Raw genomic sequence first — 72,089 nt, 5'->3', positions numbered from 1 at the left:
CTGGGAAAATAAACAGATAAGCATAATCTTAAATGTGTTGTGAATTTATTTAAAGTAGCCTTTTATGCGAGACAATTACTGTGGTAGTTTGTTGCTTTACTGTGAGTGTTGATATAACACTGGACAGAGTTAAGAGCCGTTTTAACACTAATAGGAGTCACCTAATTTCAACCCCAGTGAGTGTCACTAGAACACTGGACAGAGTAAAGAAAAGTTTCAACACTAATAAGAGTCACTTAATTTCAACCCTAGTGAGTGCAAATATAACACTGGACAGAGTAAAGAGAAGTTTCAACACTAATAGGAGTCACTTCATTTCAACTCCATTTAGTGTCAATACAACACTTGACAGAGTTGAGATACATTTTACACCAACAGGAGTCACACCATTTTATCACTAATGATTGTCATTATAACACTCAGTGTTGATTATCTCTCAGAGTTAAATCTTATCAACACACATTTTTTTTTAGCACTATTCAGTGTTAAAGGAAAATGCTCGTTTTTGACAACCTGGACCTTATTTACGACATATTATAAGAAGTTTGACTCACCGAGATCACTTTTGTGTTGTTCGGAGGCCTGTAGAAGAAATTTAAAATCCAGCGCGAGCCAGTATATCCATGTAATGGCGTCGGATGGGGCAAAGGGAATGCAGTTTCTCAAAATCCATTTTCGGCCGCTAAACGGTTGTTTTCATCAATCAGATTGGATGAATCGACAGTTGAGATTCCTCAACGCGAGCCATTGTTGTTTTTGTTTTCAAATACGGTGTCTTTAGCCTCTGTAATATGATCTTTACACGCCTCTCCCCCACTTGCTCCAGCACGCATGCGCACAGGCCAGCGCGCAGACTGGCTATTCTCCGTCTGTAGGCTACACTCGCGCTCACATTCTCTGCGCTACGATCGGATTGTTGGTGCCTAGAATATTGTCGTCGTCATTCGTCAGCAATGGTTCGTTTTTGCGTGTACCCAAATTGTCCAAACAAAATGACTACCTGGACAAATCTCAGCTTCCACAGGCTTCCTTTGCTCTCCACGGACGTCCGTATACTCTGGCTCAAAACGATATGGACGTCCGTCATATTCTAATTCATTTTCTAGATCCTCTAAATCTGACAAATATTCAGCCATATTGCACACAATATTCTAGGCACCAACAATCCGATCGTAGCGCAGAGAATGTGAGCGCGAGTGTAGCCTACAGACGGAGAATAGCCAGTCTGCGCGCTGGCCTGTGCGCATGCGTGCTGGAGCAAGTGGGGGAGAGGCGTGTAAAGATCATATTACAGAGGCTAAAGACACCGTATTTGAAAACAAAAACAACAATGGCTCACGTTGAGGAATCTCAACTGTCGATTCATCCAATCTGATTGATGAAAACAACCGTTTAGCGGCCGAAAATGGATTTTGAGAAACTGCATTCCCTTTGCCCCGTCCGACGCCATTACATGGATATACTGGCTCGCGCTGGATTTTAAATTTCTTCTACAGGCCTCCGAACAACACAAAAGTGATCTCGGTGAGTCAAACTTCTTATAATATGTCGTAAATAAGGTCCAGGTTGTCAAAAACGAGCATTTTCCTTTAAGGGGAGACACGGTAGGTGAAAACATCGTTTTTCAACGCCCTGGTCAAATGTGAGATTTTGTGCTAGTTTGCTTCCATAACATGTCTTCTTTCATACTAGTGGAAATAAAACATCAAAAATACGCATTTAGATGTTTATTTTACTTCATTTAGTCTGTTTGCGTCTGTAGATTCTTCCTAAAATCACCAAAAGTTAGCCTTTTTTCGGAACTTCTCGCAGCGTTTCTTTCGTCTGGATCCCGTCATCCGGGGTATCTTTAGAAAGCTCTGGCTCTCTAGCACACTATTATCGCAACCAAACCTGTTAGTTTCATTTGTATTAGCAACCAATCGTGGAAATACAAGGTTGAACAGAAAACAAGAGAAACTAAATGGAAAGGTTTACATTTATGAGATATAAAGTGCCTATTCGCGCAAGTTGTCATTAGCAGGTGCTAGCATGTCCAGTGAGCAGCAGGGAGATGAGGCTAGCGTTAGCATGTCCAGTGAGCAGCAGAGAGATGCGGCGTGTTTGAATGAGCTGATAACTGGGTTGATTTGTCCTAATTGTGCAGGGACTGGTCTTAAAATTAACATAGATCCTCAGAATAGTGGGTTCTGTAGTACTTTGCTCTTAGAGTGCAGTCTTTGTGAGAAATGGCTATCGCAAAAGTGTCTACACATCGACTCGGCTTCATGATACAACTAGGAATGATGTTGCATTTGATGTCAATGTGAGGATGGTCCTCTTAGCGCACGAGTTAGGGTTGGGGTATGCAGCTCTCCAAAAGATTAGTAAAGTGTTAGGGATCCCAGGGCTTCATCTGAAAACGTATCAGAAACATGACAAGAGGGTGACAGGTAGGCTATTGAAACGCGTTCTCTCTCTCTCTCTCTCTCTCTAGCCAATATCAGAAGCCTATACATATGCACAGTAGTCTCCCTCTCTCTACCTGTGGCATTTCTACATGCATCCATAAACTGACCAAATAAACTGTTTTAATTTCAGTTGCTGAAATAGAGAGAGGTCTGGAGTCCTTGCACAGAAGCAGAGAGCAGATTAGGCAGGCATATGCAGATGTGGACCCAGAGGTAGGTAAGCTGACTGCCAATAAATACAAAATGTTACAAAATTATTACAGTTATTGAGAATTATTACAATAATACTCAACCAGCGTTCAGTGGACAACATGAAGGCGGCAATATGGGGTAGTCTGCTTCACTGATGACAACCCCATGCGCACCAGGAACATATTGTGGTTTTAGGACAGTTTTGTGGACTGCAGCTGAGTGGGTTCTACAGACCAGCTGCTTAGAACAGTTTTGTGAACTCCAGCTGAGTGGGTTCTACAAACTAGCTGCCTAGAACAGTTTTGTGGATAGCTAGTGTGGTGCCATCTGAGGAGTGACTCTGTAGACCTATGACGGCGTAGCTTGATGTCTCCTATGGTGTTGCTTTTGACAATGGTTATATCACTTGTTTTTTTGGCAATCTATATTTAGCTTCTATTGGTGTTTACCCTGCATTGTTTACCACATCTTGTCCTGTGTATTTATGAATCAGCTTACTCTTCATGTTCATTCATTCATTCATTCATTCATGTTTTCTCCATTTAAAACGCTTAAAAAAACACAAAAAGCTAGATAATCTGTTTTCTCATGCATGTCCTCGTCAAATGTGTCTATCTTTGTCCATGATCTGTTTAACAAAATAATACAAGCTTTCCAAAAGAGAATGTTCTCTTCCCTACTAACATTGTCTCGTCTCTAGTCTCGTCTTACTAACATCCCACTCGTGGGCTGTACCTTGACGTGGTGAGTGGGCTTCCAACTAAACAGGTCTTACTTCTCTATACAAAATGTCTACTCCTGGACTATTTTGAATCCACAACATGCTGTGTTATTCAGTTTTCAGTTTCTATGTGTTTTCAGATGTTGTGTAATGTTGTTACTAATGATGTGATTGGATATTGTGTTTGTAAATATTGGTTTACAATGCAAATGTATGGTTTTTTACAATACAAATTTTCAAAGCCCGTTTTCTCAAAATGAGTTATTTCTCATCTAAGGGACATCAAAACCACCACTTGAGTAGCACCTACATACACCTAACTTTCCAGTTTTGTTCCAATCCATATTCTGAGAGTTTGTCCAAGGGGGATTTTTTAAATTTCATTCATAGCCTGATTTATATAACAGTTTATCCCTAAAACATGGTGAAAATTGGTCTTTTTATGACTGTTGACAGTATTTTCTGATTTCTGAAGTGAAGAAAAGAGATATCAAAAATCCCCCTTGGACAAAGTTTGAATAGGGATATGTGAACAAAATGAAACAAGAATTTTGAATCTGGCTTGAACCAGTTAAAAAAATGGATTTCCCGAAATTATGCAAATTAGCGCATATTTAGCGCATATAATGCCTAATTTGCATATTTATCCATAAGATTTCAGAAAACTTTTAATACAAAAAAGATGCTCCTTAATGTAGCTAACAAACTGGGGGAGTTTGATGGTGATACCTATTAAGGATTTTCTTTTTCCTAATCACTTGGGGTGTCTCCCCTTAAATATACTCTAGAAATTTAACACTTTGTTCAGTGTAATTTTTACTCTGTGTAGATTGGGACCATATGTTATCTTTGACAGTGTTAAATTTCACTCTTTAAGTGTTGATTTAACACTTTCAAATGTGCTGTGTAGTACTTGCCAGAACTCACAAGTGTGTCTCCTTTCTAAAGCAAGTGACTAAGAGTGCCGAAGCAAAGTGCAAGAATAGCAATCTAAAATTCCTCGGCCTCGGAGTGACGGGGCAACCAGTCACCCCGAGGTAGCAGAGCGTAGCGGTTGGGAGGGGGTATAGGGTTTGATTAGGGGGTGGGTTTGATTAGGGTAGCGGTTGGGAGGAGGTATAGGGTTTGATTAAACGTCTGCTGTTTCCGCATGGAAGACTTTGCGGCTTGAGCCAGAGACATCAGCGTTTTCAGATGGGGCGGTAGTTAATAGCTGGAACCATTGTACACACAACATCCTCCGTGCAAAGGTGCTACAACATGGTTAATCCCCCCAGAGTCTTCCCTGACACAGCAGGGAAGACTCCGTGGCTTGAACTGAACACACCAAACTATTCCGATGGGACCTGAGCCCTTCCGCTCGGTCCTGTCGTACTCACTAATGGACGCGCTAGTATATTGCCGGTGAGACCTATGGTTTTCACGTCTGCTGTAACAGCAGGGAAGACTTCGTGGCTCGAACCGAACACATCACAGATTTCCGATGGGACCAGAGCCCTCTGGCTCGATCCCATCGTACTCACTAACAGACTTGTTAGTACATTACTGGCGAGACCTGCGATCATCACATCTGCTGTTTCTGCAGGGAAGACTCCACGGCTCGAGCCGGACCCGTCAAGGCTTTACCGGTCGCAGCCACAGCCTCTGGGACAGGAAAGACGAGAAGATTTGGAGCTTCTTCCAGTAGCTTCAGGCTATCACGGTCGAAACTCACCTCCGTGAGTACAGGATCTTAGTTCCCCAGCGGCAGCAGCAGCCAGTCAAAGAACTGTGCTCGGTGAAGCCTCTCCGGAGGCTCACAATGAATGCAGGTCTGGCAGTCAGGAAACAGCATCAGACGTGCCCTGGCCTGCTGCGGCCCCATGTAGCAGAGCAGAGTGGATATCCCACATCACTATAGAGGGCACCGCGAACGCAGAAACTTTCTAGTAGACTGGGAAGTGCTGGCCGGCGATCCTTTAAGGATTCTGCCAGGCTCCACGGTGAGTCACTGTGAAGACATCTTCATTCTTCTCTTCTCTTCTCAGTCATGTTCGCGACCTGAAAATGTAAAAGGAGCAGTTGTGCAGGCGAAGTCCGCTTTTATAGTGGTGCACCATACCTGGTTGGACACAGGTGCGTGTATGGGTTTTTTCTTCAATCAATTGTAGCTAGCTAGGTTTCACTAGCCAATAGGAGCTAGCCCTAGTTCTATGAGTGGAGCGGATTACGTGCCGGTCCCTCCACTAGTTGAGGTCCGCTCCAATGACCTCGGTATCTACACAAGGCGCCTTCTGTGTCTCACAGGATCTAGATTGAGCCGTGCGAACCACCTCTGGATGCACCTCAAGTGCAGCAGGCCCAGGGAAACCACCACATGGGCTGCTGCCATTAGGCCCAGAAGGTGCATGATCGATAGAACCGAGACTCTCAGAGGTGGATGGAAAATGCTGAGACTCCTCTCTAGTGTTTCCCTCCTTGGTTCGGACAGACGCACTCTCATTGTGCCCCTGTCCAATTGATACCTAAGTAAACAATCTGACGGGCCGGCCACAGAACACTCTTCTCCCAATTGACCGTAAACCACTGTGGCGGTGTGCTTCAAAGCCAAAAGAGCCACAACCAGCAGGTCATCCAGGTATGCGAGGATCCTGATGCCCTGCCCTCATGTCTTGATTGGCATGAGGAATTAGCGGGAGTAAAGTCCCCCAACAGGACCACATTCACTGCTCCCTTCAATGAAAGCTCTGCAATCTCACAGAGCTGCGGCTTGATCGGGGCATGGTATCACCATCTCCACAACACCCATGAAGGGCGGAGGGGGGCAGCAAAACTGAATGGAATACCCCTTTGTTAGAATGCGCTGTAACCAGCTTCCCAGAAGGCACTTCTCCTGCCAGTCTGTTAAGCGGTTGGAAAGGGACTTTGCCGGAGATCGCGGCAAAAGATCGGGGAACCTACCGTAATTCAACTTGGTCCTGACAGCCACCGGACAGCAGAGAAACTCTGGTGTCCTGGTCCTAAGCGGGCCATCCTCGAAAGGGACATGAAAAATCCAGGCAGGGATTTCCATGCCTCCCTTCAGTGTGAGGGTGAATGGCATTCCTGCTGGCCAGCGCTTCATTCATAGAATGAGGAAGTGAGTTGGCCGCATCTGCATTACACACAACCTGTCGTCATTCTTCCCATTCAGAGAAAACAGGGGTGTCTTGTAACACAGGAACCTGCATAATCTCTTATTAATAATTGCTCTGAAAATTTAATTTAATGTAATTTACTGTTCTTTAAATGTTCTTAGCCATTAGACAAATATTTTCCAGGAGCTTGCCCCAGGTTGCCTGTTTCAATATCTGTGTGGTCTGTATGGCTCTATGTGCTACTAACCCTGTTCTGCCTTCCCTCTCCCTAGTGTCTCTCTCTCTCCCTCCTATCTTCTAACCAGGTCCAGTGGATGCCCCACTGTCACCAGCAGACCTCCCGGAGTCCGATAGATACCCCCGTGTCTGCTGTGGATGTCGTAGCATGTCTGTAGAATGTTCTCTCTCCTATGATGCTTTTAGCCTCTCTCACTCTGAAATGTAATTTAATGAAAGTAATGTATTGCTTTATAAATGTTCTTAGCCGGTAGACAAACATACTCCTGGAGCTTGCTCGATCGCCTTGTTGAGAGGGGTCAGGGAAGAATTTTTACAGCTCACTTATCTGGCCCCCGGGTGATTACTGTTTTTTTGCTTCCCTCTGGAATATGTAGAGAGTGGGTCGTATGCCCACCTCCCTTGTTCTCTGTAAAGCGCATTGTGTTGCCTCTGGGTATGAAATGCGCCATACAAATAAAGCTTTGATTGATTGATTAATTGATAATCTACTGAAATCGTGGCTGTAGCCAGGCTCGGCGATGCATGAGAACCGGACAATATGTGCTCCCCAGCATCATGCAGAGTAACTAAGTGCAAGCTAGGTGACTCATGCACGTTGTGAGATAGAGTGTGAACACCAGACACAACAGGCCTACGGCTTGATAAAGGCTGAGTGTCAGTACCACAAGCACCTGAGGAGCCTCGCTTGCCCATGAAAATAGCTAGACCATGCTGCCGTCAATCCTTCTCTCTCACATTGTCTGATGGGACCGGAGCCCCGGACGGCCCGGTCTCACTGTACTTACTACAATATCGATGAGACGTCTGCTTTTTCTACAGGGGAAGACTCCGAGGCTCGAGCCGAACCCATCAAGGTTTACCGATGGGTCCCCCCTCTTTCTCTGTGGAATGGAGCTACAACCTGAGTCTGTCGCATGCTAGTGAACTGAGGCACAACAGGAGATGCAGACATTTCAGGCACAGGACAATCAAAATAACATTTATCTGCAATGTTATTGCCGCCTAACCTGGAAACATGCTCACTGCCGCTCTAACGAGAGCGTGGTGGGACAGGAAAAACAAAGTCATGCATCTCGTCACACCAGTCAGTAGGTGCATCTTTTCTTACCCCAAGCCGGAGGGAGGGTGGCCGGTGCGTTCAAGGAAGCCGAGCCGGACTTGGCACTCTGAGCTGGATGGGTAAGGGGAAGCGGTGGAGGAAATGCCGTGCTTGCAGTTTCGAACGCCAGCATGGGAGCCAGGCTATGGACTGCAATGGGGCGGGACCCCACAGCAGGTTTTTTCTGCTTGTCCTGTTATTGTCGCTTGCTCACGGTCTTGACAGGAGCGGCCAAGACACGAGGACGTGCTGGCACACTGTGTTTCCCCGGAGCGGCGAGATGATGAGCAAGGAGTTGCCGATCTTGCTTCTGGCTGCGACATTGCTCCAGGATATTAGACACAGCGCAACCCCTCCTTGCTTACCGGTGAGTTGAGGAGAACTTCCCTGTTTTCTCCACGCAGACCAGTCAGAGATAGCCACAGATGATGCTGCTGAGCGACAGAACACTCCTCCCAGTCAGGAGGCGGATATTCTCACCAGCTGATTGACGGCTCCTGCATCTTTGGCTATTTCCGCTCTCCGATCGGCTTCCAAGGAAGAGGGGGTCTGCTCCTCGGCTAGCTGGCCGATGTATATGGCTGTGAAGCGTGAGAGAGCGCACAACTCCTCGTTTCAATGAACAGTCACAGGTGCCCGGTAGGGAGATACAGTCTATAAAGAAGAGAACTGGCACTCACAAGATAGACAGTATAGTCTTTAAAGTTTTAATGGGCAAACGGAGCATGCTGATGATGGCTTAGGGCCGAAACGTGTCCGTTTGCCCATTAAAAAGTCTATGCTGTCTGTCTCATGAGTGCCGGTTCTCTTCCTTATGCAATGTAGATGGCTAGCATGGCAATTAATGAGGTGTCAGCGATGACTCGCGCCACCAGTGTGTTGCTCTTGTCTGCCAAGGACAGGGACATCTTGTCCGCCAAGGACAGGGACGTCTTGTCCGCCATGGACAGGGACGTCTTGTCTTTGTAGTCAGGAATCAGCGGCTTCCTGGCCGAGCCCCAAGCGGAGGAACCAGGCATGAGAACTGCGGCAATCTCGGGATCCAGCGGAGTGGAGCCACCTGCCACAACCTCATTCCAGCCAGTCACCATCGTAGCTCTCGTAAAGGGTCGTAGCAGAGCCTTCAGTGTAACCGGCTGACCCCATCCCACCTCCACGAATGTCTCCAGGTTGGGCATAGCAGGAAGGAAACCAGGGGCAGGCTTGGAGGGAAGCCTGTAGCAGACGGAGCTCCAGAGAGGCAGCCCCGTCACAGCAGCAGTTTCCGGGATGGGGATGTTGATATGATGCGCGGCTCTCTCCAGAAGCTTGGGAAGGTTGCAGTCGAAGGACCCATGCCCGAGCCCACCGGACTGTGAGCCACTTGCCTCTAGAACTTCTGAGGCTGAATCTTTGTTCTTCTATTCTCAGTCGTCTTCGTGAGCTGAAAAATTCAAAGGAGCAGTTGTGCAGGCAAAGCCCACTTATACAGTAGTGACCCCGGACCTGGTTGGACACAGGTGCGTGTATGTTTTTTTTTCTTTAGTCAAATGTCCTCTGCTCTGCGGCATTCTCTATGAGCCTGTTCTGCTAAGTGCTTACTGTGCTTTGTTATATGATTCACTTAAATATCATAATAGAGACTATAGGGATAGCTAACACATAATGGCCTACCATGTAGGCAACCTCTCTGTAACTATTTGTGCACTCTACTGTTAGTCATGTCTTTCTTATGAAGTATTTATCCCATGTTTACTGCCCCCCCCCATTGCTCTCTGTAAAGTGCATTGTGTTGCCTCTGTGTATGAAATGCACTATACAAATAAAGTTTGATTTGATTTGAAATGTAGCTGGCTAGCTTGCACAAGCCAATATGAGCTAGCCCTGTGGGGCAGAGCTCCACAAAAAAGAACTACTACCACCACCACACACTAACTACCACCATCACCAAACCAACTACCACCACCACCACCACACTAACTACCATCAACAAACCAACTACTACCACCACCAACCACTAACTACCATCACCAAACCAAGTACTACTACCACCAACCACTAACTACCATCACCGAAACCAAGTACTACCACCACTATCTTCTCCTCCTCTCCCTCTTTCCTCATATCCCTGTCCTCCTCTCTTCCCCTCCTCCTCTGCTCCTCCTCTCCCTCCATTCTATATAAAAGAAAGAGAGAGAGAGAGAAAAGAAGTGAATACCTGTGCCGGGAAGTATGAAACAGCCTTGGTTGCTATGGCAACAAACATTTCCAAGGCGAGTCAACCATTCATTTCCACGCTGAGGTCTGCAAGGCAACACTTAACACTGCACGCCGCCTCAGGATCAGACTTACAAGTTTTTCTTTTCTCCTTCCCTCCCTTACTGAAGTGTGAATCTGAAGTGAAACATTTTTCCCTCTTTTTCAACTGCCTCCTCAGCACACCACCCTTCTCTCTCTCCCTCTCTCTCTCCGATTTGAACCATATCGCTTCTTATTCAGACTAGTATTAACTAACATACAGTAACTATTACATGCCAGAGGTGATAGTTCATCGTGTTCAGCTCTCCCTGTGAGCCCTTCATATCCTATTCAGTCTAAAGCTGCCAGAATAAAGACGGCAGGCCAGGCGATGAATGTCCTAACCACAGGCCCGTAATCATGTCTTAAGGCTTCAGTCAGGCAGAATGGCTCTGCTCTCTGGAGGTGGTGAAAGCAGATAAAAAGGCCTCCAGTTGAGGCTCACACACACACCTACAGACACATACACACACACACACACACACATGCTCTGACAAAGACGCACCCACCTCTCATTGGATTGGATTGCATTTGTGATTTTATGTGCTTATTGTTAGTGTTGGATAAAATAAGGGGTTGTTTGCAGCGTTTATTATCGACATTGGCTGAAGCTTAGTTGGCTAGAAAGAAAAATAATAAAATATATAATAATCAAATATTGAATTATTATTATTATTATTATTCAGCCTTCATGTATATTTCATAATGTCTGTCATTCTGTATGATTTGATGAGGTCACCCGCCAACCAATCATCTATTACGTTCCTTAAAGTGCTTGTGTCTGCATACTGCGTGATCCCAATCTGGTGCACATGCAGTTGGAGTTGTGTGGATGTAGTAGTAACCTAGCTAGCATACAAAATGTCAAAATAAAGTTCGCTATTAGGCTTTTTCAAAAGACCACGATTAGAAGAGCACAATCGCGTTGATATGGCAGACACAGCTCAAGTCGTCCAGGCCACCGAGGCCGAGCATGTTTCCGAATCGAGACCAGCTGAGCCCTCTCCCCCTCCACGACCACCTGCAAGTGCCAATATGGCACCGACCTCAACCCCAACGGTAACCAAAACAGTTTGTGCCACTGCAGGCCTACTCTACGGTGTCCATATTCGGACATCCTCACACCTGACAAGATTGTCAAGGTTGTCAGTTCTCGTGTCTCACACTAAAATGCATCACTCCTCGGATGAAACCGCCTCACTCCTCAAACGAAAAGTTGTCAGTTCTCGTGTTTCACAATAAAAGGCATCATTCCTCAAATTAAAAGTTGTCAGTTCTCATGTCTCACCCTAAACGGCATCACTCCTCAAACAAAAATTTATCAGTTCTCGTGACTCACACTAAACGCCATCGTTCCTCAGACGATACGGCCTCAGACCAAACAGCATCACTCGAAAAAGCCTCACATGAAAAGGCCTCAGTTTATTTATTTTTTGTAGCTCATTAATATTCATGAACCAAGCGCTACCTGATTGGCCGATGAAATGTAGTGTGTTCATTCATTCTGTTGTCCTAGTGATTTTGACGCTAGCTGGCTGTCTGGAGTAAGATAGCTACGTTAGCTAGCATAATTTATAACCGATCATCACCCACTAAATCAATATATTATACAATATACAACAAAACAACTACTCGTCCTCTCTCTGTATATGAATGCTATCCTGTCACCACTACAGATATACTCAAAACATAACTTCATTATTTTTGCTATTATTGCCATCTAGGTGTCACATTAGACTAGCCAAGAACTCTCACCGCTTAAAACTAGTGCTTTGTACGGCGTTGAAGGCATCTTCCTGCTTAGAGCAATCATCACTCTGCCCACAAGTTGCACAGTCAAACAGCTTTTCTCCACTGTCAAACGGATAAAGATGAGCAACAGAGCGTCAATGCTCACAGGCTGCCTGAACAACTTGTCCTTACTGTCATTCGAAAGAGAACTGGCTGAATCCCAGGATTATGATGACATAATTTCACTGTTCAACAGCAAACCCCGCCGTCTTGTGCTGCGAAAACAATGCACAGTAAGCAAGTCTTGTTTTTATAGGCCTATTTCTCTCTTCATAATTAATGTAGGCTAGCAATGGCTTATGCAATTACAAATGTATGGTAATATCATGTAACAAAATGTACGTGTGGTTATTATGTCGGCTATACATATAGGCCTAAGCAATGTTTCAACCTCCTGGCATTTTTATTATTGTATAGGCTATAAGCAGTGTTTCAACCTCCCGGCATTCAGTTATTATTGTAGGCCATAAGCAGTATTTCAACCTCCTGGCATTGTAGTTATGAGCAGCGTTTGAAGTTCCCAGCATTAGTTATTATGTTGGCTACAAATAGTGTTTAAATCTCCCGGTAACAAATTTGCAGGCGCTCCTGCACTAATTTCTGTACGTACTCCATCGCCCACCTACTTTCGTGCCTGCCCACCTACCAACTAATCTCTGGCTACGCTACTATCCGAGGATTACACAAAAACTACCAGAACGATTTTCACGAAACTCGATGGTGGGATGTAGCATAAGCCAACTTAGAACCCATCCCAGAGACATGGACACTGAACTAGTGCCCCTCTACCCCTCCCAGAGGCATGGACACTGGGCTAGTGCCCGTCCTTTTTACCCCCCATACGAATGAACACTGGACTTAATTTTTGTATAAAAATTTTAAATTTTTGTATTTTCTAACTTATGTCTTCTGTTATTGTCTATAATGGCTGATAAAAAAAAATACACACGTACACAAGTATGTTCAGTTGTGTTCATACATGACCACCTCTCATAAACACCACAACCAGTTACACCACCAAAAAGCTTACTCTTCAATGGTGCAAGTGTGCTATATTTATAATGAGGAGTGAGTTTAACCATTTCAACTCGATAACACCAACACAATGCATTAATGGGCGGAGCCCTGTGCTCTCTGAGCACCCTTTTAGTTTAGAATTATTACTTCTTCTTTGGTACAGAAACAATGAAGAAAACACAATGGCTTGAACACCACACACGCACACACACACACCTATATCTCCTAAATCTCTCTCTCTCTCTCTCTCCCCCTCTCTCCTACTCTCTCCTGCTCCTTCTTTCTCCTGCTCCTCATCTTTCTCCTCCTCCAGGCTGGGTGACAGCCCTAGCAGAGTTACCCTCCTCCTCTCCCTACTCCCAGGCTTCATCAGCCGTGTCAGAGGCTGTGTCGGCCCTGATATCAGCCCTGAACCTCTAGATACCCTCCGAGCGTGTCTGCCAGCTAGTCTGGTCTCTCTTTGCTTGGTCATTCCCTGAAATCCTTCTAATACTCTGCAATACAACCTAGGATGAGGCTAGGTGAGTTGAGGTTACAGTGGGGTGGGTCAGGGTTTAGAGTGTATTATGTGAATGTGTTTGTGTTTGTGTGTGTGTGTGTGTGTGTGTGTGTGTGTGTGTCTGTCACAAAGCATCAAGCCTTTATATCCGTAACACCCACTTTGGTATCCATGCCTTGACATTTCATAGAGATGTACTTTGTCATCTGTAAATGAAATGTGTGTGTGTGTGTGTGTGTGCGCATGTTTTCTCTGTGAATTGGTTGTTATACATGTGTGTGTTTATTGCGTTTATCTTCAGTAGTCCGTTCATCTTTGTAGAATTAAGTATATCTCTCTCACCCTCTTTCTCTCCCCCCTCTCTCTTTCTCTCTGTGTACAGTAGGTCTCTCTCTTTCTGATGGTGATGTGAAGACATGTCTAACAAATTGCTTCTGCACCCTTTTCTCAGCCCCTCCCCCCATCTCTCTCCTCCCCCTCTAAACCAATCCTGCAATATCAAATAACTCTCTCCCCTTCCTTCCTCCATCACTCCCTCCCTTCCCCTCTTCCCCTCTCTCTCTCCCTCCCTGTCTCCCCCCTTCCCTCCATCTCTCCCTCCTTCCCTCCCTCTCTCCCCCAGCATCACAGAGCTGCTGACTGTGATGCCAGTAGATGATAGTGATGCTAGTGCTCTAGTGTTTTGGTGTGTGGCCCTCTGTGGCAGCAGAGGAGGTAGAAGAGAGGAAGGAGAAAAAACTAAAAAAAGAAAAGGAAAAAGAAGCAAAGGAAAAAGAGAAGCAATATGAGCACCCTCCTCTCCTCCTCCCACCCCTCCCCTTCTCCTCTGTCTTTGCAATAAACGGCTTAAGGAAGCAGGGTGAAATTAAACATTATTGATAATTGGCTTTGTGGGTTCCCTGCCACAGAGTCCATTTTGTGCCGTCTCTAATTGAACGTGAAATATTGGTTCTAATCCTGAGCTGACACACTGCTCTCTGACACTCCTGACGCTGGCCTATAGCCTACCCCCTCTCTTCTGCACCTCCCTCAAGCTCAGTCTCTCTCTATCTCTCTCTCCCTCCCTCGCTCTCGTTCTCCCTCTCTCTCCCTCTCTTGCTCTCTCTATCTCCCTCTCTCTCTCTCCCTCCCTCTCTCCCCCTCTCTATCTCTCTCTCTCTCTTGGCTGTCAGTCTGAAGCTGTGTCCTACAGCTCCAGCAGCAGGCTGGCTGGCAAGTCGGTGGAGCTTTTTGTAATTGTTTAAATCCCTCTTGTGTTGTGTTTTAAAGCCCCCACGGAAATGTAATTGCCTGTCAAACAGGGCTCTGGCTCAGACTGCTGCACACTTCCTCCTCCTCTCCTCCTCCTCTTCCATCTGTCTTCTCTTCTCTTCTCCTCTCTCTCCTCATTCTCCATCTGTCTTTTCCTACTCTCCCTCATATCTGCTGCTGTCCTGTCCTCCTCTCCCCCTCCCCTCCTTCTCCTCCTCTCCTCTCTGTGTACGGTAGTATCATAGTGAACAGGAATCCCTCTCCTCCTCCTCCTCCTCCTCCTCCTCCTCCTCCTCTCTGTGTACAGTAGTATCATAGTGAACAGAAGTCCCTCTCCTCCTCCTCCTCTCCTCTGTGTACGGTAGTATCATAGTGAACAGAAGTCCCTCTCCTCCTCCTCTCCTCTTCTCTTCTCTCTGTGTACAGTGGTGTCATAGTGAACAGGAGTCCAGCCATGTGGAACAGCGCTCATCGTTTATCTGATCTGTTTGAGAGCCTCGTTTTACTGTTTCTCATCTAGCAAACGTCCGTAGACGCTCTCTGTCTGTTTCTCTCTGTCTGTCTGTCTCTGTCCGTCCGTCTGTCCATTAGGGCTGCAACAAACGACTATTTCAATAGTCGAGTAGTCACCGATTATTGAAACGATTAGTCGACTTGTCGTTTAATTTACTTTTTAATTTTTTACAATAACTGGATTAAAGGAGTAGTAAAGGGAACATGCATGTTTAGCCCTGTTTTAAGGTTACTTATGATCATATAACAATGGCTCAGATCAAACCATTGACACAACTAGAACTTTTGAGAAAGTCTGATAATTGCTCTACCACCGTTTTGGTCATACAATGGATGTGGGTGGGCACCTTGAAAAATCATTCAAAAAGCATGTTAAACTCTCAATTTCAAAGACAAGAAACTGACCGAGGTGTTAGTTGGCGTTCTGACATATAATTTGCTATAAAGTAAGATTCTAGTTCATCTGGAAAGGCTTTTTAAAATATTTAGCATATAACTATTTAGTCGCAGCACATATGTGTGTAAACTTCCGCAAACTAGGTAGCCTAGCAACATAAACAATAACAATAGCTACTGTAAGTAGTTCCACTTCCTGAATCCCCTCTGCGGATTGAACTACACATCTACAACGGTCGCTTCAATACAAGTCAATGGACTTCATAAAATGAACCCTACAGGATTCATACTTTGCGGCGAATTTGATGTCAGAACACCAACGGACACCAATTACCCCCTCGGTGAGCTTCTCGATTCTCGTTAATCGAGAGTTTAACATGTTTTTGAATGATTTTTCAAGGTGCCCACCCACACCATTGTATGACCTAAATGGTGGTAGATATTAATGAAAATCTTACTTGGTTTAGTTTAGATTTCAAATAACACGCTGAGTGGTCAATCAAGCTGGTTTTAAACAAAGACAATAGTTTTATTCTGATTACGATTCTGCAGAGTCGGACTCAGCACAGGAAGTGACATCCAGGCAGAGTGAGTTCACATGAGGACGAGGTCGTTAGGTTATACAGTGAAAAAGGAAGTGACATAGTTTCAGGATGAAGGACAGGGAAGTGATGTCACACAGGGAAGAATTTGTAGTTCTAACAGACTGATCTATGAGAACGAACTACAAAGTTTAGAACAACAGTCAAGGGGGAAAACAGAACTCTTTGTTGAGACTTGAAATTCATTCACAATTCCCCGCTTTGTGGATTAAATATCCACAACTATAATAGAAATGAAAGAATCAACAATGTGGAATCAAATTATAAAATCCTAAAAATAATCCAGCATCTTTGGCAAAAACCTAATTCTACACATATGGAAAGGAAGCAATCTATTTCTCCACTAGGTGGAGCATAATAAAGATTAATAAACTCAAGGTTTATTTAACACACAAAGATCATTTTCTTCCCATATGCAATCACGTACCAAAACTCCTTACTTTAATTTGGCATAAGCAAGGTAAAAAGATAACATGATTATTAATCTAAGACTAAGTCTAAGACTGAGTGGGAAAAAGCCTCTTTGTTTTAGAGGAAAACCCTTAAATTCAAATTAGAACCAACAGATTATGTATCAAAATATTCCAAATATTCAATGTCAATGGCACAGACATCATTAAGGTCTTGAATTGAATCAATAGTAAATTTAACTTTTTCTATTATTAAGGCAGCATAGGCATATCTGGAACAGCAGTTAAACATACACTTAAGAATATTATAAAAATAATAACGATGAAAAACATACATACAAATGAAAACACACATATTTGAGAATATCCAGAACTTGCAAAAGCATTCCATTTAGGAACATTATTTAAGATCTGAATACCTTTATCGTTTGCTTCATAGAACTCAATGTAGCATTTGGATCTGAACTAAATGAACAGCAGATATCGCCAGTATTATCTCTAAGGGAAGTCTATTTTGTAGCACCATCTTTTTCATGTAATTTACTTCTTTAGCTAAGGCTGAAATTACTTGGTATTATGCGATCATTTGTCGTGCGTTCATGAGAGAAATAATAATCCGAAACTAAATTGAAAATTCTCTATGGTGTCTAGTTTGATTGCTGATGAATTACCTGCATTTGAGTGTGATCAACCTTCTTAATCCTGGAAATTAAATGAGCAAGATAACATCCATATGACATTGTTGCAATTTAAAGTTGAATATGCTATTTCCCTATAGCTAAAAAATATGCCATTTGGAATGGCTCTCTGAACCTTAATTTCACATCTCATAAATATGCTTAAAACATTAATTGTCCTAATCTATGTGTTGTATCTGAAAATATTAATTCATGCTGTGATATATTGAAGAGGTCACTTCAAATTGTTTAACTCGCTTTTCAAGTTCAGCCCTGTGGATGTAATTCTGTTAGGCTTTATTTTAATACTTCGTTGATGTAGTTAGGTGCAGGGCAGTTAAACACAGTTAAACACAGTACCCTGAGAATAGTCTGGAACAGCTCTACAAAGATCAACTTTATAATTATGAATTTTCAATACTTCTATACCCACTCTAAACCAAACTCCAGTCACAGCCAAACAGTATAACCTGGAAATCTTTGTTGCTTTCAAATCTTATATGCAGAATGCAGTATTTTCCATCCATCTTCGTCTACCGTATAGACCCAACAGTCAAGTGGAGTGCAACATTCAAATAGAACAAACACTTGTCCACGTTGCCATAACGATCCTGGGAAGGAGGTGACAGGCAAGGTCACTTCTTTCAATAGCTCCTCCTCAGAGGAAGCCACAGTGTGGTGGCTTATGATTGTGTTTTGCTGAAGTGGCGGTCAGAGTTGTCATCCTGACAGCAATGAGGAAAAGGTATTGTTATTCTTTGTCTGATTCCTCATCTGAGGAGACCAGAGAGTGAGCTTTCGCCCTGGTGGTGACACAGGATATTGCATCTTGGTTGTTGGAATCCTCGGGCCGGTTGGCCTCGTCCTGGTTTGGAACCAGCCTGCAGTGGCTGGCGTGTACCCACAAAGTCCTCTCTGCTACGTCTGGGTTGGCAGCAGGAACTGGTACGGGCCCAGCCAACGGCACGGTGGTTTCAGGTCTCGGATCACAACCCACTGGCCTGGTTGGAAATGCAGGAAGCCCTCTCAGGTCGGCAGAGACCTGTGAATCCACAGATGAGAGAGACAGCATAGACAAAACAGGAGAGCACCGCAGCTTTTAGCAGCGAAGTTAGCAGCCATACTACCTATGGACACAGGATCAGAGGTTTCAACAGGAGCTTGGCCTTTGCCCACTATTTTAAAATATTACACATTAAGTTTCTTCTTCAGCTCTGCATCTTGTTCCTTCAACTACTTTCTAATTTCCTTCAACTACGTTCTCCTTACCTTCAATTCAACTTCCTCACTACCTTCAATCACACTTCCTCATTACCTTCAATCCAACTTCCTCATTACCTTCTTCCCTACTACTACTAGTCTGTTTCATTAGCAACGACCAGTTAACGTGATAACATCCTTCACTACCCTTCACTACCCCTGTTTTTTGAAACATGATCTGGTCAGTGTGCTAATTTGAAAACATAATGAAAGCATGGAAGATGCAGTATAGGTTATGCTAACTTTGAAATGAGCATTCATCAACATTCAAAATCAGAGTGAGAGGAGAATATCTGAGAGGTTTGAGCGTGGCTTATTTGATCTCGTTCACTATGTTGAGTCATGTCTCTCCGCCTTCTGGAGGTGGAAGCAGAGTTAAGAACAGTGCATCTTTGAAATGTACGGTCAACAGTTCATTCTATCAAAGCAGCAGCCACGCTGTGTGTAGGTGCGATGTAAAAGAAGAATAGACACAACATGCAGGACATAGCGCCAGTGGTAGCTGCCACTGATTTCAAGTAGGACACAAGTCCTCTTAACAGAGTCGAGTCTTTTTTTTTTTTTGAGTCAGAAATACTTAAACAGGGTGTTAGTCATTGTTAGAGCCAGTCGGGCTCGTCAGTCCATGTAATCTTGTCAAGGGGAGCTAGCTTTTGTCTAATGAGGGTTATGTCTGCAAAATCAGGGATAGACTCTGCAGTAGCCTAGTCCCAAGCAGTGCAATTTTATTTATTCATCATTATTACGTGACCAAGGTAATTAACCTGCTCACGCACCAATTAGATTTAGTTCTTAGAAAATCTATGGCCATTTCCTAAAATAAAACAACACATTTGTGTCATCAAACCATGAGCCCTTGTTTCTAACAAGAAATTGATCATTCAAAAAGGGGAGCGCCAACACATTATGTAAAACAACACCCTCTAAGGGTGAAAGCAAAAATTCCCTTAAATCAGGGTGAACAAATGGAAAAAATGCATTACTCAAACCAAAATAACATTAAATGAATAGCTTCATATGCGGTTCTCAAAGCCTGAACAAATATAATTTATCTAAACCGTTCTCAAAAGAACACTAGGGGTGTTGTAAGTTGAGCTCTTAATTTCAATAACCACATTTCTGCGTTTGAGGACAGAGAGTTATGAGCACGCTTAGGACGTGATGGTTCCTTGGGTCTGACAACCGCTTGGTTACTATTCTTAAATTTAGCCTAGATCATATCTATCTCTTACCCACAGTCAGTCGGGCAACGTGGGGGTGAGGCGTTTGACCAGCGTCCCCACGAACCAAGGTGTCAGCCCATCTAAATGGGAAGTCGGTTACCCCGGTTGCTGGAGAGTCACCTGGTGTGAGCATTCATTCCTGGAGTAGCCTCCATCTCTCGTCCCGTGCCTGTGTCTACTCTGTAAACAAACTTCAGAAATAATACGTGACACATTTGTTTTACCATGCAGCTGTCTCTGTGGGCCGTCAGACGCACAGACAGAGCTGCATGGGCAGTTTACATACAATAAAAGACAGACAAAATGAAAAACATTTCAATTTCTCATCACCCTTGTGGGTAACACCAGGTCTTCTTAGAAATTATGCGCCGGAGGCACATAAACATAACAAAATAAATCATAGAAAACAGTTTTGATAAATTGGAGTGATGTCTTTTTTTTTTCAAGAATATGTCCAATTAGTTAAAGGCCGTGCGCTTGATATTGTAGTGTGGCGGTTTTCGCTTGAGTCTTTCGGACCTCCCACCCAGGGCGCAGTCCTGGGCTAGACCCCTTTCCGTCCGAGGCCCCAAGCCAGGCTCCCCTGGAATGAGAGCTCAGCCTTCTGCTTCCCGGTGTCTTCTTTTCAAAGCCCACCGATCAGAGAAGCACTACTCGCCTACTAACGCATTCGCTTTTGGCTTGTTAGTCACCCAGCTCAGAACCGACGGTCTGATCCTTATTCCACTTGGCTATGGATATTAGAACTTTGACCGTTTTCACCAGCCTTGCCTATTCACAGAGGTCGTCTCTTACGCCCCTTCTGCTTAGGTGTGGACTGTCGTCCACTGATGTCAGGACAGCAGAGTCGCTGCCCATCTTTCGTCGCAGGCTCAAAACTCATCTCTTCAAGAAGTACTACAACAATCCTCCCACCTAAGCACTTATTATATTATATTGCACTGTACTTTAGATTGTGATTCTTGCACTTTGCTTCAGCACTAGATTATGCTCTTAGTCACTTGTTTGTTTTAGAAAGAAGATGCACTTGTGAGTTCTGGCAAGTAGTAGTACATTGGCTCTTCCTACGTTAAATGCAATTATTGTTAGTCGCTTTGGATAAAAGCGTCTGCTAAATGACTGTAATGTAATGTAATGTAATGTCCACGTACCACACAGTGCCAACCCCTTAACGGCGACACAGTGCTGACTAGACGGTACCAGAGCAGTATGTTAATTCATACTTCATCGGCACGGGGGCCTTCAGTCGTCTCCCCAGCACTATATCACCATTTAACGTGCCCTTTTGGGACCTTGCGGTTCCGCTCCCGTCTGTTGAAGGCTAGGTCCAGGGGTGCCCACTCCCCCTCCCTAACCTTCTTAGGCTGGATGATATCAATTCCGTTGGAGTCACAACACCTCTGAAAACTAGTCCGCAAAGCGGATCTGAGCATATTAGGTTAATATGACAATATGTATCAGACTAAGATAATGGCAACCATGAATGATTTTTATCATATTTTTTTTCTGTCCACCCTGTCACGTACACCCTCACTCTCCCTAGACGTCCCTACAGAAACCTATCTGTCCCATCTAGTCAGTATCCATCTCCCTGTGGAGAACTGACAGAGACCCCATTTGGGGGTGCTGGAACCCATTGATCAGGGGGAGACTTTTGTTTTTTCGCGTATAGTCTACACTCCCTCCGGTAATGCCCTTTGCGGCCGCAGTGATGACAATGCTGATTAGATTTGTAAACCCTGCTGTTTTGTTGTGAATATCTCTGATTCTCTCTGTATTCCCTTGATTGTTGCTGTTCACCCGTCTCTGGTTGCTCAGTGCGAGCGTTGTTGAAGTACCTAAACTGTGCAGCTTGTAGTCTCGCGTCAGAGTCCTTCTTCTCCACGGCCTCCCGCTGTTCTTTGAGTAGTTTGAAACGTTCTGCAAATCTGAACACACCCACCACCTGTTCTAGGGAAATGTAGCACCAGTCAGGCCACGAGCCGAGCCGACGCAGATTTGTTGACGTGGGGGGGGGGGCAGGCCATTCACCGCGTGCCAGGCCAGTTGGCGCACCAGGCCACCGGGAAAATTCCCGGTGCTCCCGATGGCCAGTCCGCCCCTGTATATGATCATAAGTAACCTTAAAACGGGGCTAAACATGCATTTTCCCTTTACTACTCCTTTAATGTCATGAATATAAAATGGCTCTCATGGTATTTAGCCATCAGCTTTAAATTTTGCAAGACAAGAAAGAACAAACTTCCATTCAAAAATGCTTGTTTTACCCTGAGTGAATTCTGAACGCTGGGGTGGGGACAAAAAAAAATCCCTCAGGCAATCCAGACAACAATAACAACAATTACATTTGTTGGCGACAATTTGTATTGTCGATTAGTCATCGATTAATCGACTAATCGTTGCAGCCCTACTGTCCATCTGTCTGTCTGTCTGTCTTTCTGAATAATTTATAACACATTAAGTGTTTTGTTTTTTGTGTGTGTGTCTATGTGTGTGTGCGTGTGTGTTCCTCTCTGGTGCAGATGGCCTGGAGTTGAACTCGTCATGGCTCATGGCATGGTCGGGGGGGGCATGGGACTCACCCCCACACACACACACACACATACAAACGCAAACACTCCTCTCTAATGGAGCATCTGTCTCTGCGGAGTCCGACCTCTCCTCACCTTCTCTAATCCGCACTTGGTGATAATCTCTGATTATAATCTATGCTTGGTGATAATCCCTTATTATAATCCATGTTTGGTAATAATCCCTGATTATAATCCAGGTTTGGTAATCCTCTCCTCCTTGGTCTGGTGAACAGGCAGCTCTCAGTAGAGCTGCTGGTGTTAATTAACAGGGTTTTGGTGTACCTCCTCTGCGGTTACAGACAGCATCCTTATCTGTGTGTTGGTTGAGCTGTTTGCCTGTCTGTGCTTGCGACGAAGAGTTAAGAACAGTAGAAGTACTGTGATGCCAGACATTCAGCAAGTGAATGAGAGAAAAAATGAATGTACATGGAAGTACTATTCACACAGAAAAAAGTGGTCTTTAAAAACACATCCAGGTTTGTGTATGAAACCCTTATGTCTCTAAACCTAACCCTAACAGAGTTATGTCCTCTCTCTGCTGTGGGGAAGAAAGCTAATCCCAAGAAGTGCCTGTAGGGTTGGTAACCTTGGTATGAAACAAGTTATTCCATTTACTGTGATGTATTTTATTTATTTTACTATGCACTTTTTGTTACCTGCACCTTATGTGAAACACTCTGTGCATTCGTGCTGAGAGGGTTGCTATGATTCGCGCCGTCCATGCTGCCCGCTGCCCAGTTCGCGCAAATTGTATTGACTTTCTATGTAAACTCGCTGTGCGGCCGAAAAAATGTGCACCCAGTGTGAACACAGCATAAGAGAGAGAGAGAGAGAGAGAGAGAGAGACAAGAGATAAGAGAGAGACATTTAATTTTAATGGTTTATTAATACGCAATCTTTTCTCTCCTCTCTCTCTCCTTTCTCTCTCTCTCTCTCTCTCTCTCTCCTCTGCCAGTTGTATCTCTGGCTCAGATCTGATGGCGGTTTGTGTTTGATTCCCTCCAATCAGAAGGAGGGATGGCGTTCTATCATGAATTATGGGATATTGAGTTTTGTGTTGTGAGTTTGATGTATTAGTTTGGTCTCTCTGTAGGGACCCCCCCCTTCACAAATCAAAATGGAGGCCTCCACTCTAACCCCGCCCCCCCTGAGCTATGCACAACCCTCTGAACAGCAGGTCAGCTTGATGACAAGCAGTTTCCATCTCACTCACTCACACACACACACACTCTCTCTCTTTCTCTCTCTCCCTCACACACACACAAACAGTCACTCACACGCGCACACACACACACTCTCTCTCTCACACACACACACATTCACTCTCTCTCTCTCTCTCTCTCTCTCACACACACAAACACAGTCACTCACCCACACACAGACACACACACACACACACACACACACACAAACAGTCACACACACTCCCCCAGCTCCCTGCTGAGAGTCTGTCCAGGTAACGAGTGGGCTGACCTCTGGTGACCTCGCTCTGTAGAATTACATTTGTCCCTGTCTTCCCCCTCCCCTCCTCTCTCTCTCCCCCTTTCCTCCTCTTTCTCCCTCTCTCCTCCTCTCTCTCCCCCCTCTCTCCACCTTTCTCCCCCCCCTCTCTCCTCTCTCTCCTCCCTCTCTACAGTATATGTAGCAGGCTGAGCTGTCTCCATGGACAGCCCTGCCAGGGAGTAATCCACCACACACACACACGGCATGCGTGCGTCTGCCTCCCCGTGGTGCTGTAACTAATCCAGCTCGGTGTGTCTCCCAGCTCACCAGGGAGGGACAAGGAAAGGGATTCAGTAATGGCCGCCCGCCTGTTGGTCTGGTTCACCACGCCTTTCATCTCCCTGCCCCCCCCCCGGCCCCCCTCCCCATCCCCCCTCCTCCACAGTATGACCCCCCCAAGCTGCCCCCCCCCCCCCCCCCCCCATCTCCATCCAGCTCCTCCTGTACCTGTCATCTTCCTCTGCCTCTCAGGGTGTGTGTGTGTACGTGTGTTTGTGTGTGTGTGTGTAGAGACCAGTGGCACTTCCAGACTCCTCTGCTCCCATGACGCCGTGTTAGACAGGATCACCGACTCCCAGAGCCAGGTCTGACACACACACACACTCACATGTATACGCACACACACATTCACACACACACACACATGCACACATACACACACACTCACACGCATATGCACACACACATTCACACACGCACATTCACACACATGCACGCGCGCACACATACACACACACATTCACGCACGCACACACACATACAGATGTGGGAAGTTAGAAATGTCACATGCTGCAGCATTTCACCTCGCGGTATTTGGCAGGGAAATCCCGTTGGAAATCTCGTGGGATTTCAGACGGGTGTTATTTCGTTTTAGTGATGCACCACCGCCAGGTGGCGTCTTTGAGTAGATTTAGCAGGCTGGGCTCAGTGTTTTTCTCCTATAGTCTACGAATGAAGCATCATTAAATTTCACATTCCTTAATTTAAATGCTCTGTTGTAAAGCACTTTGAGCTGAATTTATCTGTATGAAAGGGGCTATACAAATAACGTTTAATTGTTATTATTACCTTGTTCTCAAACACATGTTTTCTCCATCTCGATGTAATTTAATTATTACGAACACCTATAATATATCTAGGCCTACAGTAGCCTATCTATCTCGGCAACTGACGTCGGGTCAAGACGTGGTGTCTGTTAAGTCAAATGCGCAAAATAACAGTATTGTAAATATATTTGTTAGTAAAGATGTGGTGAACGTGAGGGTTTTGCGTTTTGTTTCTGGAAAGCATTCAACTGGTAGGCTACTCGTAAACCCCGGAAGTAAATTTGAAGACAGGGCACCAGCTAATGTAGCCAAGTCTGAGCGCAGTAGGCTATATGGCTTCAGCACGATATAAAGAAAAAATAAGCTTGATCGGAGGTGTGGATCCATACAAAATTGAAATAGTCGCCATGAGTAAAGATCACTCATTGCCAATCATAACCGGACATTAACTATCTTGTGCATAGCGGCAGGTTTGACAGTGAGACATCAACCGATAATTGTAATAATGCGATTATTGAAATGGTCTTGTGAACGCCTTTATCTGATTTCCAAAATCATAGGACGATTGTGGGTTTTCATTTGCACATAACTATATTTTAATAAAACATTGAAGTCCGCCTGTCAATGACTTTCCCTAAAATTGTGTTCTGTTGCACCCCCTATTGTTAAATTATAAATGAAAAAAACATACACAATATTTTGTTATTTGAATGATCTTGAATATATATATATATTCAAGATCATTCAAATAACAAAATATCGTGTATGTTTTTATTTATTTATACCGGCCGCCAGCTGTTCAATGAACGGCTATAGGGAATGCGCAGTTTCGCGCTGGCTACAGCCTATTATATGCACAGTTTCGCGCTATGTAGGCTATTATAAATAAGTATTATTCATTGGGGGAGCTTGGACTCGCTGGGGACTGGTGGAGAGACGCAGAGCCTCCCCAGACGCGACATCCTCCAGTTGGCTGAAGAGCTGCACGCTCTGGCGTCCAAACAGCCACCTGCGGCGTCCCTCGCAGTGTCCACAGAAGAATACCCCCCCAAAAATACTTGCATGGTGAAGACAAGCTGCAGCAAGAACAGAACTGTCTACCAATGCATGAAGTGCACCTAGCTGTCTGTGAGAGGCTATAGCAGAGGATATGTGCGAAGTGTATTTGAGCTGCCGCCTCAACCGTGCGTATAAGAGCAGAGCGCATCATATAGCTACAATTAGTAGCCCATAGCCATTAAAACGGCTTATTGTTTTATTCATATATCAACTAGATAATTCGATAATAATGAGTAGCCTAGTAGGCTATAAAATGAATTCAATAGGGCAAGCCTTAAGTTGTAGCCTAGGCTACAGTACAATCACAAGACGCATAGCCTAGCCTATCGTAAAAAGCGTTGCGTTCTCATAGGCCTATATTAACTTAGATAATTATTAATTATGCTCAGGTCATAATGTCCGTTGAAAATAATTCCCTCTTAAGCAGAATTTGAATTGTATTAAAATAGGCTAAAATTTAATTTCCACATATTCTGATTCCTTCTAGGTCTATATAAAAAAAAACATTTTTTTAATGTGTAGCCTATAGGCTTCTGCGATGAACAAAACAGCCACAATGTAGCCTGCTTAGCGAGCGAGAGGGCAGTCTACCATAAAGTGTATAACCATAATGTAATATATCTAGACTACATGCATTGTGGTATTTCTTTATATAGCCAATTGTTTCTCAATAAACAGTTAGCCTATGTCATCCTCTGAGTCCGAATGTAGGCTAATAGACCGGCAGCTCTAAATGCCTTCCCAATCAATGAGACATGGTTGTAAAAATGATGTTTTATTGATGAAAAGGGTAAAACTGAAAAACATGGAGAGTCATTGCATTGATCGATGCAGTCCGCTACCAGCAAACACTGAAAATGCAGGTCCTCAATTTATTTAGATTAGACTAGCCTATCCAACTGGACCACTCCAATGAATGTTGAACGTAGCCTACTTTTATTCTTTAGGTTTTACAGAATCGGCCTACAATGTCCACACATGCATGCGCCATCTGACTAGCTCGTCACTCGCCAGCGAACCTGGACTAGACTATTGTAACCCCCCCCCAAATGCTTTTATATTCAAATAAACTGGATGAACCGGTTTCCTAGCCCTGGATCGTGGGGAGGGGGTAGCCTGCGTTCCCTACTAACACAGTGGGTTGCAGCAACGTTGCACATAAGTTGTACTTAGGTAAGTTGCAACGTTACCATCAGGCGATGTTGTGACAACGTCCATCTAAGGTCGAAAATAACTTTACCCTCCTAAGTCTAATTAGACTTTTCTGCAACGTTGCAGAAACATTGGCAATATGGGTCCCTTACATAACGTTGCAGTGACGTTGGATTAAAGTCCTATTAGGCTAGCAATCGGGCTATCCCATGACGTCACTGCTTGCTGGTTCACAGTTAAAGTAGGCGGTTCTTTGCCAAACTGCTCCTGTATTATTATTATTTTTTAAATTTTCGCTTATATCCTTCATATTGTACTGTTTGTTGAGGTTAATAACTCATCTTAGAAATGTTATTGATTGTATATTTTCCTGTTTGTTATAAATTGAATGCTTTTTCAATTATTAAAAAAAATTCTACTAACTTTTCCGTGTCGACCAAGATATCAATTTTCAAAAGACGTGTAGAGAAATCCCATTAATTCTCTCGGCATTATGGAACGCTTCCACTAGGGGGCGATGAGATTACTTTCCCTCCCTATAGATGGGTTCGCCGCCTACGTCACAGCAGAGCGAGCACGCAGCCTCTTGGTAAAAAGGCAAACGAACTCGCTACAGTAGCCAGGAGCTCCGTTTCATGTAGCTAATTATGCCTCAAAGCTGCTGTGCTGTGAACTGTACAAACAGAAAAGAACAAGATGATGGCCTCAGATTCTTCAGCATCCCCTTGAGATGTCACCCTTTTCAGAGGAACCGCCGAAAGCTGTGGTTTAAAGCCATAAAGAGAGCAGATTGGGGACCAACAAACACTTTTTTGTGTGGTGCGAACTTCATCTCTGGTAAGTTATCTAGCTAACGTCACCTCGGGGGTTTTTTCTCATCAAATTACATTGATTTGACTGTTGGTTTAGCTATTTATTTGTTTACTTACCGGTAATATAGTATTTAAGTAAACAGAAGTAACTCATAACCTGCACGCTAAACTAAGTTCAGGAATTGGAAGCCCGATGATAGCTAGCTAACGTTAGCTAATGCTAGCTAGCATGCTACCTAGTGTTAGCTAGCTAAGTCAAGGCCCGAACTTGACTAACATTTAGACAATATTGCAAATACTCCGACAAACTATTGCAAACCTTTTTTCTGTTACTGCTGGCTTTGTGTTCGCCGCGAACATTTGCAGAAACATAAGCGAACGGTCTGAGCTGGTAGTTTGTGTTAGTTAAAACTCTAAAATGGCCGCTGGACATGTGAATTGTTTGTTTGTTTGACTGCTGAATTTGAGACTCACATTGGGAGCTCGCTCGTGTCAGGCTTTCTAAGGCCATCACGAATCTTAGCCTAATATTACATAGGCAACAGTGAAGGCGAAGCCAAGATAATGCTTTATATATTTTCCATTTGTCTGGAAAGTGGGAGACTGAGAACAATGCCACCCACGAGGTAAGCGGGGTACCATGGACAATAACGTTAGCTCGAAACAAAGATGGAGGCAGCTTTGTTTGCCACATTAGTAGTATCGGTGTGTATTGTTGGAGTTCACGAGTCAAAAACAGGCGTTCCTGTTAAAACTGCGGTTAGTAACGCGTGATTCACGGGCCTTATACATTTAATCTATGCACTGCAGTGGCTAATGCCTAAACTAGCTTAATGTTTCCCACACTGATGATTGACCGCCATTGACCGCATCTGTCCTGGGCAGATGCCGGCAGAGAATCAAAAAAAAAAGAAAGAATAGTATAGAATAGAATAGTGGCGTGTAACTAATTACTTATCGGCTGTAATGACTTGTTGAATTGTTTTAGTCGCTTCTTCCCCTCTGCCTACTTTCCCATAGGGTCCTTATGTGTTTATAACCTTAATATTTTTTTGTTAATTGGGCAGACTGTATTGCAGTGTGGAGTTTCTGGGGGAGGACACTGTGTCGGTTGTCCCAGTATCCTGGCTCTCCAAAAAGGATGGGGTAAGAACATGTTTGTGTGAACAATGTTTCTGATTGGTGTGCTACTTTTCAATTGTACAGGGAAGCGGGTACTAACATGGTTTCACTCACAGTTGCAGATGTGTTCCTGGCCAATGAACAAAGTCAGCCAACGGATAAAGAGCTGTGTGGAACCTAACCCTGGCTGGGCGCTCCACAGAGTCCGGGTTTTCCCAAAGTCCACAACTGGTACTGTTTGCATTTTAAGCTGTTAAAAAATACTGATATGGGGGGGGGGGGGATCATGACTCATTATTCTGAGGAAAAAGGATGGCTGAAATGTATTGATTATGGTACTTTATGCACACAGATCATTACGAAGGTGCCAGGCTCATGGCAAAAGTCTTTGAGCAGCAGTCGTCAATGGACGAGTGCCAAGACGTTCGAAAGAGACGGCGCAACACGCGCTATCACTCCAGTGACGAAGGTAATATACTAAAGTGCATTCAACAGTCCCAAAAGAGTAGTACTTTTGAAATCGAGTAATCTGAGCTAATATACTGATATTCCACTAGATATTCCAAGCCCAGGACAGCCATTGGTCCCAACAATGCAGGCCAAAGACAGTATGCCAGGTGCCGGAGTTGAAAGGCCTCTGCCGGCTGTCCAGTACATTCCACGTGTGCTGTACAATTCAGGTATGCATGTTTGTGTTGAAATAAAATGTCTATGCCTACTGCAAACTGATAGTTGGACTATTTTTTATTTATTTTGAATACCATTTTACTCATCTTGCAGATTTTCCAAGCTTGTCCCATGTGAGCGAGCGGGGCCCAGACCCCAGGTATAGCACCCCAGCCAGATCATATAGCACCCCAGCCAGACCAGGTAAGAGTGGCATGTACTGCTGTGGTGTTGTGATGTCTACCTGTTAATGTCTTAATTTATTTTCCTTCAAATGCCAGAAGCCAAAGCATGCTGCCAACACCATACAGTTTCCTGCTAATCCCTTTCCTTTATCCCTTTTGTTTTTCAGTTAGGTCTGTGATGCCGTCGCCCAAGAAAACGGCTCCAGCACCATTGACTCCATGTACCCCTCTACCGAATCGATGCTGCTCTGCAGATGCTGGTATGGAACTACTTCATGTTGCATGCAGGGATATATTTTGAGTTTCATTTAGTTTTATGTCAATGTACTTATAGCCACATCTGTGTTTATCTAGATTTCCAGAGGTCTGTACATCAGCAGTTCTCAGACTTGCGGGAGCAACTCCGTGAGCTTGCACAGAGTGTGAGGGAACTGGCCCAGAGCATGCGGCCTGGGGAGTCTGGAGCCCAGGGAGAAGTGCTGGATGTACTGGACCCTGCCCAAACGGAGGAGGAGCTGCAGGTCTTTGAGGCCAGGTTGAAGGACCGGGAACATCAGAGGAAGATGGTGAGTGTCTGCAGGGCAGAACTTTGTCTTATTTTTGCAGGGAAGGGTACAGTAAATGACTGTCTTTGTTTTGCAGACAATACCTAGGTGCCATTGGTGGCAGAGACTTGGCGGACACAGTCCGACGGGTGCTGTCAGCTGTTGCCACACATGCGGTGTGGAGCGCCTACAGTGTGCACGGGAAGAAGCCACTTAAGGGGAGACACCCCAGGTGAATAGGAAAAAAAAATCCTTAATAGGTATCACCATCAAACTCCCCAAGTTTGTTAGGTACATTAAGGAGCATCTTTTTTGTATTACAATTTTTCTGAAATCTTATGGATAAATATGCAAATTATGCATTATATGCGCTAAATATGCGCTAATTTGCATAATTTCAGGAAATCAATTTTTTTAACTGGTTCAAGCCAGATTCAAAATTCTTGTTTCATTTTGTTCACATATCCCTATTCAAACTTTGTCCAAGGGGGATTTTTGATATCTCTTTTCTTCACTTCAGAAATCGGAAAATACTGTCAACAGTCATTAAAAGACCAATTTTCGCCATGTTTTAGGGATAAACTGTTATATAAATCAGGCTATGAATGAAATTTTAAAAATCCCCCTTGGACAAACTCTCAGAATATGGATTGGAACAAAACTGGAAAGTTAGGTGTATGTAGGTGCTACTCAAGTGGTGGTTTTGATGTCCCTAAGATGAGAAATAACTCATTTTGAGAAAACGGGCTTTGAAAATTTGTATTGTAAAAAACCATACATTTGCATTGTAAACCAATATTTACAAACACAATATCCAATCAGATCATTAGTAACAACATTAAACAACATCTGAAAACTGAATAACACAGCATGTTGTGGATTCAGAATAGTCCAGGAGTAGACATTTTGTATAGAGAAGTAAGACCTGTTTAGTTGGAAGCCCACTCACCACTTCAAGGTACAGCCCACGAGTGGGATGTTAGTAAGACGAGACTAGAGACGAGAGAACATTCCCTTTTAGAAAGCTTGTATTATTTTGTTAAACAGATCATGGACAAAGATAGACACATTTGACGAGGACATGCATGAGAAAACAGATTATCTAGCTTTTTGTGTTTTTTTAAGCGTTTTACATGGAGAAAACATGAATGAATGAATGAACATGAAGAGTAAGCTGATTCATAAATACACAGGACAAGATGTGGTAAACAATGCAGGGTAAACACCAATAGAAGCTAAATATAGATTGCCAAACAAACAAGTGATATAACCATCGTCAAAAGCAACACCATAGGAGACATCGGCTACGCCGTCATAGGTCTACAGAGTCACTCCTCAGATGGCACCACACTAGCTATCTACAAAACTGTTCTAGGCAGCTGGTTTGTAGATCCCACTCAGCTGCAGTCTACAAAACTATTCTAAGCAGCTAGTTTGTAGATCCCACTCAGCTGCAGTCCATAAAACTGTCCTAAAACCACAATATGTTCCTGGTGCGCATGGGGTTGTCATCAGTGAAGCGGACTACCCCATATTGCCGCCTTCATGTTGTCCACTGAACGCTGGTTATTGAGAATTATTGTAATAATTCTCAATAACTGTAATCATTTTGTAACATTTTGCATTTATTGGCAGTCAGCTTACCTACCTCTGGGTCCACATCTGCATATGCCTGCCTAATCTGCTCTCTGCTTCTGTGCAAGGACTCCAGACCTCTCTCTATTTCAGCAACTGAAATTAAAACAGTTTATTTGGTCAGTTTATGGATGCATGTAGAAATGCCACAGGTAGAGAGAGGGAGACTACTGTGCATATGTATAGGCTTCTGATATTGGCTAGAGAGAGAGAGAGAGAGAGAGAGAAAGAGAAAGAGGGAACACGTTTCAATAGCCTACCTGTCACCCTCTCTGTCATGTTTCTGATACGTTTTCAGATGAAGCCCTGGGATCCCTAACACTTTACTAATCTTTTGGAGAGCTGCATACCCCAACCCTAACTCGTGCGCTAAGAGGACCATCCTCACATTGACATCAAATGCAACATCATTCCTAGTTGTTGACACTTTTGCGATAGCCATTCCTCACAAAGACTGCACTCTAAGAGCAAGGTACTACATAACCCACTATTCTGAGGATCTATGTTAATTTTAAGACCAGTTCCTGCACAATTAGGACAAATCAACCCAGTTATCAGCTCATTCAAACACGCCGCATCTCTCTGCTGCTCACTGGACATGCTAACGCTAGCCTCATCTCCCTGCTGCTCACTGGACATGCTAGCACCGGCTAATGACAACTTGCGCGAATAGGCACTTTATATCTCATAAATGTAAACCTTTCCATTTAGTTTCTCTTGTTTTCTGTTCAACCTTGCGGGCAAACACTGTTGTCGTTGTTGCTTATTACGTTTAGAACGCTTTACAGACGGCATTGTTTGGATTAGATATCAGGAAATGGAAACGTGTCACATGACGCGCTGAACCAATCACGTTCTCAGAAATCAACAACAGCCAATGAGATTTCACGTTTAGCATCAAACCCGCCTTTGTATTTCCACGATTGGTTGCTGATACAAATGAAACTATCAGGTTTGGTTGCGATAACATCAGGCTTGAGAGAGAGATCTATCTATCGATATATCACATGAGCGGATCCAAAAGACGGCCGCGCTCTGGTTCGTTGCGAAAAAATGCTAACTTTTGGTGATTTTAGGAAGAATCTACAGACGCAAACAGACTAAATGAAGTAAAATAAACATCTAAATGCGTATTTTTGATGTTTTATTTCCACTAGTATGAAAGAAGACATGTTATGGAAGCAAACTAGCACAAAATCTCAAATTTGACCAGGGCGTTGAAAAACGATGTTCTCACCTACCGTGTCTCCCCTTAAGAGTATGACACTCTTCAATGTTCTAACACGTAAGAAATGGTTCATATTTTTAATATTTTTTAATACATCGTCTTTGTTCCATGACCGATGTGAATTGAAACCATTACCTTTCTTGATAACTTAAAGGTGCAGTTATGGTCTCTATGCCGAAGGCTACAATGGCGGAAGTGGCCGCCCAGCTGCAGGAGACATTAAAACATGCCCCTGCTAAATGCAGAAGGGTAAGTGATGTCTTTTTTTTTTGGTTTCTCCTACCCAGTGACACTGCATGGTTCCAAAGATTGTGTACCACTTTTTTGTGCATGTATGTGCGTTGTGTATTTACGGCCATTTCATTGTGTCTTTAGGTATCTGCAGAAGTCCGCCTGAGCACAGCCCATCCAAGAACAGTCCATCTGAGCACTCCCCAGCATTCTGATGAGGAAAACTTCCCTTCCTAGCTGCCCCCCAGCCCATCTGACGCCCACCCACAGCCCATCTGAGCACAGCCCCCGCCACCCCCCCCCAGCCTATCTGAGCACAGCCTGCCATTTTTTTGTAAATAACTTTTTTTGTAAATAACTGTTTTTGTATTTTTTTTTAAAAATCCTTTTTGTTTTTAAACTTGTTTATCATGTTGCAGGCCAGACATTGTGTACTTTTTAAATAAAATAAATTGTTCTTGACTGAATGGTGTTGTGTCATAACTTTTGTACCATAATTTTGCTTGCTGCATTGACTATGACATTAATAGGCTCTTTGCACAAGCTACACTACATCCTGACACTCTACAGGCGTATTTCTTTCCTGGCCTATACTAGTGGATGGAAGTGATTGATCAGGTGTGCTGCACACCGGATTCATCGCTATTGCTATCCAATAGTATAGGACGGTAAAGAAATATGCCTGTAGAGTTTCAGGAAGTAGTGGAGCTTGTGCAAGGAGCTGATTTGTTTTGTAATGCAAATTATAAATGTAGCCAACGGAAGTGTAGACCACGTTGCAGCAATATACATCGAAATCATCACGGAAATCACAACGTTGTGTACACATTGCAGGCACGTTGCAGACACGTTGGACCTGCACGTTGCAGCAACTTGTGTGCAGATACCGCGTTTGCGTTGCATGCACGTTTAACTTGACGTTGAGTGGACCATACAAAAGTCTAAATTGCACGTTTCTGCAACATTGCTGCAACCTGATTGTGTTAGTAGGGTTAGCGGGTGCTTTGCCATGACCGGCCATTGAATTCGCTAGTTTGATTGATAGATGGATGGATTAACGTCCAAAGTAGATTGTGCAAGTATTGTATAGGCCCATGTGTAAGAGATGAATGGCTGTAACCATGAACTCAGCCAGAGGTAGGCCCTACTGTAGATTATCAGCATTATCACCAGTCTCAATTTATGTCTCAATTTATGTGTTGCCATTCATTTAAACCACCATCTCATCTAGACTACTTCTGTTGCTGCATTTTTACATTTATGCTTTCATGATTTTAGAGCGCAATAAACATTTTCCAGGATTCCAATAATCCATTCATCCAACTTTGTTCTGAGCGCAGCGCAGGCTGGTAGCCTACTGTCAAGGCTCACGACTGATGCACTCCCTTAACACGTCTCGCATCCCCAGACCATCAAGAGAATTTCAATATGAAAGACCTTGGGATTCCAGGAGTCAAGGCCGTTTCAGACGGGGAGCGACATTCCGCCTGCGTTCTCGCTCGGAGCGGGGGACGCACGCGTCCTGCGCGCAGCGGGGAAAGCTGACTACAATTCAGCTCTTGTCGCGGGCGGGCGTGTGCAGCCTAGTTCCATATGAGAACACTCCTCGGTCCAATTCCGTATAGTAGATCAGCCTGTGTACTTTCAACAAATGTATTATTAGACATAATATCATAATAATATATATAGCCAACGACCTCCTGAGCTGCCTGCCTGATGGTCTCAGGGCTTAAGAGACCGCGCGTCGTTTTCCTCACCCTAACTCTTGGCATGCTATCAATGAAAGAAAATACATTGTAAATAAACATGGTTTTAGGCTATTGTTTTTATGTAGGCCTATAGGTTAAGCTATTTGTGTTCATAAGGTAACGTCATTGTAAACGAAAGTAGCCTATAGCCTATAATCCAATTGACTGGAACCAGGGGGTTTGACAAAAGTTATGAGGCAAAATAATTTGTCTTGACTGCATTCAAGATGTATCTTTCACATTAAAACTACATACAAAGCTGGGAATGCTAAGAAAATTGCATATGTTTGCAAACTAAAACAAGTGAACACAATTTTACAATCGAAAATGCTTATGAGACCATTATTTTACTTATATGGGGCAAAAGTGGTTTCTCTTCCTGCTTCTGCCTAAGCCCTCCACAATACCACAACACAACGGTGTCATGTTTTACCGAAGGAGAAGTGAAGAAGACGGTAGCCAGCAGTAGCTAAAGCAGTTAGCTAATGTAAAGATCATTCCTCTAGCTGCTTTGCTGCTAATGCGAGTTCGTCTCCGTTCCTGCTCGAGAAACAGAAGTTGAACTAATAGCATCAAAATCAAAATAGCTACAGGAATCATCGTTGTAAAGTTAGCTATCTGTTTTTTAGCCACCGACAGCTACCTTTAATATTTTGGAAGCTGCTGTCGTGAGCTAACTTGCTATCACGGTCTTATCGTGCAGCTTCACAGCCTGCTATTAGCAGACAGCACTAAAGTTGACAAAATCACACTTGCACATCATTAGAATTCCAACCATTTATATGGGATTTATCATTCAACTAAACATGGAACCTGAATACTTCCTGATATTTCAACCTGCTGCCATCAGTGATCGGCGCGTCTGCTTGTTTGAGTCATGAATATCTTACGCAGTTACATTCCATGTGTCCCAAAACTGTTAAATCATTCCCCATGTAGTTCACTATGAGTTGCACTCAATACATCCATGGTAATAGGGAATAGGGAGTGAGTGAACCATTTCAAACACATCTCTGGTCATCTCCGTTAGCCATCTTACTCGTCCTGATGCCATGTTCCATATGAGAACACTCAGCCTAATGTATTAAACTTCTACTTGTCCCGACAGTTAACAGATATAGACCCGGCGACAGTTACAGAGATAGAAACTATAAATAGATAGGCTTTGTTCGTAATAATTAAATTACAACCAGACAGAGAACAAGGAGTTTGAGAACGGTAGGCTCATCTAATGTGCGAGATGAGCTACAGCAATGGGTCAATGAGTGGTATTACTGCGTCCCTATGGGCAGGCGAGCGGTGGTGCGGAATGCCGTAAAGCGCCTGTTAGAATACCGCGGGTCAAGTTACATTCTTATGTTCCCACATCTGTATATACGCACACACACACACACACACACACACACGAGTCATGAGCACACATTCACACACACACAGATACACACACACATACACACGCACACACACACACACACATGGTGTATGTATGGTGTATGGCTGGCCCCCATCTGCTGTGTGATATGCTGTCAGGAGTGTGGCTGTCAGGAAGAGACCCCCGCCCCCCCCCCCCCCCCCCTCCATGTGAGCAGGGCTCTTAGACGCAGCATCTGTCGGGGCACTGGTGTCTGGCTTGGGGCCACAGCCGTAATGCAATTTCCCATGACCCTCTGGGACGACGCGCACGTCCCTGGCACGGGCCCTCGTTGCTGGCTTGATCTGCTGGGGTTAGCTGCCGGAGCAAGGCGCGGAGAAACGTGTGTTACTGCTACTGCTAATACTACTACTACTACTACTACTACTACTGATGACTCCAGCTAGTCTCTCTGTCTCCTTTTCTCCTCTCCCTCCTCTCTCTCTCTCTCCCTCTCTCTCTCCATCTACCCCTCACTCTGTCTCTCTCTCCCCTCCCTCTCTCTCCCTCTCCCCTCCCTCTCTCTCTCACTCTACCCCCCACCCCCCACCTCCCTGCCCCCCACCCCCTCTCTTCTCTCTCTGTCCCTCTGTCTGTCTGTGTGTGTGTGTCTTTCTATGTCTCTCTGTGAGTGAAAATACCAACATGCACACTCTCACAATGTTGTGGTGCTGGGAGTAAATCCCCTTAGACCGAAAGGTCTAACTGAAACGTTGGCAGATTAAAAGCAGAGCAAAAGTGTGTGCGGGATTATGTAATTTTTCATTTTTCTCTGTCTCTCTCATTGATTTTCAGCAGAGTGCTGTAATCATAGCACCTAATTCCTGTAGTGCCAGGGTATATTTCCTCTCATACTGCCACTTGGTCTGGTACTGCTACTTGACCCGGACTCCCATCCTGAGCCTGTAGTATTCCTGATACTGACGCGGCAGCTCTGAAAGTGGGCATCTAGCCAATGAATCTCACTTGGAAGGCAACAAGCTAGTGTTTATTCTTTGTTTTTAAGTGTTGAATAAATCAGGGCTTTTTCCTCTGGCTGGTCTCTAGCCTAAAACACAAGTGTATGAATCTAATATCGTCTCTTCAAATCCTGGATAGGAAGGAAGGAAGCAGATTTGATCCTCCTCTACTGTAGGATACCCCCAGCCCCCCTCCTTCATCGCCGCCCTCTCCCCCCCACCCCCCGTCAGGCATATTTTTAGGCAGCGATATGATTCCTGTTCACCCCACCGTCAGCGCTGTGAGATGTACCCTGGCCCCGGGATGAGCGTCACATAAATCCCGTTCAATAACTAGCTGGGAGAATCACACAGCATGACATGGAGTCTCAGGGGACGTTCTCTCAGCAACACCTGCTGCCTCTCTCTCTCTCTCTTTTCTTTTGGACAAATCCATTTTTACTAATGGAGAAAAATAAAAACAACTGTACCCTGTGTGAGCGGAGGAACTCAGAGAGAAGCCTGACCAGAAACCAGGCCTGCTAAATCTCCCTGGTTCATAGCGCAGGGGCTCAGTCCCACCACTCAAGGGAATACTTGTATATTCCAATGGTTATTATGTCAGAACAGACAACTGAGGAAATGAAAGATAGAGGAGAGAGAGACAGAGAGAGAGACAGACAGAGAGACCGAGAGAAAGAGAGAGAGACAGAGAAAGAGAGAGAGAGAGAAAGAGAGGTTTGATGAGAGGAGAAAAATAAGGGTGCTTTCACACCTGAAGGTCCAAACAGTCACATGTTCAAACCGGTCGCTCGCCGATTGGACAGAAGCAAGATAATGAAGTCAGGAAGTCCTTATGTCAAACTGTGTCACAAAAATAAAAGTCAATTAAGAGGAGGCAGTTTATGAATACAATATCAATATTTACCCCAAAGTAAAGATTTCCCAATTCCTCGCATGTGAAAAGCACTTGTTCCATCGGAGGGGATCCATCTGTTGCTCTACACTGGCACACTATAGGCTATTTGGTCCCGGGGACTCTGGGTTGCATTCACACCTGTGATGCTGTGCACCAGGGTTCAGTTGAGGTGAACCGAGACCCATGTTTTCAGCGGGACCAAAATTTGCTTTTCTGGTCCACCACCACGAAGGAGGGGGGCTGAGGGTATCCTACAGTAGAGGAGGATCAAATCTGCTTTCTTCCTTCCTATCCAGGATTTGAAGAGACGATATTAGATTCATACACTTGTGTTTGAATCTAAAACAGGAGAGCAGAACCAGGCCAGGTCACGCCTGGCTTATGTGTGTTGGCTGGCTTGTTTCTGTGCTGGACTGGTAGGACGGTAATGTCTGATAAATAAAGATGGGTCTTGTCACCTGGACACATCAGTTCCAATGCTTCCAATGCTAATCCAGCACAATGAGAGCGGGATAGCCAGTAAGCTCATGGGCTCACAACAACTAGCAGCAGCTTCCATAACATTAATGGTAGCGGTCAGTGGCTAAAGCAGTTACACTGATGATTCCTGTAATGTTAGCTATTTTGCTGCAATGGGTTCAACTTTTGTTTCTGGATAAAGGTCATGACTTGCTGTTTTGCACTTCCCTTTAGGTGGTGAATAAGTAGACCCAGGACACAGTGGGTTATTTGGACATCTACTAGGATCTTGATATTATATTGATATGAAAGTAAAGTATTTGCCCTTAGAAGTAAATTGTAATTAAAATGGTTCTTAGCTAAGTAACCTAAGTGTAGGCAGAATTGAATGGTCAATTGTAATAATATCATGAATGAACAATTGTAAACATAGTACTCAACAGAATAGCTAATACGCAAGTCTTGATTTAAACTTTTTCTAAATGCTTTATTAAACATACAGACATGCACATTAAAACTAGCCATAAGTTGCTATTTTGCATGTGCTCTCAGGACATGTTGTGGTTGTGACCATCTTTGTAAAGAAGAGAGGCATGTAATGCACATGTATACAGAGTCAGTTGTCTATTGTATAGAGGTGTTCAATTGCTCAAGTGTTGTCAGGTGTTGGTTCGAGTTTTCGAGTGTACAGTGATGCATAGTCAGTTGTCTATTATATAGACAAGGTGTCTCACTTGTTGGTCCAGGGGGTGGCACGTGTGCCATTGTTATAATTAGAGTGAGGGCCTATGTATAGTACAACCAGAGTACTATAAACAACTGACTCTGCAGCACTGTACACTCGAACCAACACCTGACAACACTTGAGCAATTGAACACCTCGTCTATACAATAGACAACTGACTCTGCACTACTGTACACTATCACTTGAATCAACACCTGACAACACTTGAGCAATTGAACACCTTGTCTATACAATAGAGAACTTACTCTGCACTACTGTACAGTATACTTGACATGTTATGTAATTGCACTGCCTGTATCATGGACACAGTCACAGCCATCCATGATCAGATACTGCTGTCTGGCCATGTCCTGTCTGGGTGGGGCTTGCACCTGAAAACCATCTTTGGGGGGGCTGAACATCAGCGTTGCACAGCAGCCGACACCTGACTGATGTTGCATCACAGTGTTCTCTGGCCTCAACCACACCAGGCATCCCAGCATCAGCAACAGAAGGGAGATTAAAATATAATATACGAATTTAATTGCATTAAAATAGTGCATTAAAATATTGGCCACAAATAAAATACAACCATACCATGTCCATAAAATGGAATCGCTAATGCATGACAATGATAATTACCTGAAGTGCTGGTAACTCAATGTTTGGGAGCTTTTTGAAATAGCTACTCAGATGCTGGTGCCAGTTGTAGCTTTCAACAAGCACTGTGCCGTCCTCAAGTCCGACAAGCTGTGGGATGTTGACTTTCTTCACAGGAGCGCTGTCTCTCACCACCCCAGCAATGTCAGTAAAAGTCTCCACTCTGGTCTTCCTATAGTGCTGCTTGATCAAGCCAAAGCACCAGTCAGGGGCAAACTTGGTGTGGCCTGCAATCAGGAAGTGTAGGTCCAGCTTCAGGTGAAGCTTGTGCATGGTCTGCCAAGCACAGTACCACAGCACAAAGTTGTTCTTGTTTTGTCCACTGCAGTTGTCACAATGAAGGTCCACATGCGTTTCTCCAACTCCATAGTTGTTGAAGAAATGTAGTTGATGACTGCATTGCTGCTCTTGACGCCATCCCTTTGTCGATCAGGTAGTTCACTTGCTTTTATGGTACCTAAACAAAAAAAAGCTCAATTACTGAACAGAAATATGAGCTAAATATGAGCGCCTCTCCTAACTAGGCCTCTCCACCGATCTATTTTGACAGAAAAGTGAATGCACCAGCAAAGGACTGTTGACAACGGGACTGAGAAGGGCTACATTTCAACCAGACATTCCAGTGAAACCAGGTAGTCAAAATAACTTACCTGATATAAAATGGGCACCGCAAACGCAGGCATTTCTGATGATTTCCTCAGTCCAGTCCGTACGCTTAATAATGGCGATTTCGTCTGTCTTCCTCTGCTACGGTTTAAAGAATGCGCGCGCATAGGCTACTTGTGCTGACTCGGCTGTAAAAGGGTCTATGATTAACAAATATGACCCACGCTCGTTACATAACTTCTACAACATCCAGTGACAAAATATGTTATGGTACCTTGGTATGTCCACTTGGCTTACAGCCAACACACAAAAAGAGAGTGGACATGTAGAGAAAGAGAACAAGGGAAGAACAGCAGAGCTAACGAGGAAGAGAGGGAGAGGAGACAGAGAGACAACATACAGAGCACAGATAGACACCACAACATACATCCAGAACAGAGCTAGAGACTACAACATACATCCAGAATACAGCTAGAGACTACAACATACATCCAGAACACAGCTAGACACCACAACATCCAGGACAAAGTTAGACACCAAAACATACATCCAGAACACAGCTAGACACCCCAACATCCACCCAGAACACAGCTAGACTACAACATCCACCCAGAACACAGCTAGAGACTACAACATACATCCCCAAACATCCACATGTACCCTCCCCCCCCCCCCCCCCACACACACACATACACAACCAACACACACATAGCGACCCAGCCTGTCACGGAATGACTTGGCACCAGCCTGAAGCTTGCAGGCATCTTAATGGACGCCCCGCTCTGCTCTGCAGGACACCTGTGAGGCGGCGGGTTTGACTCGGCGGTGGCTAACGGTTAATGCTTCCTCCCGCAGGCGAGGCAGATGGCGTCACGGCGACCAACGCCGTCTCGGGGCTAATGGGACTCAGGGCAGACGGATCCCCCTGGACGGGCGTCGGTCAGGCCGGTGCACCACATATGGCGGCGTGTCTGGTGAGTGTCATCTGACTGGCTGCACGCGCACACACACACACATACACACACACCGCTATCACTCTCTCAGTGCATGAACAGTGTGTGTGTGTGCTGTATGTTCTAGCTCCACTTTTATATTGTATTTCAGTGTGTGTGTGTGTGTGTGTGTGTGTGTGTGCTGGGAGGCAGGGCAGCAGCAGCTACGCTGGTCAGTGTCCCTAATAGCAGTGACAGATGGACCAGATTGAGTCTGAAAGTCCACCTAATGCTGCCGGCTCTCTGTCTCTCTCTCTTTCTCTCTCACACTGCGGGAATGAGCTGGGGCAGAGTGAACAGAAAGAGACTGCAGCAAACCTGCCACCGTCACTCTGAGCTGGGCCCTGTCCCTCCGCTGAGGGGCAGCTGTGGAGGTGAGAGTGGGTTTTTTAAGTGGGTATGTTATATTTTTTTTACATCACAGATGAGGCTCCACGCACTGCCTCTAAGGGCACATTCATACTTAACGCAAGCTACGCAAGCGTGAGCTACGCAGCTGCGCAAGGCTACGCAAGGTGACATTGACGCGTCCTTGCATAGCAACGTGTGTCGTGCAGAAATGTGTAACTTTACGCAAGCGCAAGTGCTATTTCACACAAACCGATAGGGGCGCTGACGCAAGGCAGCGACCCCCGCGCGAGTGAACCACTTGCGTAGCCATGTTTTCTTTCAGTATCCGTTGAATATCGAGAAAAGATAACTGGGATGTCTATTTCTATGTAGTTTCTACAGAACTTTCATGTCATGTTTATAATGTAGATATTACTTTAAACTATTATCTTACTGTTATTGATACAGTATAACTGGTATTATTAATATTGTTGAGCATTTCCTCCTCAGGGGTTGCTTTTCACTGTTCCTGTGTCTCCTCCTAGCTCCTAACCTTCTAGATATCTCAGTGGTTATTCTGGTCCACAGTAGAAACCTAGATGTCCAAGTGGTTATTGGTGTGGTGTGTAATTGGTCTCTCTCTCTTTCTCTCTCCCTCCCTCTCTCTCTCTCTCTCCCTCCCTCCCCCCCCCTCCCTCCCCTCCCCCTCTCTCTTGCATATGGTAATAACAGACATTATATAAAGATAGATGCAGTGAGAGAGAAAGAGAGAGAGAGAGAGAGAGATGAATGATATGATACGATAGGTATGGCCAGTCTCACTGTAATTGCAGAATCTGTGAGATTCATGTCCTGATATCACCCTCACTCACTCAGAGAAATGGACTGCAAGGCATTCTGGGTGACGCTGGCTCCTAGCCTTGACTAGCGTGTGTGGCGTGAGTGCTTGAGTTTGAAACAGAGCACCTGCTGGTTGCAATGGGCCGTTAGTACCGGCGAACTGTTTGGACGGCCTAAATAAACTGGTGAAATTGAGGCGCTGTCCTTGTTCGGCCCTTTTTTCAAAGTCGGTGAGTGATACGTGCACATGTTCAGGATGGCCTGATCGACCTGATGGTGGTGTGCATGACTTTCAGACAAACAGGCCTTTCAGAGTTCCAGTCATCGGATGATGTTTTGTCATGTGTAGAGGAAGTATGTTCTGGAGCCGGGGCGGTAAAGACTGCCTTTAGCTACATTAACAATTCTGTGTTATATTGTATATAATATTAGAATTTCAGTCTAACAGTTTTTTAGTTTGCAGTGTAATGGATTTTTCAAGCTCTCCCTGTTGAGGGCTAGACATCTGTCTGTCTGTCTGTCTGTATACAGCTGCTCTCTACTACAAACAGACCTGATATCATGGAGCACGGTATCACACACACACACACATAGTACACACATACTACTCGTATATAAACACACACAAACACATACTGTACACAAGTACTCGTACATAAACACACACATCCACACACAAACACATACAGTACTGTACACACATATTCGTACATAAACACACATACACACACACACGCACATACTGTACACACATACTCCTATATAAACACACACACATACACATTGTATCCAATCCAATCCAACTTTATTTATAGAGCACATTTAAAACAACAAGAGTTGACCAAAGTGCTTTCCATTTCAATCAATACAAAAAAACACAGTAGACAACACAATAGGACAATAGAAGCATAATGAAAGATAATAAAGAGCTCCTCTGATACTTAGTATTAAAACGGCAGGTTAAACAAATGTGACAGCGGCTGGTCCGCAACTCGGCAAACCCCGAAATGCGCTAGAGGGCAAAATAAATCAAAAAACGTTTTTTTTAGTATTTTGTTTTTTTTTGTATTACCAAAGTTGAAGTTGTGAAGAACCCACTTACTATAACAGACAACAGTTTTAGGTTCACGAAATACGTATAATTAGTCTGCAAACTAAGCTAGTTTTTAGCTGATTTCGAGCCGGGCTTGGGGGTGGGCAGATCGATTAGCATGATTTGGTTTCATTGGCTATTGCTTCCGGGTTCTCCGCCCCCCACCCTTCCCCAACACGCCGGCTTTGTTTACATTCAGTCAAGTTAACCATGGATGCTACAGCTTTTGCTAAAGAGAAGACGGGGATGGCATCCAGGGCATGGAAAGAGTTTTAAGAGCAGCTAAAACTCCAGCAGAGCAGGACTCGTTCGTACACGGAGTTTTATTCTTGATGACCTGTGATACAGAGATGACTGTATCAACAAAGCAAGTTGCTACCAAGCGACGAACGACGTACCAGATTCACACCACCGCCAAGCATTCTGCTTTGCTTTGGGGTAAGCTGATCTTTATACTATCTGTGCTGTTTACATTACATTAACGTTAGTCGTTTAGCAGAAGCTCCTTTCTAAGCAAGTGACTAAGTCTAGCTAGCATAACAAAGGCACTAGCACTAACAAAGGCTAGCTAGCTAACGTTAGCTAACATGCTAGTTAGCTGAGCTAGCCCTTTGTTCCTAAACTAGCCAGCTAGTCTATTTAATCAACACATTCTGGTACTATTTTATCTATATGGAGTGCCAGTACTGTGGGCAATAGTTTAATGTACTTTCTTCCTTCTATTCTATTGCAGTTTTGATGCTGAGAGACCTGGCATGGTTGTGGCCAGAGAACACCGTGATGCACCGGCAGTCGAGTTTCAGCTGCTGCGCAAGCCTGATGTCCTGCCCCCCAGAGAAGGTCTTCTTGTGCAAGCCCCACCCGGACTGGACATGGCCAGACAGACGTATCTCTTTGACAAGATCAGAGAGTTCTGTTCTGATGAGGGACGAGACGTCACATGTCCCCCGCCAAACTCCACAGCAGCTCAGAACAAGACTGTCCGCTTGTAGATTCACTGCAGATCATCAGGACGGACAGCACTGCAGGAGAAAGGCCACAGCCTTTTCCTGTTTGTATACTGAAGCGTTGCTAGTTCTCTTGCACAGACTTGCCCACACTTGCACAGACTGCATTGTTAGAATATTGAATACTGAGCTGAGTACTGTTGTTATTACCTTGAGTATTGAGCTGGGGACTGTTATTACTTTGTTGTACACTTGATCACAATGAACACTATGCACCTTGTCTATAAAACAGACAACTGACTGTACACTTTAACACTTAGACTGTTGCCTTTTTTTGTACACTTAACTACTTATGCTTGTACTTTATATCATGTATGTGACAATAAAGAACGTTAAATTTGAACTTCATCTTATATTGTTCTTAACTGCATTCACAACACAAGATTAATACTGACTCAAAGAGTGTGGGGTCATCAGTGAGAGAGCACCTCACTTGGCAGCCACTCTCAGGTAATACCCCAAGTTGACAGCCACTCTGACAGATAATGACAGATCGTCCAGTGGGGGAGTGGCTGGGGGTGGGGTTACCAGGCTATTGTTCACGCCCATTACCTGGCAGTCAGAGGTGTGAAAATGTTGGAGAACTTTGGAGGGAGATTTCTCAGCTAAGTTGATTTGGCAGTACTAGCATTCAAATAAGCATATCTTCTTCAAATATGTTCAGATTTCAATGTATGAGACCTCATTTGAAAGCTTACAATCTGCACTTTCATAATCTGTAAAAAACTGAAAAATGAAAATGCCTAGTTGAGGACCAAATTACCAGCGGCGGTCACAAATGTGTTTTTAGGCGAGCTCGTTCCAGAGTTTGGGGGCAACAACGGCAAAAGCTCGGTCCCCCCTGTGCTTTAGCCTAGATTTAGGGACGACGAGGAGCGACTGGTCAGCCGACCTGAGACCGTAGTGGGATGTACGGATGTAGGGTGTCAGTGATGCAGTCATACTGTACACACATAATTGTACATAAATGAAGTCTCCGACGTACTTCAGGCGAGACACGAAGTCAACACTGGGCTAATCGTCAGAGGCTAATTAGTCACACCCCGTATGACGGAACCCACCAGCTGACTGTCAGCTGTCATAGCATTGGTTCAGCTCGCTAGAGCGCATGTATTTAAGCTGTCAAAACACGTCATTGCTCGCTCTTGCCATACTGCTCTGGTAGGGACCTGACATTCAGGATTGCATTGAAATAGCTTCTGGAGAAAAGGCTGGCTCGCCTTTCTAGTAGGCCTGGATAGTATAGCCGAATTGCCTTCAGCCGTGTCCAAACCTAGTTCGGAGACAATGACAACGATGATGCACCTTACCAATTGTTGCAGTTTATAAGCTTTCCAAATAGATTGGGTCGGTGGCATCAGGCTGCCGCAATGGTTAGGACAACGTAATGTAAATTGTGCATTGTAATCAATTTAGTTCATGTCAATCTGCTGCGTGCGTGTGACTATCGTGGCGTGGTAAAACGCAGTGCTTATTCTTTCCACCATTTACGTGCGTCGCCTGCACCTCCGCAGTGTTTGGGGCAGGGTTTACGGGCTTTTATTTCTTCCTTTAAAAGGATGTATGCTACGCTTTCGCGCTTCAATGTTGGATGTGTCATTATACGCTGCGTTTGGAATCCTGCAATTGCCTCTTCGCATTTAGCCTCGGTGGTCTAGGGAACGCTTTCTCTTCTGCGATAACGATGCACCATGAATATTATCAACTATGATCGTTCGAACATTCCGTTCATTAATAATTCATGCCCTGCTTCACATGGCTGTCCGGGCAGGGGAATTTCTTTTCCACGTGTCCTCGTCCCCGACATCAACAATCGAATCGCTGACTCGCTGTCCCTGTTTGATTTACAGAAGTTCCGCAGACTGTGCCCGGCTGCGGCCCCGTCCGGCCTGGTCTGCCCTCCTTCGGCGGATGGTTCTGGACCAAACGATGCCCTCGTGCCCTCCTGTAATCCGCTCCCCGATACATGAGAGCTGGTCTAGCCAAGACCACTTTAACCAATACGACTGCATGGTCTCGTTTCACTGCGTTCTGCTCCACATTTGATGTACCTCCATGCCCGTTAACATTTCGGTTTTATCAGCATTTATAGTCTGTGTTGGATCCAGACGGCTGCCGCCTCAGTCGGAAAAAACTGTCGTAGCATGTGTACATTTCGCATGTGCTGCCTGGACCCCTTCATCGGCATACGAACGCTACCTCGGGCCCGGCGCCCAGGCCGTTTGGGTGCTCGGAGCGATGAGCTGATGGTAACCAAGTTGTGTTGTCACTGCGGATTTCACATGGTTTGTGCGGGCGTGGCCTTATTTAAAACGCATAGCGTAATTGCTCGTGAAACTATTAATTAATAAACTATTAGTAATTACTGCATTTATTAATAAAATTAGAATTAATATTGGCTGATAATTAAAAAATATATTTTAATTAACTTTATTATACATCCATGGTGAAACGGCACGTTAGTTGGTTAAGAGCTCCCCCTGCTGGCTATTCAGGTTCTTACAAGCTGCAATTGGCTTACCCATCCTAGTCAGCGCTCCGCCGACCCCTCATGTAACACGTGGGCCTCGGAGCTGCTGGCGCGTTCATCTTAATTATCGCTAAAATTATGGAGTGGAAGCTAGTGCTCCCACTCGGAGCTGCCGGTGTGTTTGTTTTGGGGGGTATTGCTGCATTCTTCTGCTATTCCACTATGCGTCGGCATTGGAAGCCAGGGTAGACACTAGCTGGTCTCTGTGGCTCTCCGCGGTGACCGTGGGCGAATCATCTTCGAAGGGCCAACCAGCGGTCCCTCCGGTCACCATAGAGGCAGAGACACTAGGCTGTATCTCCTTCGGACTCCACGAAGCGTCGGCCCGTGGAGGCCGGGGACTATAATGTACAGCAGTCCCCCTGTGGCTCTCTTTGACGGTCTTAGTGGGCTGAGTTACCTCCGAGCGTCTTCCCGATCGCGGCCCACTCCGATCGTCATAGAGGCAGGGGGCTAGATGCCGTTCCCTCTTCCGGCCGGGGGGGAACATCTAGATTGCCGCTTTCCATATGCGTGGAAGGCAGGGGGCCCCCCGAACAGATCACACCACCAAAATTAATATGCGTAAAAAATTAATATGCTGTACATATTATTGCATGCTAATAAATGGGTCAATTTTGACTAAAGTGATCTCGACTGAAACACACTCACGTGCGCGCACACACACACACGTCTGCTGGTAATAATTCATGAGGATAATGTTTCCTAGTCTCCCCTACTGTAGAGATGCTGGTGTACTGTTGCTGCATAGTTAATGATGTTTATGATATTTACTTATGGAGCACAGTATCCACCTGTTGATGCACACACCCGCAGACACACACACACTCTCCTGTTGGTAATAATTCATTAATAATTCATGAGGATAATGTTTCCTAGTCTCCCCTACTGTAGAGGTGTTGCTGTACTGTTGCTGCATAGTCAATGATATTTATGAGGAGGTCCAGAGCTCTCTATGTCTCTCTGTCTGTCTCTCTGTCTTTGTCTGTGTGTGTGTCTCTCTCTCTTTAGCTGAATTTCCATACAAATGTTTCGCAAATTTTAAGCGAATTTTGTGAAAATCCACAAAAGAAAATGCGAATTTACGCACGTTTCCATTCAGTTTTGTTTTGCGAATATTGGGAGTCAGCAGGCTGACTTCCAATATGGTGGCGCTTTGTGGCGCTTCTCATGAAAATGCAAAAAACACCCTAGAAGAAGAGGGCGCCATGAAATAACATCATTAAGAGAGCGTCTCATGTCAACAACTTTTTGGTCAACTCACAGGTCTATACTGAACTATGATGAGATGGAGAGATTCTTTGTAAACTTGATGGCTCTAAATGCAATGACCAGAGTAGGCTACTGCCGGAGATAGCATCTACGTCATCGTTTATTCGCAAAATCTGTAAAATCAATACGCTGACTTTTCCACCTCCTCCGAGCGTAAACTTTTTGGCAATATTTCTGCCTTTTTTTTATTTATTTCTGGCATTTCCAGATTTTTTTATTTCAGGTTTTTTTTCCGCAATTTTGGAAAATGCGAATTTTAAGAGGTGGATGGAAACCCCACTTCTACGTCTCTCTCTGTCTGTCTCTCTGTCTTTGTCTGTGTGTGTGTGTGTGTGTGTGTGTCTCTCTCTCTCTCTCTCAATTTATCAATTCAATTATCAATTCAATATGCTTTATTGGCATGAATGGCAGGTGAACAATAGTGCTAAAGCGTCAAGGATAATACAGTTCAATAATAACATGAGCAAATCAATTAAGTAAACTAACAAATAAATAGGTCATACACTAAATAGGTTGTGGTGGAAGAAGGATGAGACAAATTACAAATACATGAGGGTCTCTGCCCGGACCCTAATTATTTAAAACTGCCACTCTTATTATATATATATATATATATATATATATATATATATATAAATGTATGTATGTATTTACAGTATGTGTATGTATGCCTAGAGTTTCTCTGGGTGTAAAGGGCTGAAATGCATGCACTATTAATAAGCACTTCTCTGAGGCATGTTCTGGAGACCTTGGTAAATAAGTTAAACCAGTTAAAATCCTTTCTTTCAAGTCATTCATTTTTTGAGTCCACACCAATCTGGATTTAGAGCTAATCATAGTACTATTTCAGCTGTCACTCTTGTCACTAATGACATAATCTCAGCATTAGAAAACAGGGGCCTCATTTATCATTGAGGTACTCCTTTTTTTACACCTTTTTTCCCACGATTTCAGGCGTACGCCTCCACAGCGCGATCTATCAACCAAAAAGGGCATATATTTAGTCACCTTTTTAGACGCTTTTCTACGCCACCTCCCAACTTGGCGTGCCGATTTAGACAGGTTTTTACACCGTTTTTGAACACAGGGGGAACTGGCGACACCGGTGGTGCGTCGGTGAATTCCAATGTTTAATGGAGAGGAAGAGCGAGAGTTTATAAATGCACAATCATGTAGGCTAAGGCTAATAGCCCAATTCAGCACAAACATATATCTCAATGCAAGATTGTGTCCTCTAACCAGCTCACTAACCAGCTCATTGCTCTTAGCCTTTCTTGCTCCGAAAACTTAATTTAAACTTAATTTAATATTATTTATTGTTCTTTAAGGGGAGACACGGTAGGTGAAAACATCGTTTTTCAACGCCCTGGTCAAATGTGAGATTTTGTGCTAGTTTGCTTCCATAACATGTCTTCTTTCATACTAGTGGAAATAAAACATCAAACATACGCATTTAGATGTTTATTTTACTTCATTTAGTCTGTTTGCGTCTGTAGATTCTTCCTAAAATCATCAAAAGTTAGCCTTTTTTCGGAACTTCTCGCAGCGTTTCTTTCGTCTGGATCCCGTCATTCGGGGTATCTTTAGAAAGCTCTAGCTCTCTAGCACACTATTATCGCAACCAAACCTGTTAGTTTCATTTGTATTAGCAACCAATCGTGGAAATACAAAGGCGGGTTTGATGCTAACCGTGAAATCTCATTGGCTGTTGTTGATTTCTGAGAACGTGATTGGTTCAGCGCGTCATGTGACACGTTTCCACTTCCTTATATCTAATCCAAACAATTCCGTCTGTAAAGCGTTCTAAACGTAATAAGCAACAACGACAACAGTGTTTGCCCGCAAGGTTGAACAGAAAACAAGAGAAACTAAATGGAAAGGTTTACATTTATGAGATATAAAGTGCCTATTCGCGCAAGTTGTCATTAGCAGGTGCTAGCATGTCCAGTGAGCAGCAGGGAGATGAGGCTAGCGTTAGCATGTCCAGTGAGCAGCAGAGAGATGAGGCGCGTTTGAATGAGCTGATAACTGGGTTGATTTGTCCTAATTGTGGACTGGTCTTAAAATTAACATAGATCCTCAGAATAGTGGGTTCTGTAGTACTTTGCTCTTAGAGTGCAGTCTTTGTGAGAAATGGCTATCGCAAAAGTGTCTACACATCGACTCGGCTTCATGATACAACTAGGAATGATGTTGCATTTGATGTCAATGTGAGGATGGTCCTCTTAGCGCACGAGTTAGGGTTGGGGTATGCAGCTCTCCAAAAGATAAGTAAAGTGTTAGGGATCCCAGGGCTTCATCTGAAAACGTATCAGAAACATGACAAGAGGGTGACAGGTAGGCTATTGAAACGTGTTCCCTCTCTCTCTCTCTCTCTCTCTCTCTCTCTCTAGCCAATATCAGAAGCCTATACATATGCACAGTAGTCTCCCTCTCTCTACCTGTGGCATTTCTACATGCATCCATAAACTGACCAAATAAACTGTTTTAATTTCAGTTGCTGAAATAGAGAGAGGTCTGGAGTCCTTGCACAGAAGCAGAGAGCAGATTAGGCAGGCATATGCAGATGTGGACCCAGAGGTAGGTAAGCTGACTGCCAATAAATACAAAATGTTACAAAATTATTACAGTTATTGAGAATTATTACAATAATTCTCAACCAGCGTTCAGTGGACAACATGAAGGCGGCAATATGGGGTAGTCTGCTTCACTGATGACAACCCCATGCGCACCAGGAACATATTGTGGTTTTAGGACAGTTTTGTTGACTGCAGCTGAGTGGGTTCTACAGACCAGCTGCTTAGAACAGTTTTGTTAACTCCAGCTGAGTGGGTTCTACAAACTAGCTGCCTAGAACAGTTTTGTGGATAGCTAGTGTGGTGCCATCTGAGGAGTGACTCTGTAGACCTATGACGGCGTAGCTTGATGTCTCCTATGGTGTTGCTTTTGACGATGGTTATATCACTTGTTTGTTTAGCAATCTATATTTAGCTTCTATTGGTGTTTACCCTGCATTGTTTACCACATCTTGTCCTGTGTATTTATGAATCAGCTTACTCTTCATGTTCATTCATTCATTCATGTTTTCTCCATGTAAAACGCTTAAAAAAACACAAAAAGCTAGATAATCTGTTTTCTCATGCATGTCCTCGTCAAATGTGTCTATCTTTGTCCATGATCTGTTTAACAAAATAATACAAGCTTTCTAAAAGGGAATGTTCTCTTCCCTACTTACATTGTCTCGTCTCTAGTCTCATATTACTAACATCCCACTCGTGGGCTGTGCCTTGACCTGGTGAGTGGGCTTCCAACTAAACAGGTCTTACTTCTCTATACAAAATGTCTACTCCTGGACTATTTTGAATCCACAACATGCTGTGTTATTCAGTTTTCAGTTTCTATGTGTTTTCAGATGTTGTGTAATGTTGTTACTAATGATGTGATTGGATACTGTGTTTGTAAATATTGGTTTACAATGCAAATGTATGTTTTTTTACAATACAAATTTTCAAAGCCCGTTTTCTCAAAATGAGTTATTTCTCATCTTAGGGACATCAAAACCACCACTTGAGTAGCACCTACATACACCTAACTTTCCAGTTTTGTTCCAATCCATATTCTGAGAGTTTGTCCAAGGGGGATTTTTTAAATTTCATTCATAGCCTGATTTATATAACAGTTTATCCCTAAAACATGGCGAAAATTGGTCTTTTGATGACTGTTGACAGTATTTTCTGATTTCTGAAGTGAAGAAAAGAGATATCAAAAATCCCCCTTGGACAAAGTTTGAATAGGGATATGTGAACAAAATGAAACAAGAATTTTGAATCTGGCTTGAACCAGTTAAAAAAATTGATTTCCCGAAATTATGCAAATTAGCACATATTTAGCGCATATAATGCCTAATTTGCATATTTATCCATAAGATTTCAGAAAACTTGTAATACAAAAAAGATGCTCCTTAATGTACCTAACAAACTGGGGGAGTTTGATGGTGATACCTATTAAGGATTTTTTTTTTCCTATTCACCTGGGGTGTCTCCCCTTAAATGTTCTTAGCCATTAGACAACTATATTCCAGGAGCCTGCCCCAGGTTGCCTGTTTCAATATCTGTGTGGTCTGAATGGCTCTATGTGCTACTAACCCTGCTCTGCCTTCCCTGTCCCTAGTGCCTCTCTCTCTCCCTCCTATCTTCTAACCAGGTCCAGTGGATGCCCCACCGTCACCAGCAGACCTCCCGAAGTCCGATAGATACCCCTGTGTCTACTGTGGATGATGTAGCATGTCCGTAGAATATTCTTTCTCCTATGATGCTTTTAGCCTCTCTCACTCTGAAATGTAATTCAATGCAATGTATTGCTTCATAAATGTTCTTAGCCGGTAGACAAACATACTCCTGGAGCTTGCTCGATCGCCTTGTTGAGAGGGGTCAGGGAATAATTTTTACAGCTCACTTATCTGGCCCCCGGGTGATTACTGTTTTTTTGCTTCCCTCTGGAATATGTAGAGAGTGGGTCGTATGCCCACCTCCCTTGTTCTCTGTAAAGCGCATTGTGTTGCCTCTGGGTATGAAATGCGCTATACAAATAAAGCTTTGATTGATTGATTGATTGATTGATTAATGGTCCGATATGGATTTGTTCCCCAAAATTAACCTATGCGCTGTCTCAAACGTTTCTGCGCAATATGTCCTCACACACCTAATGCAGGCACTCCATCAAACGGCAATAATTGACCAATTAGATTGTCATTAATATGTGATCATGTGCACCTGTTTGCTGTTTGGTAAGCATATAAATGACAGTCCTCCTGTGCGTAATGCAAGCCAAAATGAATCCGGCGCTACTCGGCCTACTGGCCGAGATAGAACTCCAAAGAGGTGACGGCGATGGCGGTGCTGGTAGTAGGATTAGGAGGGAGCGGGTGTTCCGTGACCAACACGATCTGCTGGCCCATGTTGATGACTGGCTAATAAGCCGATTTAGACTACCAAGAGCCGTGCTCTTGGAGCTATGTGCTGAACTGGGTCCAGCATTGGAACGGAGCACCCGGCGCTGTGGCGCACCCGCGCAATATCCGTGCCAACACAGGTAGGCCTACGGACCACATACAAAATAGAATAATGAGGCCAAGGCAGCAATCCAAAAAGGAATGAAGAATGTGCTGTTAACATTTTGACATAATGAAGTGACATAAGCCTACTTGTTCTGGCACAGGTACTGACCACGCTGGGTTTCCTGGCAACCGGGACATACCAGCGGGAACTAGCCGACAGGTGTGTAATGTGTATGATAACTTAACTAACATTAACTTGCTCATCCTTGTGACTGAAGCCCCTGCTGGGTATGATCTAATCCTGCTAAATATGTCCCCCATAGGTCTGGGATATCTCAGCCATCACTGAGCGCCATCATGCCTACAGTCTGGGAAGGCCTCAACAGGATGCATGATAGGTACATCAGGTTCCCTTACACTGTGGAGGAGCAGGCCGACACCAAAAGGCGATTTGCAGCAATGGCCAGTCTCGCCAATGTGATTGGGGCCATTGACTGCACCCACATATTGATAAGGGCACCATCAGTGAATGAATACGTCTATGTGAATCACAAAAATGTGCACACTATAAATACCCAAATCATATGTGACGCCGACATGCTCATCACAGGTGTAGTGGCATGGTGGCCTGGCTCCACACATGACTCATTCATCCTGGCGCACAGCAGGGTAGGGGCTAGACTGGAGGCGGGCGCTGCACGTGACGGCTGGCTTGTTGGTGAGTGCATATGCCAAGATACATATTCAAAGCTGATAAGAATGAGAACCAGTCAAGACTGATGATTTTGTGACCTACGGGCAACAGTGGCTACCACCTGAAGGAGTAGCTGCTGGTTCCCTTCCCGGACCCTCAGAATGAGCAGGAAACCCAGTTCAACGAGGTACATGCCCGGACACGCAGCGTTGTCGAGCGCACCATTGGCCTCCTCAAGTCTCCTATGAAGACACAAACAAGTAAGGTTCACATTGTTACCATTTTATTGTCTGTTGGTGAGTGACTGTGTGAGGTGTGTGAGTGCGTTTGTGAGTGAATGTGTGAGGTCCGTGAGTGTGGTAGTGAGTGACTGTGTGAGATCCATGACAGCATGTGTGAGGGACTGAAGTGCATTGAGGATGTCCTGTTGGCTCTGGTGGTGTAGTGTGGTGACCTCCACCAACTGCTGCACAACTGCCCCAATCCCTTCTGCCATGTCCCTCTGGGCCTCTAGGGTCCCCGTCTGGGCCTCCAGCACAGCGTCTGAGAGGAAGGCCAGACGGTTTCCCTCGGGAACCCTTGAGGCAGGGACATAGCAGCAGGGACTGGGGCGCTGGAGCCGGAGGTGGAGGCGTGGGCGGTGGATGCGTGGACCGGGGCAGTGGAGGCGTGGACCGGGCGGTGGAGGCGTGGAGGTGGAGGCTAGTGTTGTCAAAAATATAGATTTTTCAATTCATATCGATTCTGAATATTTAAAACAGTTTCAATACTAATTTCCCGCAATATCGATATTTTCCACACTATCGATACCAGCTGGCTTTCTCGCTGTCTTCTCTCCTACAGCGAGTTGTTGACACACAGGCACACACACGCTGCTGCTTTGCACACATTGCCCCGCCCCCTCCCCCTCACAGACCTGTCTTGTCAACAAATCCTCTCACTCGCTCCGAAGATGGCAAGTGCAGAGCCTCCGCGACTCGTGGATAAAGAAAACAGCAGAAGTGCTGTTTGGAAGTACTTCGGGTTTGAAGCAAATGACGAAGGAAAAGCTAAAGATGCCACGAAGCCCATTTGCAAGCGTTGTTCCAGAGTAGTGCCAATGAAAGGTGCAAACACAACAAATTTAGCAAAACACCTGAAGGACCGACACGCGGATCTCTATAAAGAATTTAGAGAGGTTGGTGACAGCTCCACTTTCAACATCACTGAAACATTAAACAAAATGGCCCAGTAAACTATTAACTTTAGTTTAATACATGAACTCTAGTTTAATACATCCATGAGCTTGCTATCGAAACGCCGCATTGACTGTGTGTGTGTGTGTGTGGGGGGGGGGGGGGTAGATAAGATAGCTAACGTGAAGCTAAGCTGGGCTAGCTAGCTAATCCCCCTCAAAGCTATCCAGCAATGGGCCAAAGCAGTCAATGTGGCGTCTGAATAGCTGAGGGGAATTAGCTAGCTAGCTACTAGCTAGCTCATGGATGAAACTAGAGCTAGTTAGCTTAGCTTCGAGAATGGCTGTTGGGCTAACAGGACAACACCAGCTATCAAGCCTGAGGAATCTTGAGTTAATGGTCAGTAAATCAACTTAGATGCTGTTATGCTTAACACACAGTACTATTAACTTTACTTAATTTCTAAGATTAGATTAGATAATTGAGTTATTTTTAAAGGTCGGATCTAAAGAGAAACTAAGGTTTTTAATAGTGTGATATTTATCTTCTCTTATAGTACCAGAGAGAAGCTGAGGAGAATCGACCAGCAACAAAAGCGACACACACACAGCCTACCCTGCTAGCTGTATTTGAACAACAAAGAAAGTATGATGCAAAATCAAATGAAACCAAGAAACTGAACAGGGCTGTAGCAGAGTACATATGCATGGATCAGGTCCCCGTGTATACTGTTGAGAAACCTGGGTTCAGACCACTTCTTGGACAGTTAAATAACAAGTATGCCCTTCCTTCACGGAATCATTTCATGTACACTGAAATCCCCGCCCTACACAATGAAACAAAAGATAAAATCATGGAGAGCCTTGGGGTAAAACCCTTCTTTTCATGCACCACTGACCTGTGGACCAGCAGGGCCACATCCACATTCATGGCAGTAACTCTGCAGTTTATAACAGAATCCTGGGACATGCAGAGCTGGTGTTTGGGCTGTGTTGGGCTGCACTCAAGAGCACACAGGGGACAGCTTGAGGGAGGCGTTGGAGGAGATGGTACATGAAACATGGGAGCTGGACATGTCAAATATGGCTGCATCACCACTGATAATGCCTCAAATAACGAGAAAGCATTTCAGCAGGACTTCACATGGGTCCCCTGCTTTGGGCACAACCTTCACCTAGCCATTAGCAAGGGCCTGGATATAGACCGTGTGTCTGGAGCGCTGTCGAGGCTGAGGAAGACAGTGTCTGCTTTCAGCAGGTCAAAAAATCGAAAATGTTATGCCCTCAATGTTGTCAATTTCTCCCCGTGGTATCGAAAATGGTATCGAGTATCGATACTTTTCAAGGTATCGTATCGAAGTTAGAAATTCCAGTATCGTGACAACGGCATGGACCAGGCGGTGGAGCCTGAGGTGGAGGCGTGGGCGGTGGCGCGGAAGGCCAGCGCGCTGGAGACAGTGGCACTGGAGGTGGAGATGGCACTGGAGGTGAAGGTCGGCGTGCTGGAGGTGGAGGCACTGGAGGTCGTGGCAATGGAGGTGGAGGCTGCAACCGGCGGGGACACAACCGTCAGGTCAAGGACTATTTTTACAACCGTCAGGTCAAGGACTAGGATTATTATTAGGGGCCAGGCAGCATAGCTGCCGGAACCCTATTGTATTTGCCTATATTATTATTATTACTATTATTATTATTATTCTCCATCTTCCACTGAAGTCTGACTTCCCGTGGACAAAAAATCACCAAACTTTGCACATAGATCCAGTACTATACCCAAAGTCCTCAACCTGCATTGTAGGTCAATAAAGCTGAAGGTGGCGCTACAGCAACAGTCTAAATTTTAAAACTTTTAAAAATCATACCAAATCAGCCATAGGTGCTATCACTGTAAAACCACGATGTCAATGTAGTCCCAAGTGAGACAAAACTTTCATACGCTCTACCTTGCAGGAATTTTGAAGTCCATCACTCAGATTTTGTCATAAACTGTCAAACCTATATCCTCCCACATTTTTTGTTCAATTGACACAAACATTGATATACTGTATCTTCAGACTGCCCTTACCAAACGATACTCACAGATTTTTGAAATATGAAAAATTGAGCCCACAGCACATCAAAAAGTTTTACTGTTAACAGTTCTGTATACAGTTCCTATTAATTATTGCCAAATCAATGTCTGATCATCCTCATAAAAAGTGACAACATTGGCCACATATCAAAGATGTAGTGTTATTTTTTTCAGAATTTTATCTCATTTTATCTCTTAAAAAAGTTTAATTCTGTCCTCTGAAACCAACACTTCATACAGAGAAAACTACATTACCCACAATCCAATGCAAGCTCCACAAATCAAATACATCGCTGTTGGCAACCCTATCCAACCCCCGCTGAGGATTACAATGACTAAATCGATTGATTGGCAACTGACTGAGTACACAGCTGCTGAAGTTTATGTTCAATTATGAAGAAAAGCAAACAAAACCTGTAAAAAATTAATAAACATATCTCATCCTATATGTTTCAATCAATTAACACCGAACTTGCTACACTGGATCTTCAGACTGTAATTCACAAACTCATTGACCAGATTGTTGAATTATCAAAATCGAGCTTACAATGCATCAAAATGTTTTACAAATGTTTTACGATACGATACGAATGTACAAAATGAACATTGGAATGTCAACTTTCTTGTTGTCTTCCTATTCTCTCGCTTATTGCTCCTAAACTTGTCGGATATTGCCTGGCCCCACCTCATCGCTGCGTAGCAGCTTTAATTTGATGTTTTTCTGTTGGCAGCCAAATAAAAGCTTAAAGGGCAATGCTCGTTTTTGACAACCTGGACCTTATTTACGACATATTATAAGAAGTTTGACTCACCGAGATCACTTTGGTGTAGTTCGGAGGCCTGTAGAAGAAATTTAAAATCCAGCGCGAGCCAGTATATCCATGTAATGACGGTGATCGGGGCACCGAGAATGCAGTTTCTCAATCTATTTTCGGCCGCTAAACGGTTGTTTTCATCAATCAGATTGGATGAATCGACAGTTGAGATTCCTCAACGCGAGGCATTGTTGTGGTTTTCAAATACGGGGTCTTTAGCCTCTGTAATATGATCTTTACATGCCTTTCCCCACTTGCTCCAGCACGCATGCGCACAGGCCAGCGCGCAGACTGGCTATCCTCCAGCTCACATTCTCTGCGCTACGATCGGATTGTTGCTGACGAATGACGACGACAATATTCTCGGCACCAACAACGATCGTAGCGCAGAGAATGTGTGTCTCAACTGTCGATTCATCCAATCTGATTGATGAAAACAACCGTTTAGCGGCCGAAAATAGATTTTGAGAAACTGCATTCTCGGTGCCCCGATCACCGTCATTACATGGATATACTGGCTCGCGCTGGATTTTAAATTTCTTCTACAGGCCTCCGAACTACACCAAAGTGATCTCGGTGAGTCAAACTTCTTATAATATGTCGTAAATAAGGTCCAGGTTGTCAAAAACGAGCATTGCCCTTTAAGTGTGATTTTATCGGGTTCGTCTGCAGTTAGTGTGGTCCTGTCCGACTCCCCCCCCCCCTCGTCAGGGCTCATTATCGTTGCAATGGTCCAACAGCGTGGGAGGTGGTGGTGCCGGGCCCCCACCGGTGCGAACTACTGCCTGCTTGTAGGCTGTAATGCGCTTCTTAGCCTCCCTCTGTAACAATGGTAGTGTTAACGTTGCACTACAGACGTTGGGGGTAGGGGGGTACACATGGGTATGAAATTAGAGGCTATTACAGCATGAGATCCACCTTCAAGTCAGCCCACTTTTTCTTGACCTCTGGCACTCCTCTCTGTGGCGCCGACCTCGTTGACAGCTCTCGCCACCTCCAACCACTCAGTGCCTTTGCGCTTGTAGGCTAGTACAAATACTTCTAAATCTGAGGCCATGGTTCTCAGCAGGAAACGGTGGCCTGTCCGCTCTGAGTAGGAAATGAGTCCTTACCCCAAGTGAAGGAGTTCAAGTATCTGGGGGTCTTGTTCACGAGTGAGGGAACCATGGAGAGGGAGTTTGGCCGGAAAATCAGAGCAGCTGGTGCGGTTCTGCAGTCGCTTTACCGCACTGTTGTGACGAAAAGAGAGCTGAGCCAAAAGGCAAAGCTCTCGATCTACCAGTCTATCTTCATCCCCACCCTCACCTATGGTCATGAAGGATTGGTCATGACCGAAAGAACGAGATCACGGATACAAGCGGCCGAAATGAGTTTTCTCCGGAGGGTGGCTGGGGTCTCCCTGAGAGATCGGGTGAGAAGTTCAGTCATCCGGGAGAGACTCGGAGTAGAGTCGCTGCTCCTTTGCGTCGAAGGGAGGGAGGCCGCGGGGTAGACCCAGGACTAGGTGGCGGGACTACATCTCCGCACTGGCCTGTGAGCGGCTAAAGATTCCCCAGGCAGAGCTGGTTGATGCTGCTAGGGGTAGGGAAGTCAGCCAAAAGTCAATGGGGGCTGTACGTTTTCTTGCATTGAAACTGCCTGAGCTGTACACAAAGTGGGACCATTGTACACGTACTCACCAAAATGTGTACAGCCCCAATACAGTCCCAATGGGGGCTGTACACCAGAGTGTACAGGCCCGATTACACCACCCGGGGGCGACTCCGAGCCACCGCCCACCGCACTATGGGGGCCTATGGGCCCCGTACACGGCGTACAACGCCCATGCAACCCGGCTGGAGGCCGTACGCCGCGTACAGCTCAGGCGGTACGCGCCTGGGCTGTACACGGCGTACAACCCAGGCAGGTTCCTTGGACGGCTGTACACGAGTGTACAGCCCAGGCACTTTTCAGTCAAAAATGGCGTCCCCGACCACGCGACCTCTTGGGACGCCGTTTTTGGGCGTGGCCTCGCCAAATCTGAACCAGGCGCCCTCCGGAGGGCGCCGATGAGGCCTGCGGTGCCCAAAAGTGTCTCGGGCCGGTTTTGAGTTTGACCCCCACCGATCGGGCTGACGTCTGGTCAGGGCGGAGGCCCGACCGTGGCCTAACGGCGTGCGGAGTTTCGGACCAATCAGAGAGCTCGATTTTCAAAGTTGTCCGATCGGCACGACATTCGGTGAGCGTGATCAAGCCCTCGGGGCCTAAGGGCCCTCTGTACGTCGGACCAATCGGAGCATCCCATATGGGCCAATCAGAGAACAGGATATTCAGAGCGGTCCGTTTGGCACGAAATCCGGCGTGCGTGATCGGCACCTCGAGGACAAAGGGCCGTACGGGTTTCGGACCGATCGGACTGCTCAATTTGTTTTAATACGCTACAGTACACAGGCGTGTACAGCCGCCACAGGTTTGTGTACAACAGCAATAGGTTAACATGTTAAAATTAAAATTGCTCGGATTGGCTCGAAACCTATGCACAGTAACAGTACACCATGGAGACATAAACATACTGCCATATCAGCCTCCTAGCCCCTGTCAATTTGGAGATATCGGCCTGGACACTTGCCATTCAAACCTATTGCCGTTGTACACTGACCTGTGGCGGCTGTACACGGCTGTTTCTCCAAAACGGATGGGGCTAGAAGGCTGACACTCGGTGGTCTTAGAGTACCCAGGGGTGCCATGAACATACTACAGTATCAGCCTCCTAGCCCCCACCAATTTGGAGAAACAGTCGTGTACAGCCGCCACAGGTTGGTGTACAACAGCAATAGGTTTACATGGTGAGTGTACGGGTCAATATCTCCAAAGTGACAAGGGCTAGGAGGCTGGTATGGCAGTATGTTCATACCTCCATGGTACTCTTTTAGTGTGCTGTGTTTCGAGGCAATCCGAGCAATTCGAATTTTTTACCAAAATCTCAAAATCGACTTCCAGCAGCCGAGAGGGTAAAATTCAACTTCCTCCAATCCTTACGGGATTCGGAGGGCTTGTCCCTTATGGTAAGAGGATGCTGAGGTTATATTATGAGCCTCCTACCCCAAGCCACTTTGGAGATATTGACCTGAGACAGGCGTGTACAGCCGCCATAGGTCGGTGTACAACCGCAATAGGTTTACATGTTAAAATTAAAATTGCTCGGATTGGCTCGAAACCTATGCACAGTAACAGTACACCATGGAGACATGAACATACTGCCATATCAGCCTCCTAGACCAAGAATCTTTGGATAAATTGACCATTAGGGTAGGATTAGGGTTACACTCACGCGCTTGTTTCTCCAAAGTGGTTTGGCCTAGAAGGATGCCACTTGGTGGTCTTAGACTACCCTTTGGTGGCATGAACATACTACCGTATCAGCCTCCTAGCCCCCACCACTTTGGAGAAATGTGGCGTGTACAACCGCCACAGGAATGAATGGGGGAAATCACCATTGAAACTGTTGCCGTTGTACACATGACCTTTTGAAACAAAGGTCACAAATCCCTGAGGACCTTTACATGCACAGTACAGACTTAGTACTCGGGTCAGTTACTCAGCATGCACTGCCATTGCAGAATGTGCAGAGCTTTCGTCTCTGCTACCTTCGGTCGGGTTACGGGAAGCGACTTAGGGAGAATGTGTACAGCCGCCGAATTCCTATGGCGCCTGTACACGCACATTGTTTTACTGTACAGAGGGGGTTCCGAAAGCACTAGAGGCCTCAAAATCGGGTCAGTGGGTCATGAGTGAGTGTCCTTCGCGACTGTACAGAGAAATTTCAGCTAACCCCTCTAGAAAAAAAAAATCCTCACATATCTCCAAATTTGACCCAGGACACTGTCAGGCTCTTAGAGTACAACACCCTTGTGTGCAAGAATTGATAATTTTGATCCAAAATGAAAACCGCTTAATCTTGGAGGCTGACGCTGAAATATGTTGATCCTTGGACACTCTAGAGCAATCTAAGTTTTGATTCATAACTGTGGGATGTTTGTAGGCCGTACGGGAAAGGCGTACAGTGCCAATAGGTTTATATGGTGGCTGTACATTCCCTTATTTCCACACTTAACAGAGAGCTAGGAGGCTGATATTCCAGTATGTTTATGTCAACACTTGGTACTTTAACACCACCGAGCTATAGCCTTCTACCACCAATCGCTTTGGAGAAACGGGCGTGTACAGCCGCTACAGGTCGGTGTACAACCGCAATAGGTTTACATGTTAAATTTAAAATTGCTCGGATTGGCTCGAAACCTATGCACAGTAACAGTACACCATGGAGACATGAACATACTGCCATATCAGCCTCCTAGACCAAGAATCTTTGGAGATATTGACCCGTGTACACTGACATGTGGGGGCTGTACGCGGCTGTTTCTCATGATTGGTTGGGAGTAGGAGGCTGATCTCAGAGTATGTTCATGCCACCCTTTGGTACTTGAGGACCCCCGCTTTATAGCCTCCTAGCCCCCACCACTTTGGAGAAATGTGGCGTTTACCGCCGCCACAGGTCGGTGTACAACCGCAATAGGTTTACATGTTAAAATTCAAATTGCTCGGATTGGCTCGAAACCTATGCACAGTAACAGTACACCATGGAGACATAAACATACTGCCATATCAGCCTCCTAGCCCCTGTCAATTTGGAGATATTGGCCTTGACACTTGCCATGCAAACCTATTGGAGTTGTACACTGACCTGTGGCGGCTGTACACGGCTGTTTCTCCAAAACGGATGGGGCTAGAAGGCTGACACTCGGTGGTCTTAGAGTACCCAGGGGTGCCATGAACATACTACAGTATCAGCCTCCTAGCCCCCACCGCTTTGGAGAAACAGGCGTGTACAGCCGCCACAGGTCGGTGTACAACAGCAATAGGTTTGCATGGTGAGAGTACGGGTCAATATATCCAAAGTGACAGGGGCTAGGAGGCTGATATGGCAGTATGTTCATACCCCCATAGTACTCTTTTAGTGTGCTGTGTTTCGAGGCAATCCGAGCAATTTGAATTTTTGACCAAAATCTCAAAATTGACTTCCAGCAGCCGAGAGGGTAAAATTCAACTTTCTCCAATCCTTACGGTATTAGGAGGGCTTGTCCCTTATGGTAAGAGGATGCTGAGGTTACATTATGAGCTTCCTACCCCCAGCCACTTTGGAGATATTGGCCTGGACACTTGCCATGCAAACCTATTGCCGTTGTACACTGACCTGTGGCGGCTGTACGCGGCTGTTTCTCATGATTGGTTGGGAGTAGGAGGCTGATCTCAGAGTATGTTCATCCCACCCTTTGGTACTTGAGGACCCCCGCTTTATAGCCTCCTAGCCCCCACCACTTTGGAGAAATGTGCCGTGTACCGCCGCCATAGGTCGGTGTACAACAGCAATAGGTTTGCATGGTCAGTGTACGGGTCAATATCTCCAAAGATTATTGGTCTAGGAGGCTGATATGGCAGTATGTTCATGTCTCCATGGTGTACTGTTACTGTGCATAGGTTTTGAGCCAATCCGAGCAATTTGAATTTTAACATGTAAACCTATTGCGGTTGTACACCGACCTGTGGCGGCTGTACACGCCACATTTCTCCAAAGTGGTGGGGGCTAGGAGGCTGATATGGCAGTATGTTCATGTCTCCATGGTGTACTGTTACTGTGCAGAGTTTCGAGCCAATCCGAGCAATTTGAATTTTAACATGTAAACCTATTGCGGTTGTACACCAACCTGTGGCGGCGGTACACGCCACATTTCTCCAAAGTGGTGGGGGCTAGGAGGCTATAAAGCGGGGGTCCTCAAGTACCAAAGAGTGGCATGAACATACTCTGAGATCAGCCTCCTACTCCCAACCAATCATGAGAAACAGCCGCGTACAGCCGCCACAGGTCGGTGTACAACAGCAATAGGTTTGCATGGTGAGTGTACGGGTCAATATCTCCAAAGTGCAAGGTCATAGCCTCTCCCAACCACCACCTCATCCCACTTATTCCTAGGCTAGCTTTCAAATGAGACCATCCGTGAAGCTCTACGACGTTCCTTTAATTTTTCGATACATGTCAATGCATTGTCTATGCGGTGCTTTTTGGTTAGGTTAGGGTTAGGTTGGCAATATCTCCAGAGTGCAAGGTCATAGCCTCTCCCAACCACCACTTCTAGGCTAGCTTTCAAATGAGACCATCCGTGAAGCTCTACGACGTTCCGTTAATTTTGCGATATTTGTTATAACCCTAACTCTAACCCAATGCATTGTCAATGCGGTGCTTTTTGGTTAGGTTGGCAATATCTCCAAAGTGTCTTGGGGTAGGAGGTTGATATGGCAGTAGGTTCATGTCTCCATGGTGTACTGTTACTGTGCAGAGGGTTGAGTTGATTCAAGCAATTTGAATTTTATCATGTAAACCTATTGCGGTTGTACACCGACCTATGGCGGCGGTACACGCCACATTTCTCCAAAGTGGTGGGGGCTAGGAGGCTATAAAGCGGGGGTCCTCAAGTACCAAAGGCTGGCATGAACACACTCTGAGATCAGCCTCCTACTCCCAACCAATCATGAGAAACAGCCGCGTACAGCCGCCATAGGTCGGTGTACAACAGCAATAGGTTTGCATGGTGAGTGTACGGGTCAATATCTCCAAAGTGCAAGGTCATAGCCTCTCCCAACCACCACCTACCCACACTAATTCCTAAGCTAGCTTTCAAATGAAACCATCCGTGAAGCTCTACGACGTTCCGTTAATTTTGCCCATTTTCTGGAAAACGGTTATAACCAAAGATATAACCGTTTTCCAGATAGGCTATATCTCCAGTGTAGAAGTTGGCAGCTACTCAGAACCACCACCTACCTCCACTAATTCCTAGGCTAGCTTTCAAATGAAACCATCCGTGAAGCTCTACGACGTTTCATTAATTTTATCATGTAAACCTATTGCTGTTGTACACCGACCTATGGCGGCGGTACACGCCACATTTCTCCAAAGTGGTGGGGGCTAGGAGGCTATAAAGCGGGGGTCCACAAGTACCAAAGGGTGGCATGAACATACTCTGAGATCAGCCTCCTACTGCTTTGACAACACCTTTAAAAATTAAAAAGATGATGTGTACAACCGCCATAGGAATGTATGGCGGCTGTACACGCCAAATTTCTCCAAAGCGGTGGGGGCTAGGAGGCTATAAAACGGGGGTCCTCAAGTACCAAAGGGTGGGATGAACATACTCTGAGATCAGCCTCCTACTGCTTTGACAACACCTTTAAAAATTAAAAAGATGATGTGTACAACCGCCATAGGAATGTATGGCGGCTGTACACGCCAAATTTCTCCAAAGGGGTGGGGGCTAGGAGGCTATAAAGCGGGGGTCCTCAAGTACCAAAGGGTGCCTTGAACATACTCTGAGATCAGCCTCCTACTCCCAACCGATCGTGAGAAACGGCCGCGTACAGCCCCCACAGGTCGGTGTACAACAGCAATAGGTTTACATGGTGAGTGTACGGGTCAATATCTCCAAAGATTCTTGGTCTAGGAGGCTGATATTGCAGTATGTTCATGTCTCCATGGTGTACTGTTACTGTGCATAGGTTTTGAGCCAATCCGAGCAATTTGAATTTTAACATGTAAACCTATTGCGGTTGTACACCGACCTGTGGCGGCTGTACACGCCACATTTCTCCAAAGTGGTGGGGGCTAGGAGGCTGATATGGCAGTATGTTCATGTCTCCATGGTGTACTGTTACTGTGCTGTGTTTCGAGCCAATCCGAGCAATTTGAATTTTAACATGTAAACCTATTGCGGTTGTACACTGACCTATGGCGGCTGTACACGCCTGTTTCTCCAAACTGGTGCGGGATAGGAGGCTATCGCTCGGTGGTGTTAAAGTACCAAGTGTTGACACTAACATACTGGAATATCAGCCTCCTAGCTCTCCGTTAAGTGTGGAAATAAAGGAATGTACAGCCGCCATATAAACCTATTGGCACTGTACGCCTTTCCCGTACGGCCTACAAACATCCCACAGATATGAATCAAAACTTAGATTGCTCTAGAGTGTCCAAGGATCAACATATTTCAGCGTCAGCCCCCAAGATTAAGCGGTTTTCATTTTGGATCAAAATGATCAATTCTTGCACAGAAGGGTGTTGTACTCTCAGAGCAGTGTCCTGGGGCACATTTGGAGATATGTGATTTTTTTTTTCTAGAGGGGTTAGCTGACATTTTTCTGTACAGTCTCGAAGGGCACTCACTCATGACCCACTGACCCGATTTTGAGGCCTCTAGTGCTTTGACAACACCTTTAAAAATTAAAAAGATGACGTGTACAACCACCATAGGAATGTATGGCGGCTGTACACGCCGAATTTCTCCAAAGCGGTGGGGGCTAGGAGGCTATAAAGCGGGGGTCCTCAAGTACCAAAGGGTGGGATGAACATACTCTGAGATCAGCCTCCTACTGCTTTGACAACACCTTTAAAAATTAAAAAGATGACGTGTACAACCGCCATAGGAATGTATGGCGGCTGTACACGCCAAATTTCTCCAAAGCGGTGGGGGCTAGGAGGCTGATACTGTAGTATGTTTATGTCTCCATGGTGTACTGTTACTGTGCATAGGTTTCGAGCCAATCCGAGCAATTTTAATTTTAACATGTAAACCTATTGCTGTTGTACACGAACCTGTGGCGGCTGTACAAGCCTGTGTACTGTAGCGTATTAAAAGAAATTGAGCGGCAGATCGGTCCGAAACCCGTACGGCCCACAGGCCTCGAGGTGACGATCACGCTCACCGGATTTCGTGCCGAACGGACCGATCTGAATATCCCGTTCTCTGATTGGCCCATATGGGATGCTCCGATTGGTCCGACATACAGAGGGCCCATAGGCCCCGAGGGCCTGATCACGCTCACCGAACGGCGTGCCGATCGGACAACTTTGAAAATGGAGCTCTCTGATTGGTCCGAAACTCCGCACGCCGTTCGGCCAAGGGCGGGCCTCCGCCCCGACCGGAGGTCAGCCCGATCGGTGGGGGTCAAACTCAAAACCGGCCCGAGACGCTTTCGGCCACCGGGGGCCTCATCGGCGCCCTCCGGAGGGCGCACGGTTCGGATTTGGCGAGGCCACGCCAAAAAACGGCGTCCCGAGAGGTCGCGTGGTCGGGGACGCCGTTATTGAATGAAAAGTGCCTGGGCTGTACACACGTGTACAACGCGCACAGTTTGCACAGTTTGCGCTCGAGCCTGTGGCGGCTGTACGTTCTGTACGGCCGCCACAGGAACCGCGGGCGTACAACGCTCACAGGATCCGCCGGGATGGTCGCCCTCTTGTGGAACGGGCCGGGATCGCCCCAGGGGTGCGGTAAAACCCGTAAAAGCCGGAGGGCCGCCGGTCGCCAGGCGTCGGCCCGGGCCACCGCCCCGGGCGGCCTTTTAGAGACCGTCCGCCTATTTTAGGCGGGCCCCGGCGGCGCGCGGCATTGATTACAAGTTGCATCAGACGCTCAAGCTCCCAAATGCCCTGGCTAGTTAGCTACTGCTTACCTCTTTAGCTGCTGTATCCTCTGCCTCCACTGTCACAACTGACTCAACGTCAGACTGTGTCGCTAATTTTAATAATTGCATGGTGCAAACTGTTCGTGAACGCGGCGGGGTCTGAGAAAAGCACAACTGCGCATGTCAAAAGGGGTCGATTTCGGCAAGATGGCGGTGATCAAAATGTTTCAGGGAGTAAATCGCAGCCTGGCCCCTTGCTAACGATGCACGGTGTTGCTGACTAATGGCGCGTTCCAGGCAACCCGTTACTCATGTTTTCCGACCTTCTACACGTGAAAATGCACTGGAATGGCATTCAAACCTGTAACTTCCCACCCGTGAACTCGTACCAGATCAATGTACTCCCAGTCCCACTCTCTGACGTCACACAGCCCTCTAAACAAGATGGCAGCCCACATGGATACGGCGACAACGTTATCTTTGTCGCCGTATCCATGTGGGCTGCCATCTTGTTTAGAGGGCTGTGATGCCCAAATATGTTGACAAGAGATAGCTAGCTAACGTTAAGGTAAACCTGAACTTGACCATGCAAACGGCGAAAAGTCGATGATGTCAATAAATAAAATTATGTTACGTACGATTTCTTAGCATAGCGAAATTAGGCATACAATGTTTAGCTTGCCAGCTCTGACAATGTGTCAAATCTCAAGCTTTTGCCATATTGGCTTGTTTACATTTATCCAGAATTCCACGCACTCAGACAGTTTGCCTGGAACGCTATGAAGTCGTGAGTCATGACTTGAAGTCGTAACTTACGGGCTCAAAATGCTATCTGGAACACGGCATAAAGTTACTGCTAGGAGCAGTGCTAGTTCTTGCAGCCGGTCGCATTTTGTGCAGGATTCCTAGCCGCCAGTCATTCCAGAGAACATATCCGTAATATTGACACATTTCAAGGCATCCTCTGCCAACTTTTCCAATTTCTTTTCCCGGATTTTCTGGGCACCCCCTTTGCGCTTTCTATCCATTTTGCCTCGTCACGACTTTACAATTTTGACATTGGGATGTCGTGGACCATCAAAAAAAAAAAAAGATGTTGTGTACCATCAGGCCAGGGGTAGGGCCGGAGGAGTCAGGGTTGAGCCTACCAGAGGGAGGGCGGTTGGTCTTAAGCATGTGATTGGGCCAGCCCAGTGTCAGTATAGAAAATGAACCAATGGGCCGCTGTTCATTTTTTGGGGGGCTTTTTTTTTTCATAGCCTAGAGAATAGGCTATTATGTCAGTCCAGCCCTGTCCGTAGTCGTCGGAATGGACACATCTACATTTGTTAATAAACATGTGAATATCCATAACTAAAATATATGATATGGGCCTACATAATATAGATAGATCCACAAGTAGCCTACTCATGCATTTAACTAAACTGTACAATTTAATCATCTGCTCTCAGCACATCCCATCCCTTTCTTGTAGGCTATATATTAAGCATTTTGTATTAAAAGTCCATATACCGTCTTCTTTTCTATTGTTATTTTGTATCTTTTTAATTGCTTAAGCTTAGTGTGCACGTTATAAGAGCCAGCGGAGAAACATCTCACTGCTCATTTTACTGGTATGTTGCATGTGACGAATAAAACGTCAAATTTGAACGTGACCTTGAACATCAATCATGTCAATTGGGAACCTCTCAACTTTTTCCATGCTGTCTGGGGATTCTGTGTGCACACAACCCTGTAGTAAGGAGCTGGCGGGGCGTTTATGTATGCAAATGCAGGTGTACAAGAACGCACATTTAAGAAGGGGAGCACAGCTGAGAACACTTTGGCGGTTTAAGAACACATTTCCACGCGTTCATGAATCCAGCGAGGATCTTTCTTAGGGTTGGTCTTACGAAGTTCGTAAGAAGACATTTAAGAAGACACTTAAGAAAATGTTCAGGAATGAGGTCCATTGTCTCTACACTAACTGGCTGTCATGTTCATTCATATGCTGATGATACAGTTGTCTCCTGTATTACAGATAATGTTCAGGAAGCCATTGTTAATCTGCAGCTTGGTTTTAATGTACTACAAGAAGCTCTCACCAATTTTAAACTAGGCCTTAATCCTAGCAAATCTAAGTTCATGTTGTTCTCTAGAGCCAGGACTATTGATTATGATTGACTCCACCTTTCAACTGTGAATGGCCTGCATATTGAGAGAGTCACAGAGTACAATTTTCTTGGTTTGTGGTTGGATGATGAACTCTCAAATTTCATGTAGATAATCTAGCCTTGGCTGCGGCAGAAAATTGGCTTCCGGTACATAAACCGTTCTAGCTTTCCTATGTTCAGTAGGAAAATAATTGTTCAAGATGTTTTTCTCTAAGTATTAGACTATGTTGACACTATCTATAGACATGCTTCCATGACAACATTGAAACCCTCGGACTCTGTCTAACACTCCGCCCTAAGATTTATTATGGGTGATAGATATGACACTCAAAACTGTGTTATTTATCATAAGGTGGGCTGGCCTTGGCACCTACCAGACCCAATCTAATGATCAGCTTGTTCTCAGGGTTCCTCGAGTGCATTCTGAACTTGGAAGGGCTGCTTTTTTCCATCATCCTTATACTTGGAATACCTTACAACAGACTCTAAGGGTGTATTCACACAGACACTAGTTAGTGCGAACCAAACGAGCTTTAGGCCCGAGAGCGTTTCGTTTAGGCCTGTGTGAACACAGCAATCGCACTCAGGTGCGCACCAAAACAGCCGCACCGAGACCCTCCAGAAGGGGTGGTCTCGGAGCGGCTTCAACCGAATTCTTGTGCACACCAGTTATGGTGTGAAAGTGAGCTACCTCGGACCGACGCAACTACCATATAAACCATTATAAATTTGTTCTTCCCGGGAGTTTATCATGACGCTCTTGCACCTGCCCCCAGAATGATATTGACCAATGACAGCACTGAGCCTTTTCATGTGACTTGTGGTGCTGTATTTGGACCAGAGTAAAGAAAGTGCTGTGTGAAAGCGAACCGCAGTAGCTGAGAAATTAAACAATTATCACTTTTGCTTTTGGTGTGCATAAATGGTGTGCACTAACATATGTGAATACGCCCTAAGGCTTGAGGACCTTCCTTCAGTCACAGAGTTGCAAAGTTTATTGTTGTACATTGCATTTGTTTTGTTGATTTGTGTCTCTTTGTAAACTCGTCATCACTGTAAATGAGGGAAACCTCAGTGCTTCACGAGTATAAATAAAGATTTTAAATCCATCTATCTATCTATCTATCTATCTATCTATCTATCTATCTATCTATCTATCTATCTATCTAGGCAGGCTGGGGCTAGAAAATATTTTTTGGCTTGTCTTGCTAATTGCAGATCAACTATGGCAGTGCTCAATCAGTGGCTACTGTAGGCGGGGGTTGGGCCGGGTTGCCAACAGCAACGTCTCTGATTGGTGGGGCTCACGCTGTTGCTCTATAGGATTGTGGTTTTTCCATATGAAAAAAATAGTTTGAGGGGGACAGAATGAGAACAGAATTAAAAAATACTGTCAAAAAATCTGTTTTTGAGACAAAATTCTGAAAAATGTCACATCTGCCATGTCATAAAAATTTTCATTTCTTTCATGAACATTGGGGATTTATTAAACGAGAATCTGCAATGCCTGCATACAGTACTGTTTACAGTAATTAAAAAAAGTTCCACTGTGGGCTCAATTGTTGATATTTCAAAGATCTGTGAAGGTCGTTTGAAGATGTAGTGTAGCAA

The 72,089-nt window shown here is 45.0% G+C and overlaps 1 protein-coding gene across 1 annotated transcript; it reads left to right on the top strand.

Moving 5' to 3' along the window:
- Nucleotides 1–29,124: 29,124 nt before the first annotated feature.
- LOC311312847 (uncharacterized protein) lies at nucleotides 29,125–56,518 on the top strand (the record flags this gene model as incomplete). The annotated part of the gene is made up of 11 exons (XM_084442854.1): nucleotides 29,125–29,232; nucleotides 29,354–29,470; nucleotides 29,559–29,681; nucleotides 29,782–29,871; nucleotides 30,020–30,112; nucleotides 30,207–30,387; nucleotides 54,054–54,111; nucleotides 54,238–54,296; nucleotides 54,400–54,553; nucleotides 54,931–55,030; nucleotides 56,502–56,518. The coding sequence occupies exons 1-11, from the start codon at nucleotides 29,139–29,141 to the stop codon at nucleotides 56,516–56,518; spliced, it is 1,086 nt and encodes a 361-aa protein (XP_084298980.1). The 5' UTR covers nucleotides 29,125–29,138.
- Nucleotides 56,519–72,089: the final 15,571 nt, after the last annotated feature.

The sequence above is a fragment of the Borostomias antarcticus genome (assembly GCF_949987555.1).
Source record: "Borostomias antarcticus genome assembly, chromosome: 9".
Taxonomy (NCBI): Eukaryota; Metazoa; Chordata; class Actinopteri; order Stomiiformes; family Stomiidae; genus Borostomias; species Borostomias antarcticus.
This window is presented reverse-complemented; position numbering and strand designations above follow the sequence as displayed.